Below are 72,089 nucleotides of genomic sequence, written 5' to 3'. Positions count from 1 at the left end.
TTATTTTTCGTGGAGTCGATGGTAAGGTGACGCACTCCAGGTTCAGCAGCGGTCTCCAACGCCTTCTAAGAGTGAGCAGCAATGACCAGGTAATTCACATACATAGCATGGTTAACCAATAGGCAGCCCACCGTTTGAACACAATCGGACATCGATTAACCTCCCATATTATCAGCACCAAATGGAAATTCCTCTGGTACAGAGTCATGTAAAGATTCTCGAACTGCGTGGTAAAAAAATATGTTAAATAGCTAGAAGCCGCAAATACACACACACACAGACACCACACACAAGCAAACCCACGAGACAAAGATCCCCTGTATAGCCTTGACATACTTTTTAGAGCAACGACTGTTGTTTGCTAGTACCTTTGCAGGCCGGTACGGCAGACGAGTTGGTGGTTTGGCCAAGAACAAGCCCACCCACCTCCCCAGTCCTGACGTTAACACCCTGGACCAAGTACAGTGTTCGTTTAAGGCTGAGTCGACCTAGGTGAGGCCCAGAGTCGGTTGAGATATCGCTCGCTACTGATGTTTGCCTTGTCTGGGGATTCGGACTCAGACCGACAGTGTTTGCAGTGCAGTGCGCTAACCGCTTGACCACCGCTCCCCCAACATGGACACACCCACACACATGCACACGCTTACACGGACAAAGTAACAGAGACGCACACACAACGTCGTGATGATGAATATCTCGAGATAAGGAGGCTCTTTGTGTAAATATAGCATTCGACGCAACGCATATAACATCACCTGGCTGCCACAAGTTTTAACAACGGCAATTTGTGTCAAGGCACGCGTGCCTGTAATTCGTTTAAACGAATGATATAATCGCACAACAACAACAATAACAACAACACAACCGCCATTCGCTGTTAAGTGGCGGTGACATCACCACGGCGCTTGTGCCAGGCTATGTGCACTTTAAGGCCACGTGAAGTGTCGAACGCCGGCCGGCAGGTTTACGGGACAGACCCAGGTGCCATGGATTGACTGAACGAGATGACTGGCAGATGTACGACCCGCGCCCTTCACAATGCCGAACTCGCGGTGTCCGCCCGGCGCGCCTCTGCTCGTTGTTGTGAGCTTCATTGCCAACAAGTTAAATGGCATCGCGATTACATTTTAGAATCTCGTGGTTTTATTTGACTCTCTGCGCCGTCTGATTCGCTCCCACCATGAACCTAAAGCGAACATCGATCTTTCGGGATAAATTCGATTAACGGGCACGTGAGCGTGAACAATCGGTTTTAATCGATTCATCGATATCCTGTGAAGGCGCATTGCCCGAAACTTCGCCCATTACATACAATTTCCCGTTGAAGCCACGCGGTGTCAATATATATTTTTGGTTAATTTTTGCTCACAACCGTATTGATCTCCCTTGCACATTGTAAGCTCATTTCTCAATGACGACTTTTTGTGCTTCGTTTGTTTCCTTCCTCCCCCCCACCCCTTACTCCGCGATCTCACTGATCACGGGGATGAATAATTACTAAACAACACTCCCAGGAATCTTGCGATTACCACCAACCCCCCCAAGCACCCTCCCTCCGCCTTATACGGCGTACAACTACACACATTGACATACGTGAAAACTCAACTTATTCGTCAATAACGTACACACCATATCTACGTTGGGAAGGTCATTAGAGCTACGCCCTTTTAAATATAGACTGAAAACTAATCGCTTTAGAACTGCTTTTTGTGCTCAGTTTGTTGTCCTTCCCCCGCACCTCCCATTAGCGCGGTTGACAACGTACGGTGCGAAAGAAGTTCAACAAACAACAACAAAGATCCCCCGTGTCGCCTGTAACAGACTGTAGGGGCAAGTGCTGTTAGCGAGCACCTATGAAGCCCAAAACAGCACACAAGGATGGTGGGTGGCCAACACCACGCCCGGCCGCCTTTCCCCAGTAACGATGTTTACTACACACCGCAACAGGTATTCACTTGAGGCTGAGTCGACCTAGGGGGGCCCAACACCGGTTCATATAATCGTCACTGGTGTTGGCCGTGAGCGGATATCGAACTCGGGTCGCCGGGTTCGTAGCGCAGCGCGCTAACCGCTGCACCACCGCTCCCCAAGAAGTTGGACAAAGAAAAAGATCCCCCGTATAGCCTGTGACAGACTCTTGGGGCAAGTGCTGTTAGCGAGCACCTATGAAGGCCAGAACGGCACACGAGGGGGTGGGTGGCCAGCACCAAGCCCAGCCGCCTTTGTCTCCCCAGTGGCGATGTTTACACATCACACCAGGTACTCATTTGAGGCTGAGTCAACCTAGGGGAAGCCCAATACCGGTTCAGATAATCGTCAATTGGTGTTGGCGGTGAGCGGGAATCGAACTTCGTTCGCCGGGTTCGTAGTGCATCGCGCTGACCGCTACACCACCGCTCCCCAACAACACACACGTGCTGACATGCACACGTTCGCCGCAACCCGTTCTCCAAAGGTGACCCGCCTCTCCCTTGGTCGAGAAGGTGGACAACAGTGCCCTCTTGTGCTCACGGAGAGGCGGGGCAATCACAGCTGTTCGCGAGCGGCTATCTGCTTCTTCGTCTTCTTCCGTAAGGCTGCTGATGTAGACGCAGAGCTACGACTACGATGTCACACTCGGGTGGTCAAGCCCAGTTACCGGCGTCAGGAGCAGCGGAGAGGTGCATCGCCGCGATGTCTCCTTCGTATTTGTCGATCGGGGGCATTGCGTTGTGCGGTCTTTGTTCTGGAGTGAGCGCCACAGTCCACACACTACTGGAGAGTTTATTTGAAAGAAAAACAAAATCGGCTATCCGCATCCGCCTATTGCAGGCACACTCGCACGTGGCGTGGCATTCGGAGGAAGGCAGCGCGTTCGAAACGTCACAATTGTGAAGGAGTGCGGGGCTCGGGCAGGACAGGCCGCTCGACAAGATGGAAGGCCCCCCCCCCCTTGGTCGAGAGCACGCCATGTGCTGTGGTGATGATGATGATGGCGATGGTGATGTGGTAGGCGAGGAATTATAACGACGGCGATGATGATAGTGTGGTAGGCGAGGAATTATAACGAGGGTGATAATGATAGTGTGGGAGGGGAGGAATTATAATGACGGCGATGATGATAGTGTGGTAGGCGAGGAATTATAACGAGGGTGATGATGATAGTGTGGGAGGGGAGGAATTATAACGAGAGTGATGATGATGATGATGATAAATTAGGAAAGTTATGATTATCGTTATGATGATGACGACGACGATGGTTGTGATGGTGATGATGTAGGTGAGGAATCACGATCATGCTGATAGGAAATTAGGCCAATGGAGATTGCAGTGATTGTGACGACGATAATGAAATGTTTTTTTAACGACAACAATGATGATGACGACGATGAGGATAATGATGACGACCATGCAGATTATACGAAATCTTGCTTGCATTGGTTCAGATGGTGATAACCGTGAAAATAATGCTGACGATGCTGTTTGCTGCTGCTGATGATGTTGGTGTTGATGATGATGAGGATGATGATGGACACTTGGTTGGCACGTGAACCACGTGGGCTCGCCCTCCTCCGCGTGTATGTGCTGCGCCCGCGTCTTCACCCGCGTGTAAGACGAGTGGCGCTTGAGAAATGAGCAGATCTATTCTTGCACATCTAAGACAGCGCGGAATGCTGAACCATCACTCTCGGTAACAACTTAGAGGCGCGCCAATGTCTGACGTTTTATGTGCATATATATTGTTATTGTTGTCGAGTTTTATAAGGGTGTTTCTATTTATTTAACGATCATTCCGACGTTACATTGCACCACAACTCACCGGGTTTAGAGATATCGTTCGCCACCCCCAATGTTCGTTAGCTTCGGTCGGGAATCGAACTCAGGTGAACATGGTTCGTAGCGAAAGTGAGCTAACTGAACCCCTGCATCGCCGCTCCACTCCGCAAAACGGACGAGAAATACGAAGGATAATTTAGTAATTGGACACGACCTCGCGACTTAATCCTAACAATGATTATACGGCCGTGTCCTTTGTATGCCCGGGGAAAGCCTTTGCTGAGTCTCGAGGCTACACTTAACGAGGGGTTCTGCTACATTTTTGGGGATGTTTGGCCAATTCAATTAAAGCCGGAGTCGAGACAACAAACTCAGCGAGCTTACGAGGAGGACGGACGAGGAGTGATACTCACGGTCGCACCTGGCTCGCCCATCCAGGTGACTCAATCCAACGGTATCTTACGGAAAAAAAATTATCGGGAGCATTCCGGGGGGGGGGGGGGTAATTTGGTGGACGTTTCGTGCAATGCCCCTTCTCCAGCGTACAATAGTCATAATGCAGTCCGAGTAACGGACGCGTCGGAGTTTGTTGTTTTACGCCGACACGATTCACACTTATTAAATGAAGCTCTCATTACACACGCATCAGAAACATGGACAATTGACGTATTATTAAGTGTAATAAAATCAGAAAAAGCGCAAGAGGCACGTCGAGGTGACTGTCATCACTGCTATTATGGGATTATACCGAGAGGCACGACGAGGAGTGTGTGGCTCGGAGAGCACGCTCACGTTTAGAGAGACACCCGGCACTTCCGAACGCAATCAGCCTTGGAGTATCACGAATCCCTATGACATCCACCTAACCCTATGCCTCGGATGCCGTGGGATAACAAGCCCGTGCGCGCCGCGAGCTAACGACAGCCGCCCGTCACTCCACCGCTGAACGAATTCCTGCCCACGTGCAGAATGTGTGTCACGGGCGGCTGCTTGACCATACTTCGCCACGCGATGATGACGATGATGACGCACGCTAGGAGCACGCATAATGCAACGTTTGGACCGGTAAGTAAAATAAACCGCAGACGCGTCTCGTGAAGCGATTCCTCTGGCGGTCAGGCGTGGAGGGGGACAGGGTTGGGGGGGGGTCGATGAATGGAGGTGATCACCCAACCCACCCACAACCCCGCCAAGCTGCGGTTAGGGGCAGGAAGGGAGGAGAGGCGAGAGGGATGAGCCTGGGTAATCACTTGCCAAGCATTCTGAGCGAGGATGGCGCACAGAGCGCCCAGTGTCTCCACCCCGGAGCAGCTGCATCGGGGGGCGCGTTCGTCACCGCACGGCGAATTCCATCGCCTCTGCATGAGCCGAGATATGTTGTCCGACTGCGTGTGTCCCTCTGTGCGTGTGTCCCTCTGTGCGTCCTTCTGTCGGTTGCTCTGTGCATGTGCTGCTCCGTTTGTAAGTCGGTCTGTCTGTTTAACTGAGCGTCTGACTGTTGGCCTGTTTTGTCTCTCTTTACCTTGACCTGTTCGTCTGGTGGCATTTCTGTCTGTCTGTCTGTCTATCGATCCGTGTGTCTGTGTGTGCGACTCTTGGTATGTCTGTGCTTCTGCGAGTGCAGTGGTTGGTCTGCCTGTCTCTGTACGTCGGTCTCTCCATGTGATGGTCTTTCCCATTGCTTTGTGTGTCTGTCTGCCTGTCCATGCGTGATGCCGAACCACCGACGGCACACACCGGCACACGCGTTCACACCGACACCACTCTATATATGGTGAACGTTTTTCGCACCGTACGTAGCCAACCGTGCTAATCGCAGCGTTGTTAGCGATGAGAGAGGCAAGCGTTGTTAGCGAGCACCTATAAGGCCGCCATGGTACATCGACGAAAGGGTGCCACTAAGCAGACAGACATCTGTCTGCGATTGCTGTGTATCATTCCAGACATCTATCTGCTTAGTGGCAACGTTTACACACCGCACCATGTACTCGTTTAATGCTGAGTATACCTAGCGGAGGCCCAAGACAATTTTTTTTAATCACACGTCACTGGTGTTATCCTAAGCACAATGTGCTCACAACTGGATCACCGCTCTCCAAAAATAAAATAAAGACCCCCCGTATAGCCTGTAACAGACTGTTGGGGCAAGTGCTGTTAGCGAGCACCTATGAAGGCCGGAACGGCACACGAGGGGGTGGGTGGCCAGCACCACGCTCGGCAGCCTTTCTCTCCCAAGTGGCGATGTTTTTACGCATCGAACCAGGTACTCGATTGAGGCTGAGCCGACCTAGGCGAGGAGGCCCAGAACAGGTTCAGATAATTGTCACTGGCTTTGGCCGTTAGCGGGAATTGAGCTCGGGTCTCCGGGTTCGTAGCACAGCGCGCTAAGCACTACAGCTCTCCACAAACACACGCACAGACCGGCAAACTTATGGTTGTATGCGAGCGCGCGCGTGTTGTTTGTCCGTTTTGCTGAGTGTGAGTCGGTGTGTGTGTGTCTGGACAGTGTACCCGACGGAGCCAGAGCAGCTGCATGAGCCACAGTACTGAACCTCACCCATTTCCCCTCGGCAACGGCTGGAGAGGAGACGAATGCCAATCCCAGCTGCAAGCGGCGTTCAAATTCTCGCTTGCAACTTCCAACCGCTAGCTGTTGTGACCAGACTATTGCGGGTTTGGATGAGGGTTCCGGGTCGATACACGCCCTCGCAGGGGAGGAATGGCAGGCCCTTCTTACAGATGACAAGCCGAAGTTCAGTGGTCAGATGAGCTCCACGGTAGGTCCTCGTGTCAAGGGCATGCGCCCGCATTCGCTGTCCTGCCTCTACAGAGTCCACCAAATGTGCAAACTTGGACCTGGCATGTGTTCAAGATGCTACGCGCACAGCCCAGACCTCCCCAGAAACCCAACATGATGGAGGAGGTGTTCCAGCTGGCCAAAAGAAAGCTACAGGCCCCCATTCTCGTCTTCGGCAACTTCTCTCGCCCGACAATGAGGGGAGGGAGGCGGGGGGGGGGATTACTGCAGCCACCCGCTTGGAGGTTCGGAGAGTGGTGCGGCGCTGGACGAGACGGAAATTGTCTCGACGGCCCACAATCATAAATCACTCTCAAATATTTGAAATATACAGACGCATATATAGCTGTCAGCGTCACCACCTCTATTTACCATCCTGCAGGCGAAGAACGGCGATCTCATCTCCAATCTTTCTTTTATGGAACGGGCCTGCAGATTCGCTGAGCGTTCCTGTGAGGTCTTGGGAGAGGGGATTATGGGGGCCTCCTCATCCCAAACACCTTCAAGGCGGGGGACGGGGGGGGTGCAAGGTGCGCTTGACCACGTGATAGCTGCGGAGCCTCAACGATGGGAGGACGATCGCCACCCCCGGCTGTGAGTGGCCGGCTCATGAGCCACCTTGCCGTGGGACGTGCAAAGAGCGATCCGGAGCCCGGGACCAGGTTAAAGCGACCGTTGCTGAGATGACCACTCAAGCGAATTGCGGCGGGAGGCTGGTGTGAGTGATTGCAGGCTGCCCTGCGTGATTGTAAGGAAGGATTCCTGGATTGTTCCCCTTTATAAGAATAGGTCAGAGGTTTGCAATTGTTGTAATAACGACCAAGACATCTCACTCGTCGTTGTACGGGGAGAGGGCGGGGGGTGGCAAGGAGGCGCAAGAGGGAAACACCGCTCATCAAATCATTCGCGGGACATGTGTAGCAATCATCGGGTGCGTGCAACGCGTAACAATCGCATTCATTTGAACAGGGGACACGTACACATGTGCGCTAGACAATGTAGACGAGTTTTCCATGAAAATAAAGTTGCTGCCCAAAAAAGACTCTCGCCCACGTGATGATTATAATCACCACTGAAATAGCCTCAATGAGTCTCAGGACGCCGTTTCAGTGGGGTCCGTGCTAGCCTTGCGCAGTACGTAGGGGGGGGGGGGGTCTACGATTGATGTGTATCATTCCATTGAGTAATTTGCCGGTAAATGTTTTGTTAAATTTGAACTGTGAATCTGGCACACAATGGCCTACTCTTGCGAATGGCGTCAGGGTGTCCTTTAAAGTCCACTGTGAATCAGACGGCGGAGCAGTAGTACTCTGATGAGTAATAACCAGGGCAGCCGTTAGATTCGATTCGTGAACAGACGGCCACGTCACCGCATAAGCATAACGCCGGCAGATTCCTTGCCTGATAGATGGAAACACATGCAACATCTGGCGAGCCAAACTATATTTTAAAATATATACTAAAAGAAATACCCATAAAAAATGAAACAATCCGCCGCTGAGACAAGATTAACCATTCATGATCCTAACCTTCTATTTGCCATATGATGCTTATTCGAGCAATATTTTTAGTGGGTGCCAAGCTATATATTTTTTTACGAGAGGCGATGCCATATTTCACGAGAGCAGCTGTTTCAAACTTTCCATGCCGTGAGATGTCGTCTCTGGTTCCAGCGCCTTTTGGCTGAGGCCAAGAGCAGACAAAGGCGCAGCGCTGCAATTCCTCGCTAATGCCACCGCTGGCGGGAAGGATTTCACTATCAAGGTGGGGGAAGTGGGGGGGGGGGGGGTGGCAGGATTTCACTACTGTTCCAATGCTGGTCAGAGTACCCACGCTTTACCCCGCCACTGTTGTATTTGTACTTCATTTTGTTTGTACTTGTCATTATGATGACCCATGCCACTCTTGCAACTGAGACTATATTCTTGTGTTTTGAGTTCTCATCACCTGGTTAAACAGACGCACTTCACACTTGGAACACGTGAACCTTATGGCGGTTCCCCGGGGAACCATAGTACCCCCGGCTCTCGCGTAATGTCCGTGATGCAGTCATTTTTAGTCTGTCGATGGTCGGCGACGCGGCAATCGACTCATCTCGACGAGCTGCACACGACGATGCACCACCACTACGGTGTGTACGAGCGTTCAGGGTTTCGGCGCGATCGTCCTCGCTGCGTTTCGACATCGCGGAGTGTGGCACTGATGTCGAATTGATTGGTAGCCCAGTCGCGGAGTTAAGTAACACGTCCTGGGAAAAATAGTGTCCCAGAAATAAAATATTTGTTATTTTGTATTATTTGGTACCCCGGGGTACCGCCATAAGGATCACGTGACTGTAGAGTGGACAGAGGCATGGGACTATAAGACACTTAAGACTCTGGAAAAAGTTTCAAAGGGCACCAGTGCAATGTACTGCACACATCTTCATCAATCCACTGCTTGGATGAGGAACTAAGCACGCGCAGTGAGGGTTGGGGAGCGGGGGGATGGAGGTGGTATTTGGCCATATTTCACCACACTGTGGGTTAAATTTTGATTTAAAGCTTTCGTGACTGCAGGGATTCATATTCTTGGTTCTTTCGGTAAAGTCACGTAGAAGGGAAACAATAAAATAATAAAAATATAAAACAATAAAATTATCACGACGTTTCGACTGCAGCACTGGCAATCATCATCATCAGGTGTGAAAACCACAGCAAGAAATTTTGAAAAAAGACGAAACGTCGTGAGAATTTTATTGTTTTATATTTTTATTATTTTATTGTTTCCCTTCTACGTGACCTTACCGAAAGAACCAAGAACACACTGTGGGTTGTTGGTAAAGGTGCGGAGCATAGATGTGCAGGGAAATAATGGACGCTTGTTGCTGTACTGCCCTCTGCTGCTCACCACGTAACCATGCATGAGCTCGATACTGTATAATCACTGGACGTGTTATTCTTTTTTTACCAGATAAGACCCACTGAGCTGTACAGCTCTTTTTCAGAAGCGACCTGGCCACAAATAATAGCTCAACTAAGTGGATTATAATCACGTGGAAATTTATAGCAGCCAAATACTCTAAACGCGTGATGTTTCTAAATGTGAAGGGGATAAAAAAAGAAAACCCCCAACCGGAGGACCCGGAGGAAAATCCATGCGATCAAAGGGGAAAACATACAAACTCCAAATATACAGCAGGCGTCAGGGTCGGGAACGAAGCCACGACCGCCTGTATACCAGGCGAGGTAGTCAACATTTTGCCACCGCGGCGACCACGCTTGGCTGTTGCCCCCACCCCGATCCGGGTTCAACCGCTGATCAGTTTCCGAGATGTGATGAGCGTCAGGCTCGGACTTTAGCTGAACTCTTTCAAGCGATGATTGTTGGTCCGTCTCCGGCTTTATAGCCCGGACATCAAACGGTGGCACAAGGTGGATAAAGTGAGCCACTGAACAGCGCCTGACGTCAACAAAACAACAACACTAATCCGCAAACAAACAACTCCGTCTCTCTTTGAGAGTGCGTGGCCTGACCCCTGGAAAGCGCGGATTTTTTTTTATTAATCTCGCGAAAGAGAATCTAGAAAGGGCAACGTGTGGTGATTTACCCTTTGTCGCCACTAGGGGTCACTAGGGGTCATTAAGGGCCACGGGGGGGGGGGTCTGGGGGATGAAGTGGGGGGCGAGGGGAGTGGTAAATGAGGCCGTGGGTTTCCAATGTCGGTGTTGAGGTGGCGCCGAAAGTGGTGGTGGTGATGGCGTTTGGTGGTCGTGATGGTGGTCGTGGTGGTGGTCGTGGTGGTGGTGCTGATGTCTCATCGCCAGTACGAAGAATCCGTTCGGAACTCTAGCGGACGATTGCAATTTACAACTGTGTTGTAGAATGTCGAGAACGGACCGCGGAAGGGGCCATAAACAGGACGACATCCGATATCTTTTCGAGTTGTATTTGCTCCGCACAGCCGGCGAACGGAAGGGCAATGAGCGAGGACATAATAAGGCGGGAGAGAGGCGGCACTTCGCCAGGCCGCCTTTGTCTCTCCAGTAACGATGTTTACACACCGCACCTCGTACTCAATTTAAGGCTGAGTCGACCTACGGGAAGCCCAGGACCGGTTCAGATATTCACCACCATGACTGGCCGTGGGTGGGATTTGAACTCGGGTGACCGGGTTCGTGGCTAAGAGCGCCAAGCGCTGCACTACCGCCCCCCACATGCACAGCGCGCTAACCACTACACTACCGCTCCCCAACACACACAGCGCACTAACCACTACACTACCGCTCCCCACACACACACGCACAACGCTAACCACTACACTACCGCCCCCCCACATGCACAGCGCACTAACCACTACACTACCGCTCCCAACACACACAGCGCGCTAACCACTACACTACCGCTCCCTACATGCACAGCGCGCTAACCACTACACTACCGCTCCCCACATGCACATACATAAACACATGCGGGTACAAACCCACACACACACGCGCGCGCACATGCACACACACACACACACAAACCATAACCCTGCCAAAATCACTTACTGTTTACAGAACAATGCGCGAATTATCTCAATTTGAAAAGCAGGAAACCACAATCACAAACAAATGACCGCTCACAGCAACAGCCCCCTCTATCCCCCTCCTCCTTCCCCCCACGCTCCCCAAGGCGTTTTAGGAATCTCACATTTGGAACTCGTAAACGTGCGGTTAGAGAGAGGTGGGGGAAGGGGGACGTGATGGGAACGGCAGAGGTGGGGGGGGGACTACAGGCGTGCCAGGCGCCCGGCCGGCACAGCTGCGCCCATTGATCAAGGGGCAATTCATCCGAAGGCTGTAATCATCATCATCATCAGCCATGGGTCAATCCGCTGCTGGATGAAGTTCTCCACAAGCCGCATTCGTCATCGTCTCACACGGTTCCTGCGATGTCCGTGATCCACCGAGCACTTGTTGATGTCATCGCTCCGTCTCCGTGGACGCGTTTCATTCATTGCCCGCCACCCCGTTCTTATTCCTGACGATACACGATATGACGACACTACGATATATCGTAGTACGTATCGTAGTATCGCCATATCGCGGCGACTCGACTGACCAGGGGCAACAACGATTTCCATGTGGCCCCACCCCCACTACCCTCCTCGTCGTGCAGGGGAACCCGACCCCACCACCCCCCCCCCCCCCCTTAATGCGAACCCCTAAGGGGGTCCCCGTAAAGGATGGGGGTCAGGTCGCTAAGGGACAGAGGTGACTGCACATTACGCAAAGTTGACATCTCCGGACACAGTCATTAATGTAACGAGACGCCTTCAACGAGTTACAGATACGAAGATCTCCCCGTGTTAGCCTACACGTGGCGGTGGTGGGGGGGGGGTCTTACACGTCCAGCGACCTCATCCCATGCGTACCCCCCCCACCCCCACGACGAGGCCTTACCCCACGCGAAATGTTGCGAGTGCATTAGCCGCACTGATCGAGTCCTCGAGGGTGAAGCCAGCGAAGGCTATGTACGGCGCTCTTGGGCGAGACATTGCTCCGCACGCGCAGCAGGTTAGACTTCAGACTTTAGTGGGCGACTATTAAAAAGTTTTGCTTTCGGCGCACGAGGTGGGAGGGTGAGTGTGTGTGTGTGTGGCCAGCCAGAACCACGTCCGGCCGCCTTTGTTTTCCGGTCGTGGGCGGGAATCGAAGGCGAAGTCGCCGGGTTCGTATCGCAGCGCGCTGTCCACTGCACTACTGCTCCCCATACACAATCACACGTACACTCAGCTACAAAGAGCACCCCCCCCCCCCCGTGTAGCCTTTAACAGACCGTAAGAGCAAGTGCTGTCAGCGAGGACCTATCAAGGCAGGCACGGCACACGAGGGGGGTGGGTGGCCAGCACCACGCCCGGCCGCCTTTGTCTCCCCAGTGACGATGTTAACACATCGCATAAGGTACAGTAATCGTTTGAGGCTGAGTGTACGTACACATACATACACTCTCACACACACGTACACAGAGAGACACACACGTACAGACAGAGAGACACACACGTACAGACAGAGAGACACACGTACAGAGAGACACACGTACAGAGAGACACGCACGTACAGAGAGACACACGTACAGAGAGACACACGTACAGACAAAGAGACACATACGTACAGAGAGACACACACGTACAGAGACACACACGTACAGAGAGACACACGCACAAACAGACACACACGTAGAGACAGAGACACACGTACAGACAGAGAGACACACACGTAGAGACACGTACAGACAGAGAGACACACGTACAGAGAGACACACACGTACAGAGAGACACACGTACAGACAGAGAGATACACACGTACAGAGACACACACGTACAGACAGACACACACGTACAGAGAGACACACACGTACAGAGACACACACGTACAGACAGAGAGACACACGTACAGACAGAGACACACACACGTACAGCCAGAGACACACGTACAGACAGAGACACACGTAGAGACAGAGAGACACACATGTACAGAGACACACGTACAGAGACACACACGCACAGACAGAGAGACACACACGTACAGACAGAGACACACACGTACAGAGAGACACACACGTACAGACAGAGACACACACGTACAGACAGAGAGACACAAACGTGTACGCACCCGTCAGCAACTCTTCCCTTAGGCTCTACGCAAGAAGCAAAATCGATTTCAGAATCGGAGCCCAAAGCTTTCTTTAATATTTAGACAAATTAACCGGTGATGCTAATGCTGCTACTGTATTGGAAGTGGTGCACAAATAACAACAGCAAAACTCAACACAATCTGCAATAACACTGTAGCCGTGAAGTGGAATAAAATATATACAAAAATATATAATAGGCGACGTTCCGGGCAATGATCCTTCTTGATAGCACACAGAGAGGCCGAGTTAATAACGATTGGACACAGTACTGCACTTTACATCACGGAGGCGTGATGAGAATTTAAAAAATATATATTTGATAAAAGTTTTTTTTTATAATTGGCGCATGAATAGTTACCTATGAGGCCCGGACCCCATGGTGTTATGCGCAGTCTCCAAACCTTACGAATGCTCTCTCTCTCTCTGGCGTCCTCCCGATGTGCGTGCTCTACTTTGAAGAAGAACCATTGCCCGAAACGCCACGGATTATTTTCTGTAAAGGCCACAGGTGCTGTTGACGAACGTGTCCAGTTCCTTTTGCGCTAACGCACGGGGCAACCCGACGGGGAAAATTCCTCCCCGCGGTGTGCGCGGGGAGAAATCTCGCCGGATCTCCCAAGCTCGGCAAGGTTTTTTTTAGTTGTTTCAGCCTGCCCAGCGCTTGGGACAGGAGACCGCCGCTCGACCGAACCGGGGTTGCCGTGTTCCGCCACGACCCAACCTCGTGGCTGGTGGCGACAAAACGGACCGTTGTACTATTCCGCTATGCTCCCCCCCGCGGCTGGGTCTACGCTGCCCGCGTCTTGAAACCAACCGACCGGCGTGAGGCGGTAAATCAACTGACGCCCCGTGGAGTGGCATGGGGAGGACTCTCATCATCCAGCAGTGGATCGACGCAAGAGGCTGTATGTGCGTGTCATCAACTGCGAGCGTAGCCCACGCAACCAGCCACTCGTCCATCGGTTTTTCGAGCACTGTTCGTTTCATCCACCTGTTCTCGACATGAGCGACACTCTCTTGCAAGGCGAGCTCTTGGGATGGAAATACGTACGTTTATTAAATATCGCCATCGTATACTCGTCTATGAACAACAAATGTCAACGCAGCGGGTGAGGAGTGAGACTCGTGTCGCACCCGTGTCACGAACACACCCCACCGGACCACCATGCTACCATTGCCTGCTTATCAAGTCAATCTTACCGTGAACAGTAATGTTGTCACTATGAACCACAAACAATACACCCGAGACTCAAAAGATGATTACATCATAGCCATTGTTTAAAAATTCAAATGCCCCCACCCCCTCTCCCCCAAGATGCACTGGGGCTCATGGCTCATTGGTGCTGTCCTAGTTACCCTGGGACTCCGTGTTGTTGTTGTTACGGCTGTTGTTGTTGTTGTGTCACGGTTACTTCATACCAGGTTGTGCCGCCAGTGTTGCTCCCTCCCTCTCTCTCTCTGCTCTCCCCGTGTTGCCTTCCCCTGACCTCGGTCCAGATAATTCGGGCTGCAGTAGACTCCACCCAGTATTGCGCTGACAAGGCTTTCCAGCATATTATAAAAATTTTAATAAAAAATAATCATGTTTAGTTACGTATCGTGCCATTGTTCATCTAAAATTGCATCTCAAAATCCCTGAGGAACAACAGGGAAGCGGGAAGGCAGCCGGCGAGCCAGTGCTATCAACAGTTGTCCAAGCTCTGCAGTCATCTATATATTAAGATGTTTTCAGCCAATTAATGAGCATTGATACATGTGGGGGGGGGAAAAAAAAACGGGAGCACATGGAGACAAATCACACGTGCTTGGGATGGGGGGGGAGCACAATGCTCTGTACCATACAGAAGGGACGGATGTTAGTCCGCACTTTGCTACACCGCCTTCTCCTGGCGAGCCGGGCTACGGCTCATCCTCAACACCCACGGGGAGTTTCGCAACACGTTGTGCGGTGATCCAGCCTCTACAGCGGCACTGAATTACAGGCGGCCACGTGCAGCAGCGGTGCCACCACCGCCGCCGCCGTCACTGCCGGCTGTATGCGGACGGGCTGTAACGTGACCAATCGCAGAGAATCGGTTTCACCGTTCCTAGGGTTTCATCGTCGACCCCCCCCCCCCACCCCCCCGTGAATCGACATTGAATTCCATAATCGATTATCGCAAAACACAACAACCGATCGGCACCCGCGTCGCGCAACGCCGGCCTCTACGGCGGCTACGCAATGGGAAACGCCGCCGCCGACGCCGCCGACGAAGAAAACAGGAAGACAAAAATTGAGAATTGCGCAGGGAAATCATGGCGAGGTTTATGCTCGAAAATTACACCGAGAGAGACGCAGAGAAACACTGAGGGCCACGTGCAAGTCGGAGACGTCGCGATGCCTTCAGGACAGGAAGTTGGCTCGGGCTGGACACGCCATCGCGGGGAAGGGACGACGGTCGATGGTGGGGATGGGACTGGCAGCCGGTGAAGGGAAAGTGCCCCCCAAGAGGACGCCCAGAGTGGAGATGGAGCGATGGCTTCGGTTCACGTGCAGCGGCGATATCGATCGTGGCACCCGCGGGACGACGGGAGGAGGGGGGGGGGTGGTGGCGACGGCCTGGGTAGCCTCCATCCAGCAGGGGAGAGATCACGGCTGATGACGACGGCCGCACGTTCCGAATGAAGCGTCTTCAAAAACGGAAGGAAATAGTCTCCGCAACCTGCCCCCGCCGCCACCGCCCCGTCACCGTCCCCGCATCTCCACGGCACGGCTGTCCGCGTTTCTGCGCCGGAGGCTCGGATGGACAGGAGCCACATCTCACGCTGGCCCCAGCGTTGGCCGCCCCTCACGTAGTGCCCTGCTGTGGACACGCGCGCAGCAGAGGCGAGTCGGGTGTCAGTCTGTGGTTGGGAGAACACGGGAGAGGCTGGGGAGGGGGAGGATGAAGGGAGGGAGGAAGGGAAGGAGGGGCACCGGAGGAAGGCGAGAGGAGAAACGAGAAGGGGAGAGAGATGAGTGGGGAGGGAGATGAGCGGGGAGTTGGATGAGTGGGCGTGGGTCGGGAGATGGTGTAGTATTGAATGGCGGGCAACACTGGACCTGCTGTCGACTCTGGACATCTGCGAAAACTACCGGACATCTGTGAAAAAAAAAGAGCTTCGTGGCTCATCGGATTGCTACGGTGTAAATACATATTCCGACTCGGCGAGTTACTTAAATCTCCCCTCCGCCTCGGCAAGCAAAGTCACGTGTGCGGTGGGGTGAAGCGTGGGTAACTCCCACCTGTTCCAAAATGTCTGGCCAGAGTGGAAGAGTAGGCCAAATACCCACTGGAGGCATTCCTCTGGCGGAGGGCCTCTTCCACTAGCAGTGGAGTGAGCAAGCAACTTGCAGGGCTGCGCCTTTTCCTGTCTTAACTTTTGATACATCGGCTGCGTTGGCACCACGTGCATCGGCTGACACACACGTGATGTCAACGTGGAATTGAACACTGGAAGCCAAATCCCCGCTTCGCCTGTTAATCAGAACGCGCTCAGAATCCGCTACAAAGCAGGAGGAGATAGAAGAGAGGCCAACGAAGATGGGGGGGGGGTGACCATTAAAAAAGGAGATGGAAAGTTGGAGATCAAGAGGGAGATGAGAGGATGATGACGATGATGGTCAGAGGAGGCAAATCAGGAGGGGAAGTGAAGAGATGAGACGAGGAGTGTAGTAGCGATGTTGCTGCGGCTGCGATATCTAGGGTAAGGGGGGCGCGGCGGGGGGGGTGTTATGGAGGGGGGGGGGGGTTCGAGGGGGAGGGGGGCAGCTGGAAGCCGCGTAGCCGCTTCACGCATCGCTGAGCAACAGCTGGGTTTAATCGCTCACAATCGCTGCATTCTAATTGTGTGCCCGGCGAGGGAGGGACAGGAGGGGGGTAGAGGGGGTTGTGAGGCAGCCGGAGTTGGAATTGAAGGGGGAGGGGGTAAAACCCTGTAACTTGAATACTTGAGCTGCCTGAAAGAATTCCAATGCAAGCTCTGAGAGGAGGAGGAGGGGGTGGTGGAGGGGGTGAGGAGGTTAAGGGGGAGGGTGGATTGGGGTAGGCCTCACCCCCCCCCGACCCCCACCCTCATGTCACGTGATCTGACCACATAAACTCGTGTACCACGTCCTCTGAAAAAGGGCAAGTGCCCGAAGCGTCGCTTATTACGACATATGTTGTTTCGTTTTAAGGCCACACAGTGTTGCTCACGAATGTGTTGACTATGAGTGTAAAGTGAGATCTGGTTCATAATAGCCGACTCTGGAATTTAAAATCACAAATAAGCCAAAAACAACTCAACATGCACATCAACAGCACTGCCATAAGCGACGTTTCAGGCAATGGCCCTGATTCATAAAACTTAGCATATCTGTCAACCCCTTATCGGTGCTTTACCTTATTACATACCAATTCAGACCTTATTGGTCACCCCGTGCCAAACAAATAGACACTTGTTTTTCCCGTATTAAAACAACTGTACGCCGTATGGACCTGAAAACTCCTGTACAAGAATACGGGTAGAACGTATGGGTTGCCAGGTATGTGGTCGGGGAATGTGTTGTGATGGTGGGGGCCCGATCTATCCCCATTCCACCTTCATCCCCAACCTCTTACGCTGCCGGCGACTCAATTGATTAGAGCGATGGACGGCCACGATTATCCGATTCCAAAATCGATCATGTTTATCTCGTCTTCTTCTTCTTCTTCCAATTCGTGAAGACTCCCAAACTCGGCCATGCAATCCACATCCAACCCTTCCAATGTGGCCACAAATAAGGTGAAGCCCTGCAAATTCCCCCGCTCGCGTCACTGCTGGCGAAGAAATGAGGTGGTCCCTTTTTCCCCGCTCGAGGGAACTCCAACGAGACACTTGGTCTTCCTCTTCCACGCTGGCAAGACGTGTCGAAAGAGGTGCGAGTTGCCCACACGTTACGCCAACACCGCAAACGCGAACCTGCCGCTCGACACGAGTGCTGTCCCCGTTCATGCCGCCGCCGCCGCAGCTTTTTGCTGCTGGCTGGGTGGGCAGGGGCGGCCGGGGAGGGGTAGGTGCATCTAAGAAACCTCCACAGATGTTTCAGCTGCCGCGCCGGGAGATTGAATCAAAACGGCGACCTCTGTGCTGCGAGCGGCGCTCGGCTCAATCGATGCGTATTTTTGGTGGAAAAATACTAAGCAAAGTCTCACGTTAAACTTCACAAATGCACTAATTATTAATTACTGTAATCTGTTTTTTTCCCCTTCTAAAACAAATCTCCTTAGGGGTTAAGGTTCAAGTGTAATGTGTAATCCAATTCGAAGAGTTTGGAAATGTGGAATTTGAAAACAGCTGTTTTTTTTTTACTTTGAAATACAAGAAATGAAATTAGGTTGCTTAATTATCTTGTTCATGAAAATGTTACCTGGATAATCCCCTGAGATGGAACATGTCGATCGCAACGTGTGCAGTGACACACACATACACACATGCAAAAGACAAAGATCCTCCGTATAGCCTAAACAAACGTTTGTGGCAAGTGCTGTTAGTGAGCACCTATGAAGGCCAGCACCATGCCCGGCCACCTGCACCTTCTTAGTTTTGATGTTTACACACTGTACCAGGTACTCGTTTGAGGTTGAATCGACCTAGGGGAGGCTCAAAACGGGTTCAGATAATCATCAATGGTTCGTAGAGCAACACGCTCAACACTGCCCCTCCCCACATATATACAGATCCATGACCCGCCATTCACCACTAAGTGAGGGTGATGTCACCATGGTGCCTGTGCCAGGCCAGGTGCACTTTGAGGCCACGTGAAGTGTCGAAGGCTCGCTGACAGGAGGTCTCTGGACAGACCCAGGTGCCATGAGTTGGCAGACTGAGATGACCGATAGATGCACCACCAGCTGTACCCCCTACTGTGCCAACTTGCTGTATTTTAGTCGCCCGGTGCTCCGCTCGTTGTTGTGAGCATCGCTCCTCTGTCCTCCGTTGTTGCTGGAGGGCGACTGCCTCCAACTGCCCAGTAGCATCCTTCATGATCTTGACACTGCTGGTACCAGTTGTCGGCAAGTCCACTCCACTCCACATCCTCCTGTACGGCATCAGTCTATCTCTTCTCCAGCCCATGTCGTGCCCGTTTAGCCCCATCTATGTGGCCAAACAGAAGATGCATGCGGTGGTAGGGCATGCGGGCTACATGACCCAGCCAACGCAGCCTTGCCTGCCGGAGCTCACTGATGGGAATGTTTCCAGATCTTTCCAGGATTTGTGAGCTCCTCACACAATCCAGCCTGGTTAAACACAGGATGGATCGTAGGCATGCCAGAATTAATGTTTCCAATCAGCGCAGATGTTCCATCACAGGGGTCCACATTTCACAAGCATAGAGAAGGGAGGGCATGAATGTGGCCGAGAAGACACGAAGCTTCGTGCGGAGCGACAGACCAGGTAGCTTCCATGCAGCGGAATTACACAGCCGACAATGTCGCCCGACTGATTCGGAGTGAGACCTCTGCTGTCAAACCGGAGCTGGTCATAAGCACACTGCACAGGTATGGGAAACTCTCCGCTTTATCAACAACTGCTCCATCACCAATGGGGAGCAGAGGGGTAGAGTGTTTGGTGGCACGAAAATACCCAGGCAGGTGCTTAGTTTTGGTGGGGCTGATGGTAAGACCCCACCTCTTAGTAAGCCTTGGCCAGGTTAATAAAGCAGAGGTGTAGGTCTTGTTGGAATTCCCTACACCTCTACTGTAACAGGCGGACAGAGAATATGTCATCTGTGAAGGACCACCCTGGTCTGAAACCACATTGGGGCTCCGCAAGCCTCTCCTCAGCGTGCCTGCCAAGGCGATGTTGAATAATCCTTGCCAGGACGTTTCCCGGCACAATGAGAGAGATGCCCCTATAGTTTTTACAATATGTGTGGTCCCCCCTCTTAAAGAGGGGGAACACCAGGGCATCCTTCCAATCCTGCAGAACCCATCCTGTGGTCCAGACAGTTGCGATGTCATGCAGGGTAATCTGCACACAGATGCCACTCTCCCTCAGCATTTCGCTTGGGAGATCGTCTCTGCCCGGCGCTTTTCCTGGTCTCAGACTTCGGATCGCCCCGTGCACTTCCTCTACAGATGGCACCTCAGCCAACCATTCAGAAGGGGTGGCTACTTCTTCAGCCAACCATTCAGAAGGGGTGGCTACTTCTGCCAATATTTGAGGCACCGCAGCCCTAGCAGGGTCGTCCCCACCTTGCCCCATGATCTTGTCTGGGCTGAGGGAATTCCCCTCTCCCAAGACCTCACGTAAAATTTGACTTAAAACTTTCGTGACTGCAGGAATTAATATTCTTTGGTTCTTTCTGTAAAGTCACGTAGATAGAAAATAATATAATAAAAATTAGAAATTTATTTTTTAAAAACTCCAGACGTTTCGATCGTCATCAGGCGGAGAAAAAAAATGATGACCACTTGTTTTATTTTATTATTTTCTATCTACGTGACTTTACCGAAAGAACCAAAGAATACCTCACAGAAATGCTCAGTAAATCTGCAGACCTGTTCCTGAGGGTTGGAGATCGGATTGCCATTATTTCCCTTAAGAATGGTGATAGGTAAGGCCCTGCAAGTAACGTTTTTGATTGAATTAAATAGTGGTTTGTAATTGCTGGCTACTGTGGCAGATTCCATCTCCTCAGCAACCCGCACCCACCACTCATCCTTGCTGCGGGTAAGCCTCCTCATTCTCCGATCTTGGATGTTGTAGGCGACGGGAGTGGGCCTGTCGTTTTCTTTTAACCAGCTGGAACACCTCCTCGTTCAGCCAGGGTCTCTGCGGAGGTCTGGATCAGAAACCCAATGCAGCCCTTGCAGCTGCATGAGCCACAGTCCTGAACCTCACCCATTTGCCCTCAGCATCAAATGGAGGTGGGCACGTTGATAACACCAGCTGCAAGCGATGTTGAAATTCCTGTTTGCAACTATCCTCAGCTAGCCGAGACCAGGCCACTGTGGGTTTGAATGAGGTCCTAGATGGACACGCACCACCGGAGTGGAAGAATGGCAGGCGCATCCTACAGAAGACAAGTCGATGGTCAGTGGGCAGATCAGCTCCATGGTAGGTCTTGGTGTAAAGGACATGGGTCCGCATCCGCTGGTTCATAATTATATAGTCCAGCAGATATTCATGCTTGGACCTGGCATGCATTCATGATGTTGTGTGGATGCGCCGATGCCCGAACAGCGTGTTCGTAATTACAAGCCCATAGGCTACACAGAAGTCTAGCAGGCTCCTTCCGTTATTATTGAGCTAAAATAAAACCACACAATGTAACTGATGTTGGCCAAAAGTTTGCGATGCTGAAAATGAACCTACAAATAACTCAACTGGGATTACACAGCAGCAGCAGCTGCAGCAGCATCGTCCCCCCTACTGTGAAAAAACTTGGCAGGACCCCACCTGAAAAGGCCCATGCCTTCCGATCACTCCAACCCAGGTGTCTGTGTCATCTGGGATGGAGTGATATACACATATACACACACTCACATACATCATATACACACCCATGCACATAAATTCACTCACTCACCTACCAAGACCTATGAAGGCCAACACGGGGTAATGTGGCCAGAACCACACACCCAATCAGGTACTCACTTAATGCCGAGTCCACCTAGGAAAAGACCAGGACTGGTTCATATATTTGCCAGTGGTGTTTTAGCCATAGTTGGGAATCGAACTCGGGCCGCCGGGTTCGTAGCACAGCAGGTCAACAGGCAGGAGGGTGGCGCAGTGGTAATGCTCGCCACTGGATTCGATTTCAGACTCAGCGAGGGTGCCTTTCTCCACAGAGTTTGCACGTTCTCCCCTTGGTCTTGCACGGTTTTCTCCAGAGGTTTCGCCCATGGCTAAAATAAAACCACGCAATGTAACCGATGTTGGCCAAAAGTTTGCGATGCTGAAAATGAACCTACAAATAACTCAACTGGGATTACACAGCAGCAGCAGCTGCAGCAGCATCGTCCCCCCTACTGTGAAAAACTTGGCAGGACCCCACCTGAAAAGGAATCTTGGGACTCAATGAGGATTTTCTGAGCAAACGAACGAAATAATAACACAAGGTCAATAGGTCATCACGTGCCAACGTGTTGACACAATACGGCAATACGACAACATAAGATCCACGATCATCGTATTATATTCTTGGTTCTTTCGGTAAAGTCACGTAGAACGGAAACAATAAAATAATAAAAATATAAACCAATAAAATCCTCACGACGTTTCGACTGCAACACAAGCAATCATCATCAGGTGTGAAAACTACAGCAAATTTTCTTGCTGTGGTTACTGTACATGTGTTACGCGATGCTCCTCCGCATCGTGAAACTCGAGAGCGTATCGTTGCATTTAAAAACGATATCGGCAATCCTATTTCGGGCAACGCGTTGTAGTGAGAAACTCTTAAAATGAACCTAACTATGTTGACGCCGTTGGCAAAATCTGCTTGGGGAATTGTACCCCCGGGTATAGCTGATGTCATCAATACCGTATTCACCGGACAATAAGACGCTTTCGCAAAGTGAGACGAACCCCTAACTCATGCTCTGTATAAATGAAGTTCTACCAACATGCTCCCTCTCTCTCTCTCTCACACACCTACCGAAAAATAAGACGCACCCCCTTAGCTTTTGCTTTAAAACACAAGAGGGGGGGGGGAGGGAAAGTGTGTCCTATTAATCCGCAGAAAATGTGATTAATATATATTAAGGAGAGCGTCACTGAGTCTCAAGGCTCATATTCATTGGGGTGTTGGCCAAGTATTTACGTTTAAATAATGAGTATGTATGTGGCAGTGAGCCCAAGAACACCAGAGAAACCCTGCCACGGATGCATACATATGAGCGGGCGAACACTGTCAAAGCACCATCCACATATAGGTCCACCAACCCACTTCCTGTATTGCCTCGCTGGTGTTGGGAAGTTTCAGTAATCTGTACGTGATCCACTAATCCTTGCCTCCAAAACACTGGGTTAAAGGCGTGAATCGGGTACACAAAGATGGAGATTGCTGCTGCTACTGCTGCTCACGTGAAACAACAGTGGGAATTTCGCATAACCATGGCCTAGATGCATGTTTAACCCTTAGGAGACAGATGTTGTACTCATCTGCAGTGCACGCAAACACACTGGCTGTGTGGTGGCTGCACTGTACTACTGCAGGTCAACACGTGTTGAACTGTACGTGCCGCCGGGGAGGTGAAGATGGATGGAGGGATGAAGCGATGGAGTGATGGCGTGGTGCATAGTGGAGGGAGTGCTGGACTGACGGAAGGCGTGATAGGAGGAGTGATTTATAGTTAACGATGGAGTGATGGATGGAGTTGATGGGAGGGAGTGGTGGAGTGATGGAAGAAGTGATGGAGTGGTTGAGGGAGTTATGAACGGAACGGATGTTGGTATTGAGTGATGCCGCAGTGGATGGAGTGAGTATTATTATTATTTTCAGTGATTGATTGGGCATGTGAATGAAGGGATGGAAGGATGGATTAATCTATTTAGTGATGGACGTGAGCTTTTCTGCAGGGGGGTGATTAATGGATGGGTGGACGGATTGTTATCTACAGGGAGAGACGGATGGATGGCTTCGGGGAGTGCTGGATGGATGAATGTACCAATGGATTGCTGGTAGCAATTGTAAGCAATAGGTTCAAATTCACGTTTTATTTTGCGGAGGAGTTATTTGCAAGAGCGACCTGGGGCATTAGTCTGTCAGTAGTGGTGGGGTGGGGATTATATTATTGCTGGTGTGTGCATAGTCCCAATTGATTAATTTGCGATGTTATTTAGAACATTTAGCAGATTTGGACCCTGACGCCTGCACACAATGGCATAGTCTTGTATATAGTATTTACTTTGGTTAATCCACACCGTAGTATTAATCAGGGCGGCCGCTGCAATCGAACCGTGAACCTCTGCTAGAATCGTAACCCGGTGCGCTGACCACGACAGCACCTATCCTTGTGCCAGGTTAGGTGCACCTTGAGGCCGTCACGTGGAGTGTGGAAGGCTCGCTGCCAGGAGGTCACGGGACAGACCCAGGTGCCCATGGGTGGCTGACTGAGACGACAAAGATCCCCCGTATAGCCCTGGACAGACTGTAGGGGCAAGTGCTGTTCGCGAGCACCTTTGAAGGCCGGCACGGCACACGAGGCGGAGGGCGGCCAACACCACGCCCGGCCGCCTTTGTCTCCCTAGTGGCGATGTTTACTACACACCGCACCGGGTAACTCATTTGAGGTTGAGTACGACCTAGGGGAGGCCCAGGACCGGTTCAGATAATCGTCACTCACTCACCACGCCCCCCCACTCACCACGCCCCCCCCCCACTCACCAGCCCCACCCACTCACCACGCTCCCCCCACTCACCACGCTCCCCCCACTCACCACACTCCCCCCCCACTCACCACGCTCCCCCCACTCACCACGCCCCCCACTCACCACATCCCCCCACTCACCAATACCCCCCCCCCACTCACCACACTCCCCCCCACTCACCACACCCCCCACCCCCCACTCACCACCACTCCCCCCACTCACCACACTCCCCCCACTCACCACACTCCCCCCCACTCACCACACTCCCCCCTCACCACCCCACCCACTCACCACCTCCCCCCCACTCACCACACTCCCCCCCCACTCACCACGCCCCCCCCCCACTCACTCACCACGCTCCCCCCCCTCACCACACTCCCCCCCACTCACCACACCCCCCCCACTCACCACGCTCCCCCCACTCACCACCTCCCCCCCCCACTCACCACGCTCCCCCCCCACTCACCACGCCCCCCCACTCACCACGCTCCCCCAACCCCCCACTCACCACGGCTCCCCCCACTCACCCACGCTCCCCCCACTCACCACGCTCCCCCCCCCACTCACCACGCTCCCCCCACTCACCACACTCCCCCCCACTCACCACACTCCCCCCACTCACCACGCCCCCCCCACTCACCACACTCCCCCCCCCACTCACCACACTCCCCCCCCCACTCACCACTCCCCCCCACTCACCACACTCCCCCCCCACTCACCACACTCCCCCCCCCACTCACCACACTCCCCCCCCACTCACCACACTCCCCCCCCACTCACCACCTCCCCCCCACTCACCACTCCCCCACTCACCACACTCCCCCCACTCACCACGCTCCCCCCACTCACCACGCTCACCCCCACTCACCACGCTCCCCCCCACTCACCACGCTCCCCCCCACTCACCACGCTCCCCCCACTCACACGCTCCCCACTCACACGTCCCCCCCACTCACCACACTCCCCCCCACTCACCACACTCCCCCCACTCACCACGCTCCCCCACTCACACGCTCCCCCCACTCACCACGCTCCCCCCACTCACCACACTCCCCCCACTCACCACGCTCCCCCCCCACTCACCACGCTCCCCCCCCACTCACCACACCCCCCCCCCACTCACCACACTCCCCCCACTCACCACACTCCCCCCACTCACACACTCCCCCCACTCACCACACTCCCCCCACTCACCACACTCCCCCCCACTCACCACACTCCCCCCCTCACCACACCCCCCCACTCACCACACTCCCCCACTCACCACACTCCCCCCCCACTCACCACGCCCCCCCCCCACTCACTCACCACGCTCCCCCCCCCTCACCACACTCCCCCCCACTCACCACACTCCCCCCCACTCACCACGCCCCCCCACTCACCACCGCTCCCCCCACTCACCACGCTCCCCCCCCCACTCACCACGCTCCCCCCCCACTCACCACGCTACCCCCCCCCCACTCACCACGCTACCCCCCACTCACCACGCTCCCCCCACTCACCACACTCCCCCCCACTCACCACACTCCCCCCCACTCACCACGCCCCCCCACTCACCACGCTCCCCCCCCACTCACCACGCTCCCCCCACTCACCACGCCCCCCCACTCACCACACTCCCCCCACTCACCACACTCCCCCACTCACCACACTCCCCCCCCCACTCACCACACTCCCCCCCCCACTCACCCCCGCCCCCCCACTCACCACACTCCCCCCCCACTCACCACACTCCCCCCCCCACTCACCACACTCCCCCCCCACTCACCACACTCCCCCCACTCACCACGCTCCCCCCACTCACCACGCTCCCCCCACTCACCACACTCCCCCCCCACTCACCACGCCCCCCCACTCACCACGCTCCCCCCACTCACCACGCTCCCCCCCCACTCACACGCTCCCCCCCACTCACCACGCTCCCCCCACTCACCACCTCCCCCCCACTCACCACACTCTCCCCCACTCACCACACTCCCCCCACTCACCACGCTCCCCCCACTCACCACGCTCCCCCCACTCACCACGCTCCCCCCACTCACCACACTCCCCCCACTCACCACGCTCCCCCCCCACTCACCACGCTCCCCCCCCACTCACCACACCCCCCCCCCCCCACTCACCACACTCCCCCCACTCACCACACTCCCCCCCCACTCACCACACTCCCCCCACTCACCACACTCCCCCACTCACCACACTCCCCCCACTCACCACGCTCCCCCCACTCACCACACTCCCCCACTCACTACACTCCCCCCCACTCACCACGCTCCCCCCACTCACCACGCTCCCCCCCACTCACCACACCCCCCCCCCACTCACCACGCTCCCCCCCACTCACTACACTCCCCCCACTCACTACGCTCCCCCCTCCCACTCACCACGCTCCCCCCCCCACTCACCACGCTCCCCCCCCACTCACCACGCTCCCCCCCCACTCACCACCGCCCCCCCCCCCCACTCACCACACTCCCCCCCACTCACCACGCTCCCCCCCACTCACCACGCTCCCCCCCACTCACCACACTCCCCCCTCCCACTCACCACGCCACCCCCCCCCCACTCACCCACGCTCCCCCCACTCACCACGCCCCCCCCCACTCACCACGCTCCCCCCCCACTCACCACACTCCCCCCCACTCACCACACCCCCCCACCACTCACCACACTCCCCCCTCACCACACCCCCCCACTCCCCACACTCCCCCCACTCACCACACTCCCCCCCACTCACCACACTCCCCCCCACTCACCACACTCCCCCCCCTCACAACACCCCCCACTCACCACACTCCCCCACTCACCACACTCCCCCCACTCACCACACTCCCCCCACTCACCACACTCCCCCCTCTCACCACACTCCCCCCACTCACCACACTCCCCCCCACTCACCACGCTCCCCCCACTCACCACACTCCCCCCACTCACTACACTCCCCCCACTCCCACACTCCCCCCACTCACCACACTCCCCCACTCACCACACTCCCCCCACTCACCACACTCCCCCCCCCACTCACCACACTCCCCCCCACTCACACACTCCCCCCCACTCACCACGCTCCCCCCACTCACCACGCTCCCCCCACTCACCACACTCCCCCCCACTCACCACACTCCCCCCCCACTCCCACGCTCCCCCCCACTCACCACGCTCCCCCCCCCCCCACTCACCACGCTCCCCCCCACTCACCACATGCCCCCCCACTCACCACGCCCCCCCCCCCACTCACCACGCTCCCCCCCACTCACCACACTCCCCCCCACTCACCACCTCCCCCCACTCACCACACCCCCCCCCCCCCCACTCACCACGCTCCCCCCCCCACTCACCACGCTCCCCCCCACTCACCACACTCCCCCCACTCCCCACACCCCCCCCCACTCACCACACTCCCCCCACTCACCACACTCCCCCCCACTCACCACACTCCCCCCACTCACCACACTCCCCCACTCCCCCACCACCACACCCCCCCAATCACCACGCTCCCCCCCCACTCACCACACTCCCCCACTCACCACACTCCCCCCAATCACCACACTCCCCCCCACTCACCACACTCCCCCCACTCACCACACCCCCCCCACTCACCACACTCCCCCCACTCACCACACCCCCCACTCACCACGCTCCCCCCCACTCACCACACTCCCCCCCACTCACCACACCCCCCCCCCCCCACTCACCACACTCCCCCCACTCACCACACTCCCCACTCACCACGCTCCCCCCACGCACCCCCCCCCCCCCACTCACCACACTCCCCCCACTCACCACACCCCCCCCCACCTCACCAACCCCCCCCACTCACCCACTCACCACACTCCCCCCACTCACCACGCTCCCCCACTCACCACGCTCCCCCACTCACCACACTCCCCCCCCCACTCACCACGCTCCCCCCACTCACCACCCCCCCCCCCACTCACCACACTCCCCCCACTCACCACACCCCCCCCCACTCACCACACCCCCCCCACTCACCACACCCCCCCCACTCACCACACTCCCCCCACTCACCACACTCCCCCACTCACCACGCTCCCCCCACTCACCACGCTCCCCCCACTCACCACACTCCCCCCCACTCACCACACTCCCCCCACTCACCACGCTCCCCCCACTCACCACACTCCCCCCACTCACCACACTCCCCCCCACTCACCACACCCCCCCACTCACCACACTCCCCCCACTCACCACACTCCCCCCACTCACCACGCTCCCCCCCAATCACCACACTCTCCCCCCCCCACTCACCTCGGCCCTCAATCCTCCTTCAGCCCGGCCGCTCGAACTCGCCCGCCCGCCCCGTCCGCCTTCTCCCACTCGGCCTCTCGGCGCGCCTGGGCCGCCTGGGCCGCCTGCACCGCCAGCCTCTCGAGGCGCCTCGCCTGGTAGCGCTTGGCCCACATGAATCCCAGGCACAGCAGGATACTCTTGGCCGCCAAGATGTAGATGATGAGCGGGAACGTGTCCATTGCCTTCGAAATCCTTCCTCGGCCTTGCCCTGCCCCCCGGGAGGTGACGACTCTTCGCGTTGAGGGCAGTTGTCGCTGCCCATCAATCACGAACCTCCCTCCACGACCCTCCCTCCCTCCTTCCCCTAAGCACAGCCCCCGGTGAGGTTGATGTTGTTGAAGTTGTTGTTGATGGTGGTGATGCCGAGTTGGGGAACTGTGAGCGGGTGGGCTTGACGAGGAGAATTCACGAATGGCCAATAGCGGTGATTGACGTTGCGTGTGGGCGAGTCCACCCTCCAAAGCAAAACGGCGGAGGGCGGAGAAAGCACGAACAAAATAAGCACTATATATTTTTTTACTTTTTTTAAAACACGCTTTAATGAAATGTACCGTACTAGTAATGGAAGAATTCCACGACTCCAGGAAGTGGCCCCGAAGCTTGCAACAACGTAAGGGGACCGTGGTGATTTACAGCCAACGTCAGTTGAGCGTGAACAATTAGAGCCAAGCCGAAACATAACATATACAAAATAATGTTTAAAAATATAATTTCGTATATTTAATGATAGAATATAGTATTGTCATTAGTATGACATAAGTTTACAAAGTTTGCAGTCGATACCACATTGAGAAGTGCGTCAAAAATGAGTTACAAGATTTGAGGATACAACAGACAGAGTGAATTAATAAAAAGCGTGTAATTATATTGCTGGTAGGAACCTCTGGTTACACCACCAGCCCACAGGGGATTATTGTGTCCGTCCGTCCGTCGTGCATCCAAAAATGGGAGGGGTGGGGCTGGGTGGAGAGGGGAGGGTGGGGAAGGGGTTGGGTGGGGAGGGTGGGGAGGGTGGGGAGGGTGGGGCTGGGTGGTGGGTGGGAGGGGTGTGGCTGGGTGGGGAGGGGCTGGTCACCCCGTGGTGCCTTATAAAACTCAACGTTTAACCTACTCACGCCGCTTGTGCCCGCCCTCACAGTCGGGCATATTTGCGGAATACACCACGTGGTGGTGCCGCCGTTGTTGACCCTGGCCATTGACCGAGCAACCCAACGTTCCTACCAGCTCCCACCGCAGGAATGTGTTAAAAAGCGTGTAATAATAATAATGAGCGACGCTCACAACAGCGAGCGGAGCGCCGGGCGGATAAAATCGACGCAGCGAGCTGGCGGCACAGGTGGGGGGGGGGGGCATCTGCCGGTCATCTGGTTCAGTCAAGCCACGTTGGCATGTCTCTGTCCCGTGATGCCCCTTGCCTCGCAGGCAGCCTCACACACTTCGCCCGAAAACTCAACAGGAACGGAGACTGCGCTTAACGTTTGTTGTCCTTCGAACCGCACCTCACATCGGCACGGTCGGCCACGTGCCGTTGCGAAAAAAGTTCAACGTTCAGTGACATACGTGACGGCCTCAAGGTGCACCTTGCCTGGCACAAGCGCTGTGGTGACGCCACCGCCACTGAGTTGGAAACGGCGGTCAAACTAAACGATGTTTATTTTTTTTATTTTTTTACCAGGTAAGGGATCACTGGAGCTCCTACAGATCGTTTTTTTCAGAAGCGACCTGGCCACACATGGCAACTCAACTTAGTGGCTTATCACGTGGATATTTATAGCGGCCAAAACACTCTAAACGCGTGGTGTTAATTCTCAATGTGGAGGGACACAACCGGAGGACCCGGAGACAAATCCACGCGACCACGGGAGACAGACACCACAAACTCCAAATATACAACAGGCGTCAGGGTCGTGATTGAACCCACGACACCTGTATATCAGGCGAGGCAGTTAACATCGCGATGACGTCATACCCATTTGTTACTCGAATCCCGATTGAGGAATCGATTTTGTTTTATTTGATGGTCGTGCGTGCATTGTCAAGATCCCGCAGAGCAAACTAGGATGGTAAACAGTTGACGAACTGACAAAATGAGTGACGTACATGTGCTATGGACAGGATTACACAACAACAACATTTATAATAATTCGCAAAAGGAAAGTTAGATTTATTGGACACGTATACCGAGAAGCAAGAGACTCAATATAAATGTGGCTTTGACTGGGGGCAATTATAGGTACAGTAAAAGAAGCCGGGGAAGACAGCGAATTAAGGACGTTATTAATTTGAACGATTGGATGCAACTGGCAGTATCTGATGCACAATTTCTTGAGTAAATATCATGGACATCTTTTGATTGAAAACTTTCGTGACTGCAGGGATTAATATTCTTGGTTCTTTCTGTAAAGTCACGTAGAAGGGAAACAATAAAATAATAAAAATATAAAACAATAAAATTCTCACGACGTTTCGACTGCAACACAAGCAATCATCATCAGGTGTGAAAACCACAGCAAGAAAATTTGAAAAAAGTAGCGTTATTTTCGTATCATAGACATCATGCACATAGCCAAATACAGAGCGTTGTAGCGCCCCTAGTGGCTGCAGGGGTTCACGTCATGTAAGCATGTTGTAGACAAGTTCTGTGAATAAGAGCAATTTCCCGAAACGTCGCCTATGATGTAACTTTCATTGAGGTCCACATTGCTGTTGACGAATGTGTCGAGTTTGTTATTGTGTTTGGACTGCGTGCAGCTGTGTGCAAAGAAGCGTGGAGCGCTGCTCACAAAGTGATTTCCTGCTCACAAAGTGATTTCCTGCTCACAAAGTGATTTCCTGCTCACAATGACCATCGAGCCTGCCGACAACCCCCGCAGATCCAGGCGTGGAAGTTCCACTCCCGAGGCGAGAAGGCTCACAAAGCTCCGTGCTGATGGGTTCACTGATCCACTTGCTGGACTGCATCTGCCTGGGCCACGTCGCAGCAACGCGGGTTTTGGAGCGTTTCGCGAATCTCGATCTGCGTGATCCACCAATCCTTGCCTGCAAGAGCGCTGGATCAAATGCATGCGTCACCACCACCAACATATAAAAAGACCCCCCCCACCCCCCGTATAGCCTTAGCAGACTTTTGAGGCAAGTGCTGTTAGCGAGCCCCAATGAAGGTCAGTACGGCACACTGGCTTATGGATGTAAATGAGATGGATGGGCGTAACCTCATCGCTGGTTTAATTCCAACACAGTGCAGCCTTTCAAACACAAGACTAGATCGACTCATTGAAGTCGTAAGACTGTGTTTAATATTGCCGATTCAATACAACAAACAAGAACACAGCCATTTAACAAACATAGTGCGCATAATACACCAGGGCTATGCAACTTGAGGCCCAGGTTAGTTTATTTCGATGACCCAACGAGCTATGGTCCAATGAGACGAAGAAACAAACTCTCAATTATCCGGAATTATCCGGGGTAATGGTGGGTGGAGGGGTGGCCCGGGCACAACAAAAACTCGGGAGAATGCAAAACATAAACAAAAAAGTACAGCCCTGCCATTGCTTGCTCACGCCACTGCTGGCAGGAGTTCTCTGCATTAAGAGTTTATTTTTAAACCTACATTGGCCAGACGTCTTGGAAGAGGTGGGCGTTACCCACACTTTAACCCACCATCACACCTACCGATGGACTGCAGTGCACCCATTTGCATTGCTGGATGCACAGAGGCAACGGGAGGGGATTAGAACTGCCGTGCCAGGAGAACTGAATTCCAGTGTGTTAAGCGTGACACCTAGGACCCAGTGCAAGTGTGTACAAATTCCCGAATGGGCGTGCAATTTCCTAGATATATTTTCGCAAAGAAGGTTTCATCAGCGGACCGGGTGAATCCACCCAATGATAATCTCGAGTTAGCTGTATACTCCGACCTCGCATATGCGGCCGCAACAGATGACATATCCGCCCTGACCGGTAAAGCGCCCACACCCAAGGGCAGTATTTACGACCGGGTGTAACCGTCTTGATCGATTCTATAGACGTACAGTAAATATCTGACCTTTTCACATGACCAACCCATACCCAAGTCTGTAGCCAGCCGGAGAGGCGACGTTCTACCCTCGACACCAACCAGTGATGTTACGACGTGACGTGACGTGGCCCGGTAAACATTCCCGGGCACTGGTGAACAATGGCAAGTCACTGTGCATGGGCTGTTCTGATCCCGACGAGTGGTTCATCATCACCAGTGAGCATCAGTTGAAGTTTGATGATTGAATAATAAAACTGGGATATTTGGACCGTGACACCGGCATGCGTGGGCAATCCCTTTTGAACGTCATAATTATGGCTGTAGCCTGATGAGGCTGGTTGCAATTACCGGCGAAACGTTGTACTCGATTTGTTACATGTTGTGGGTTTACTCTCCAACGCACCGGTGTGCTGAAGTAGTAACTAACTGGCGTGTTTTGTTTACATTACAAACCTTACTAATTGGCTGTGTCGAGGTGGTGGCAGGTTAAACGACACATTAACGCGATCTAACGCAAAACAAAAAAAACCCTCTTATGGATATTAGTCGCGAAAGCCTACATGTTAAACTGACGCCACATGGCCTTTCACGTCCACTGTGAAGCAAGACGGTGCGGTGGAATCTTACATTTGACACAAGCAGCAGTATTAACCAGGGCGGGTGTCCAGCTGGGCTCCAACCGCGAAGCTCTGCAACAAGCAGAAAATGCACTCCTGCTGGGCCATGCTCATTTAAAATGCGGGATGGTCCCAGAGAAGTGGGAACAAGCCTTGAACCAGCTGGGAGGAAAATAGCAACGAAGCCTCGTATTGAGTAGAACCGAGGGGAAGTTGATGTGGCCCAGTGTATGATGCTTGTTCATAATGTCCTTTATCTAACCAGAAAGGCCTCGCTGAGTCCCAAGACTGTCAGGTGAGACCTGACAAGGTTTCACAGTAGAGGGCCATGTTGCTGTGTGAGATCCCAATTGAATAATTTGCAGGTACAGGTATAACTGGGTTTATGAAAGGGATGCGTTCTTCAAAAAACACACACGTAAAACGAAATCTCGTGCATCGGAATGGCTTTTCCCATTCATTTAATACTATAAATTAGGGACGTGTTTCGGACACTTCATTCCAACTCTACTCCTGACCTAAAAATACACAAATAAATCACTTTTTACAAAAAAAATAACTATAATAATAAAGAACATAAATATGAAAACCATTAAATAATAATTAATGTAAACCAAAAACAAATTCACCTTATCGGGGGAACTCACCGAAAGAACTGCACGTTTCAGCGACTGGCAAGGCGATGTGGAGGCGTTGCTGCTGCCCTGTTGGGACACTGTGACTCTGTCGCGGATGGATGACGCGGCCCCCCGGGGTGCTTCTCGTTTGATCCCATGGCACGTGCCGTAGTGACATTTTGTAAACGCGGAAATTCGATTTTCGTTAGTCGAAAAGTGTCCACAATTGGTCAATTGTGTTCACGTGAATTTTCGTCAACCGAACGTTCAGTTTCGTTTAAGAGTTCGTAAATCGAGGTATACCTGTACTGTATTTGTTCAGCGTTGGGATGTCTGGCCGCCTTTGTCTCCCGAGTTGCGATGTTTACACCTCGCACCAGGTACTCAGGAGGGTCCTGCTACACATGGATGTTTGGCCAATTGCATAAATGAGAGTGTAGCTTCGTGTGGAGAGAGACTACTACCAGGATAACCCCCCGCCCCTCACTCCACACATACACACACCGACTCAAAGCTCTGCACAGATGAATTTAAGAATCCACTGCTGTACTGACATTTCCACGGTCACCTAGCAGCCCATTGCAACATCTGGTATTACCAAGGAGCCTCCCATTCAAGTACTGACCAGGCTAAAGCCTGCCTAGCTTCCGCGATCTTACAAGATCAGGTGCATGGCTTGGTCGCATTTCATAATCAGCCACGGTGAATCCATGGCTGTATGAGGGCCTCCCCAAGCCTAACCCCCTCCTCTCATGGTAATGCGATGTAACAACCCGCCCAGCACGTGAACTGATTTAATACCTCCGTCTCCGCCATGGACGTGCTCTCAGACGCATGCCATTCACCGGTTGCAACTCCGTTACTATTCTTGACCCTGGTTGTACTTGTCCAGGCCCGAAGCAGACCGAGTCAAACTGACCCAGACCAATTGACATCACCGTGAACAACGGCGCTCTCATCCAATTCCACTCTTCCCCTCCCCCCCCCCCCCCCCCCCCCGTACGTGGGAACCAATTCAACCAATTCACCCCAACCACCAGAGATCGAGGCGTCATTATGGCCAAAGCCAATTAAACAACACCATCACGCCTCGCTACCAAAGCTCTCTACCCTCTGCCAGATCCTGCAGTCGGACACGCAGCGGACCTCCAAGAACTGCCCTAACAGGCATCCCAGCGTCTGCTGTTGCGACTCAACACTGAGACTCGTAAACTCGCACAAACCCATGGGCCCACAGACTCACATAGTGACCCATTGACTCACAAGTGACTCGTAGCCTCACACAGAAACCATTAAGCCTCGCACAGAGACCCATAGCCTCGCATTGAGATTCAGAGGCTCGCACAGACACCCATAGATCTGCCCTCACAGTCTCCCACCCTCTCGGTCTTTGGTCTTCTCTTGCCCTTGGTTGCCGTGCTCATGGAGATAACTCCGTTGCCCGTGTCGTTACCCGGCACCGCTCCGATCCCTCGACACGCAGCTCCACCCTGGGCCGCCGGTTTTGGCCGAATCACATCTCGGCTCGGCAGTCACGTTCTCCTGAACCCACAACGATTCAATGAATTATCACGATTTATTAATGGTTTCTTTGTCTCGTGTTTAAAAGTCTCGCCCCGAATTGCTATTTCGAGTTTCGTGTTTTGTTCGTGTGCCAGTTGGTTGCTCCTTTATATTCTCGGGTCACCCGTGCAAACTACATGCAAATGACATGCAAATTTACATGAAAATTGCATGCAAAGCAATAATGCATACGCGAACGTCATATTTAGGCTAACGAAGGCAGCACACATGCTGCAGTCGCCAGGTGCTTTTTTTAAAATTAGATTCTTGAATCGAATAATAACCCTGGATCGTGACTCGTTATTAAATCGCAAATGGGGGAACGGGGTGGGGGGGGGGACCCTGAATCCTTCTTAATGAGGCACGTCACTCTCTCCGTTTCTCCCCCTCTGTAAACAAACGTCTCGTTCTACCCAGGAGCAACGATACACAACGAATAATATTAAACAATTAGAATATGACATGTAATCCTTACAAGGAAATTAATATTGCTTTCACCACTACTTATTTGTACCCCCCCTACCCGCCCCCCCCCCATGTTAAGTGAGGGTTAAGGTCTTGGGGTTATTATTAGGGGTAAGGTGGTTACAGATTTAGGGGAAAGTTCTACATTTGTTAGGACAAAGTTACGATCCGAGACATGTGAGCGCTATTTTGACAGTTATGTAGGACTTCTCGCTGGAGACTACACAACCAGCATCACCAGGTATTTCAGAAGAGCTCAGATCTCGCGAAAACAAAAACTATCAACCCCTGAGCTCTTGGTATCACCCAGTGATGCTGGTTGAAATCCCCTGCGAAACGTCCTACAAAACGTTCCAGATGTTTCCCGCTCGCTTTTCAATCCTCCGCCAGTTTTGCTGACGAACCGAACCACTGCGGCACCTTTTGTACGGATGTGTGTTAAACTCCTTTTGCACCGTACGTAGCCAACCCCGCTAATCGGAGGTGCGGGGGAAGGGCGATAAACTAAACGCGATAAGCAGTTTTAAAGAAATTAGTTTTCAATCCATTTGCCCACGACGTGACCACTCCATTTTAATGGCTCTCTCCTTGGGTGGTGAAGAGTATTAGTTAAGGAAAAAAACCTAAATTATACCTCCACGACAATCGAACTCAAACTCAACGAATTATGAATCATTAATGTCGGTGGTAAAAGCCGACGTATGAAATTGATATGAAGACGTTAAACCGTACAAACAAAAAGCAAGGTCAAGCAACGTCCCCTAAGTTGCGTAAGTTAGTCTTAAAACGTAGGGCGTTTCTGTAAAACACATGGATACAGACCTACTCACAAACACATTGTTGCAGACTACTTTGTGACAAGCAAAACGAATCAGGGTGTACAAATAATAAACAGGTGAAGCAATATTCCCGAACATTAGTTCCTCGGTCACACAGATAAATATAATCGGATGAAAGCGTTTCCTGTATTCTCCGGCATTGGCTCCTGAATCCGGCCGGGAGGCTCAGAGGCCGAGCGAGCGGCTCGCCATGGGAAGGCTGTGAGTTCACATCCTGCTTGTGGGCATTGACACAGCCCAGCATCCCTCCCTCCGGGGTCGATAAAATCAGTACCACTTTGTGGCGAAATCAACGGCGGTTGTCCAACTGACAGACTCGCCCCCGCCTTAGGATCGTGTGATGTCCACCACTGGCTCTGCAGGGCTGTACGACACGAGAGATGAGCACGATGCCGCAGTGCTGATGCGAGGAGAAAAATCACTCTTGGCAAGGCTCCTGAATAATCCCAAATATGTAGCTGCAACACCCATACAACCCACTGCCACCCATTGCCCCCCACCCCTCCGCCACCCACCCCTTCAGCTCTCGTCAGTGCCACAATCCGGGCGGCTCCTGAGCGACGTGCGAGCGGAAGAGGGTGAAGTCGTCGAGGTGCGAGAGCGGCAGCGAGCGGATCACCTCGCCCAGGAGGTCGTGCATGAGCGGGAAGACGGCGACGCTGAGAGCTGGACGCGACGAGCACACGCTGAAACAAAGACAAAGATCACCCGTATCGCCTTGACAGACTGTAGGAGCAAGCGCTGTTAAGCGAGTAGCGTTTATGAAGGCCGGCACGGCACACGAGAGAGTTGGGTGGCCAACACCACGCCCGGCCACCTTTGTCTCCTTCGTAGCGCAGTTTACACATTGCACCAGGTACTTATTTGAGGCTGAGTCGACTTAAGGGAGGCCCAGGACCGATTCAGATAATTGTCACTGGTGTTGGCTGTGAGGGGGAATCAAACTCAGGTCGGCGGGTTTGGAGTGCAGCGCGCTAAGCGCTACACTACCGCTTCCCACATACAAAGAACAAAGATCCCCCATATAGCCTTAACAGACTATAGGGGCAAGTGCTGTTAGCGAGCACCTATAAAGGCCGGAACGGTACACAAGGGGGTGGGTGGCCAGCACCACGCCCGACCGCCTTTGTCTTCCCAGTGGCAATGTTTACACACCGCACCAGGTACTCATTTGAGGCTGAGTCACGTTTACACACACCGAGCACCTAACCGGACCTAACCCAGCTGCAAAACACAACACACACGTTAACACATCACACACGGCCTGCCTTTGTTGAAACAACACCACAGGTGTCTCTCAAGTCCAGCGCAAAGCAGACGGCGCGTACGTTTCACGGTGGAGATGCACAGGCCGTATTAACCAGGGCGGCCGCTCGTTTCGAGCAGCGAACTTCACGCAATAAACGCCGAGCGCGCCACTACCAGAAGGACTGCCACGTGGCCCCGCCAGTCAAGGCTCTTCCACCGAGAGCATGGAACAGGGGGGGGGGGGGGGCGGGGCAGCCGGGGGGGGGGGGGGGCTTGCAGATGGAGGACAGAGGGAGCCTCGGGTGGGGGGGGGCCGCGAGGTTGAGCCAAGAACCGTCTGTCGTGACGTGCGTTTAATCAACATTTGATTGTTTAATCCCAGTCCCAGAGGCCCTCATCTTCCTTCCTAGACTCTACCAGCCCGCCCCCACCCCTCTCTTGCCAGCCGACATCAGAGAGCGATCCCCCGCATCCCCCCCCCCCACACACCCACCCCTTGCCGCCCCCACCACCACCGCTGCCTCTTCAGCTATCAGCAGGTCCAGCTGCTGCGACTGAAGAGGCGCAGGAATCGTCTCTTCTGCAGAGAAGTGTTTGTCATTCAAGGAAAGAGGGGAAACAGACGAACAAAATTGTGGCGGTGTGGGGCCATGGTGCAGTGGTTGCCACACTACGCCTTGAAGGTTGCTGTGGTGGTGGTGGTTGTTGTATGGGTGGTGGTGGAGGTTGCTGTAGGGGTGGAGGTTGTATGGGTGGTGGTGGAGGTTGCTGTAGGGGTGGAGGTTGCTGTGGTGGTGGTGGTTGTTGTATGGGTGGTGGTGGAGGTTGCTGTGGGGGTGGTTGTTGTATGGGTGGTGGTGGAGGTTGCTGTAGGAGTGGAGGTTGCTGTGGTGGTGGTTGTTGTATGGGTGGTGGTGGAGGTTGCTGTGGAGGTGGTTGTTGTATGGGTGGTGGTGGAGGTTGCTGTGGGGGTGGTTGTTGCTGTGGTGCTCGAGGTTGCCGTGGGGTTATTGCGGTGGTGGTGGTGCTGGAGGTTGCTGTGGGGGGGGGGGGGGGGGCGGTGATTGCTGTGCTGGAGGTTGTTAATGACAAGGTCATATTTTACTTTTCAGTGTTTCACCATGTGCGGTAAATCTATGGCACCGTCTATACAGCCTTGAGGCCAAGGTTAAGCACGGGATCTTGTTTTAAATAAAGTACTTTATTCTATTTGTGTAAAATAAAGGGGGAGGGGGAACGGTGGCGCAGTGGTTGGCGCATTGCACCAGCATGGTGAAGTATGGTCAGTTAACTCCCAGGACACAGAGGCCTTTCATCCAGCAGTGGATTGACAAAGGACTGTTTTAGCTGTGGGCTTGGATTTCCACAGCTTCGGAGGGCAAGGGCGGCTGGAAAACGCAGGGATTTGTGAAACTCCCAAACGAGGTTCATCTTCACAGTCAATACGACGCCTGTAACTTGTCCATGTTCCGTTCCGCGTGTTCTTCATTCTGTCTCTTGGTGTAATTGAAAGAAACCAAGGGGTGCAAACTAAATGCAGTCCGTGGGTTCACCGCGTTCTCCAGAGTACAGTATAAAGCGAGTATCATTATCATCTGCTACGAGTGTATTTGGGAGTTTGATTATCTGAACCCGGTCCCGGGGGCTCCCCTAGGTCGACTCAGCCTTAAAAATGAGCACCTAGTTTGGTTTGTAAACATTAGCTCTGGGGCGTGGTGCTGGCCTTCATAGGTGCTCGCTAAAAGAACTTGCCCCAAACAGTCTGTTGAAGACTATGGGGGGCATGGGGGGGGGGTGTAATCTTTGTCGTATAACTTTATAGACACCAGGCACAAGTTCGTGGCGCGTCTTATAATCCGGAGAATACGCCGCGGTCATTTGTGGGTCGCCGATCGAACCTGGAAAATTACCGACACACAGATGGCCTGCCTAACCTCCGGTCTCTCCGCTGGACAACCGCAGCGCGGTGTCTCACACACGCTCTGTAAGACAGATGGCGGTGTCGAGTTTACGGTTCACAACAACCCCGCAGTATTAACCGTATGTATATATCTATCTATCATCAACATCGATCTTAAAGCGACGTAAGGAATTAAACAAAAGCCCGACAAAGCGACGGCAAAAACGGGGACCGGCGATCGGTCATGACGCAGACATCTGTCCTCGTTGAAGAATAAAATCGCCAACGGAAAGACAATCCAGGAGCACAATAGCACGCAAGGAATCATGGGAAAGCGTGGGGCGGCGTGGGGGGGGCGGGGCATGGGGTGGGTGAGGGGTGGGTGCAGGGGTGGGAGGATGGGAGATGCAGGTGGTGAGGAGCAAGGGACGGTGGTAGCAGTTGGTGGGGGAGGATCGGAGTACGTGGCGGTATCAGGGGTCTTTGCAGGAAAAAGGGGGTACCGGGAGGGGGGGGGAAAGTGGGGGTAGAGAGCGGGGTGGGGGCTTGAGTGTAGGAGTCAGCGGGGGGGGGGGGGGAGGTTGCAGAGAATAAAGGGGGTACCGGGAGGGGGAGGGAGATGGGGGAAGGGAGTGCTGTAGGAGGGCGGGGGAGCGGAGGGGGTGCAGTATCTGCATCCTGTCCCAGACTGAGCTGGCTTATCTCTCGCCAGCCACATGACGCTGTTGTTGACACAGCATTGTGGTGGCGGTGGTGGATGGGAGAGTAATGGTGGTAGTGGAGACAGTGCTGGGCTGGTAGTGGTAAACAGGGTGGTGGTCGTCGTGGTGGCAGAGTTCGTGGGGGTGGTGGTGAAGATCGTGGTCGTGGTGGTAGCAAGTGTAATCTTGGTGGAGATGGGGGTGGTAGTAATGAAGATGGGGGTGGTTGATGGTGATGGGGGTCGTGGTGGTGCAGATTGTGGTGGTGGTGATGTTGGGGTGGGTGGTGATAGTAATGGCAGTTTTTCTATTGGAGGATGTTATGACCAAGGCCACGTTTCTTTTTACCGTTGTATTGTTAGTAAATCTACAGCAGTGTTTGTGTGGCCTTGAGAGAAACAATTACTTTAATTCGTGAATTCTCGGCTCACAAGATTCGTGCAGGCACGTGCAGAATTTACGGTTGTTGCGGCTTTTCCAAATTCTCATTCCCCAACTCCAAAGCATTCCCATCGTCCATTGGGATCACGCACACAGCAGCGACATCACCGCCCCCCCCCCTACCGGCAGACGAAGCCCGCTTGTCGGCCAGGTGCCGAATCACCTCATGCCACACAGGGACAGCTGCCACTGGGGGTGCGACCTATGAAATGTGTTGATATGTGAGATGTAATGCACTCCGAGATGATGCCCCCCGGCATATAGGAGAGCGGTACATCGAAAACTAAATCGTTATCATCTCTGCCATCGTTATTACGACAATCAACATTACCCTCATCATCATTATCTGTCGTCATCATCACTAACTCACCCACTTACCCACCCACTCAATCACTCACCGGCCCACTCAATCACCCTCCCACCCACTGAATGACTCACTCACAAACCCACCAACCCACTCACCAACCCAGCCACTCACCCACCCATTCATTAATTATTATTGCAGTCAATCATCGTCGCTATAGTTATCTTGTCATCATCACATTGTCGTCATCATCACATTATCGTCATCACATTATCGTCGTCACAGTCATCATCACCATCATCACCGCCACCACCACCACCGGCGGCCCCTGCCTCCTCCTCACTCCCACGCTCACCTCCTCATGATGGCCTTCTGCAGCTCCTTGCAGGTGACGCGCGTGTCGCCCGTGAAGAGGTGGCACACGACGAGGTGGGGCGAGGCGGCGACGAAGTGGAGGGCGACGTCGGGCTCGGGCAGTCCGCCCCCGCGCGACACCACGCACAGCCGCTGCAGCTCGGGGCAACGCAGGAGCGCCCGGAAAAACGTGGCGCCCGCACTCACGTACGGCTGCTCTAGCCTGCGCCAGAGACATGGGTGGGTGGGTGTGGGTGGGTGTGGGTGAGTAGTGGGGAGCGATAGTGTAGCGGTTAGCGCGCTGCGCTATGAACCTGGCGACCCGGGTTCGATTCCCGCTCACGGCCAACACCAGTGACGATTATCTGAACCGGTCCCGGGCCTCCCCTAGGTCGACTCAGCCTCAAATGAGTACCTGGTGCGGTGTGTAAACTTTGCCACTAGGGAGACAAAGGCGGTCGGGCGTGGTGCTGGCCACCCACCCCCTCGTGTACCGTTCCGGCCTTCATAGGTGCTCGCTAACAGCACTTGCCCCTACAGTCTGTTAAGGCTATATGGGGGATCTTTGTCTTTGTATGGGTGGGTGTGGGGCTGGGTGGGTGTGGGTTGGTGTGGGGTGGGGAGGGGTGGGTGCGCTACGAACCCAGCGATCCAGGTTCGATTTCTACTCGTGGCCACCACGAGTGACGATTATCTGAACCAGTCCTGGGCCTGCCCGAGGTCCACACGGCCTGAAATGAGTGCCTGGTGCAGTGTGTAAACATCGCCACTGGGGAGACAAATGCGGCCGGGCATGGTCCTTACCACCCATCCCCTCGTGCACTGTTCCGGCCTTCATGGGAGTTCTCGCGAACAGCACTTGCCCCAACAGTCTGTCAAGGCTGTACGAGGGATCTTTGTCTCTATTGGATGCGTCGGAAGGCGTACGGGTGGATGGCGGTCCTCGGCATCACCGTTTGCGTTGCAGTCGCACGATCGTCAAGGTATTTTGTTATAAACGGCCGTCTCCCGAGAGGCTCACGCCTGCAGACAGACGCCACAAGATGCCCCACCCGGTGGCCCATTGCCGCCCTACGGCCGTTTCGCCACCTTTTTCGCTCGGGCACCCGTGCTGAGCCGAGCCAGGGCCATTTTTTTCAGTGCCATGCCGATCCCCGGCGACAGAAACGTTCAGGTCGAGGGTTTGAATGGATCGCAGCGGCGGTGGCCTTTATCGCATCACTGGCCCGAAAAGACTCGCACTGACGCCAACAGGCTCGCACAAAGACCCACGTAGTCCAACAGACTCACACAGAGACCCACGTAGTCCAACAGACTCGCACAGAGACCCACGTAGTCCAACAGACTCGCACAGAGACCCACGTAGTCCAACAGACTCGCACAGAGACCCACGTAGTCCAACAGACTCGCACTGACGCCAACAGTCTCGCACAGAGACCCACGTAGTCCAACAGACTCGCACAGAGACCCACGTAGTCCAACAGACTCGCACAGAGACCAACGTAGTCCAACAGACTCGCACAGAGACCCACGGTCCCACGTAGTCCAACAGACTCGCACAGAGACCCACGTAGTCCAACAGACTCGCACTGACGCCAACAGTCTCGCACAGAGACCCACGTAGTCCAACAGACTCGCACAGAGACCCACGTAGTCCAACAGACTCGCACTGACGCCAACAGTCTCGCACAGAGACCCACGTAGTCCAACAGACTCGCACAGAGACCCACGTAGTCCAACAGACTCGCACAGAGACCCACGGTCCCACGTAGTCCAACAGACTCGCACAGAGACCCACGTAGTCGAACAGACTCGCAAAGGCCAACAGACTCGCACAGCAACCGCCATTCGCCACTAAGTGGCGATGACGTCACCACGATGCTTGTGCCCAGACTATGTGCACCTTGAGGCCACGGGCCCACGTAGTCGAACAGACTCGCAAAGGCCAACAGGCTCACATATAGGCCTATAGACTCACTTATAGGCCAACAGACTCAGAGGTGCATATACCCACAGAGGCCTATAGACTCGTACAAAGGCCTATAGACCCGTACAGAGTCCCACAGACTCGCACAGAGGTCCACAGAGTCTCGCAGAGGCCCTGCGATAAAGATTTAAGACTGTGCATGTGTGGGGGTTTAAGTTGCAGGCAGAGCTGCCCAGAGGTTTATTGCGGCCTGGGAGAGGATGGCGCGCGGGCTCGCTCATCCCCTCATCCCCCAGGTAGCATTGTGGGGTCCTCTTTTGTGAGTGGTCCGGAGCAAATATCCCCTGTTGTGCACCCTGGCGGCCCTGTTTGCAGGGGCAATATCATCGTGATCGTCGTCGGCGTGATCGTCGTGATCGTCATCGTAGCCGATCGTACGCTTGTGGGGGGGGAACTCACCGGAAGCTGTGCAGCTTCTGGCACAGCGCCAGCGCCTGGCACAGCGCTGGCAGGTACGTGGCGTGCGCAGGTTTGCCGATGTTCGCCAGGGACAGCTCCTGCAGGTGCCGGCAGCCCCGAGCGAGTGCCACCAGCCCGGTGCCCGTCACCACCTCGGGTGCCTGCCGGGGCAAGGTCGGTGGGAGCACAGGCAAGCCGAAAGTGGTTGGAAGCTGGGTGAGAAAACCCAATTGGCACTCGCTTGCTTGCTCCCCCATTTACTCATTTGCTTCTTCACTCACTCACTCACTCAACTGATGACTGACCTACTCGCCCACCCACCCATTCATTCGCGCACCCACCGACCAACGCCATCATTTGCTCACTCGCTCACACGTCAGCCAGAAACCGGCTGCCCCGCCAGCCGGGCGCCACCCCTCGCCCCCCCCCCCCCCCCCCCCGGGTACCTGCGCCACCGTGAGCCGGCGGAGGTTCGGTAGCTGCCCGATGAGCGCCAGCTCTGCGTCCCCGAACGCCGTGCTGTGCCCGCAGTGCCGCACTTGCTGGTTGGCCATCTCGAACCGCGGCAGCGCCGACACGAAGTTCGACGACACCAGCTCCAACTCGCGCAGCTGCGGCAGCCGCGACACCAATCCAGCAAACGGGCCGGCGTCGGCGGGGGCGCCCCCGCCGACGCCGAGCAACACAACCGCCGGTGCCTCCGCCGCCGTCAGCGGCGCAGTCCTCATTACCCGCATCTTCTTGTCAAATCCGCGCGCCGGCATCTCCGGCGCCGCCCTCACCGGTTCCGCCCGTTGTTCCGCCGATCCGGCGACGTCCCCGCCGGGTCGCGAACTGGGGCCGCGCCGGCGCACGTACACAGCCGGCGCCCGCCCACCGCCGGGCGCGTGCCCCGCCGGGGAGCTCGACGACACGGCGCACAGCGGCAACGCGAGCGAGCGCAGGCGGCGCAGGCGGGACAGCGCCCGGCACAGCTGCCCGGGCGCCGGCGGCGACAGCGGCAGGTGGACGTGGGCGCCGGCCAGGTTGAGGCTGCGCAGGCCGCGGCGGCACACGCGCACCAGCGCGTCCAGGAAGGCCGCGGAGGCCTGCTCCGGGCGCTGGACCCCGAAACGGCCGAACGCGAAACCGCTCAGGTTGAGCGTCGCCAGCGAGCGGGCCGGGCTGGCGGCGGCGTCGCCGTCGCCGTCGCCGTCGCCGTCGTCCTCGTCGTCGTCGTCGCCGTGGCCCTCGTCGTTACGGTCGGCGGCGCGAGCTCCCTCGTCGCCGTCGCCGCGGGCGGGGCCTGGCGCCGGCAGGGCGAGCATGTGCGCCAGGTCGAGGCTGCGCAGCGAGCAGCGCGGGAGGATGAGGTGGCGGGGCCGGCGCAGGCGGACGGAGCGCAGCGCCGAGCCCTCGGCGAGCCAGGAGCGCGGCAGCTGCAACGACGCGAGGTCGTCGCTCTCGGCCACCGCCGCCAGGAAGCCCGACATCCACGGCGTGAGCTCCGGGAAGCCGCAGGGCACCGACAGCACAAACGTCTGTCCAGAGAGAGAGAGAGAGAGGTTACACATCGTCACCATCGTCACCATCGTCATCATCGTCATTAGCCAAGATCCATCTATTTCTGAATTCCACCTCCGAGAATTAACGTATAGGTCATGTGACGAACGAAATTGCTGCCCCGTACTGTGTCAATTGGAATAGATCTCAGACGTAGATCTGCGATATCTTCTTCCAGCGGGTCATTCTATAACAATGAGGAGGGTCGTGGCCGGGGGATCCGATCTCGCGAAGACGTGTGGGCGATACGGCACTCCGCTCTGCCTGTAATTTATAACCCACCGAGAGAGAGGACGAACGGAGCAGTGAAGGAGTCACCTCCCAATGACAGATGACGTGGTGGAGGGGGGAAGAAGGGGGCGGAAGGGGGTAGCAGTGCAAGAGTGACCGAGTGAACAACGGCTGGCTACGGAGGGAGGGCAGCTGCAGAACAGGGGCTGCCACCTCCCAATTTACTGGCGGGGGACGGGAATGGGGCCAGAGGGCTGAGAGGCGGTGGGGTGTGGTGGGGGGTGGGGGGATGGTGGTAGTGGGGGGCTGCGTGGGTTTGCTCGCCGTGCCGCCACCTCGATGCCGCTGGGCGGGCGTGCCGGCAGCGACGAGAGGTAGATGCGCGCCACATCCTGGTTGCTGAAGCCGGGCGCCAGCCGTACGGCGAACACGCGCAGGTGCCGGTAGCACGGCACGTTGCTCTGGCCCACCATGAGCTGCGCGGGGGGCAGCGCCCCCCCGACCTCGTCGCAGTCGGGGATCTCGAGGCGCAGCAGCAGTCTGCGCACGGCGACGCAGCACGGCACCACGCCGTACGACGGCGTCAGCAGGGTCTGGCGCAGCTCGGTGATGCGCGCCAACGCCTGCCGGCGGCGGCGGTGGTGAGATAGCGAGGGGGAAGATTTGCGAGAGAGGGTGCGAGAGCGTGCGTGAGGTTAGGTGACGTGCTGATCTAACAGTAAAGCGCAAAGCTCAAAAGTGATTTCCTGCTGGAATCGGCGGCAAAGAGGTGTTAGCTTCCCGTTCACAGGCCTCAGCCGCTGGTGGAATTTCCACTTGACTATGACGGGGGTGAGTCTATCCCCCCCGACAAAGTAGTACTTATTTTATCGACCATGGAGGAAGGGACACTGGGCTCCGTCGACTCCCCCCAAAGGAAGGATTTGAACTCGCGACCTTTCCGATGGTGAGCCACTCGCTCTACCGCCGGAAGCACCTGGCCGGTTCTGGGCCAGCCGATTATTCAGAACGACGACAAAAACAACGATGGAAAATAAAACCGGAATTTGCGCAGCGCTAACGACTATAAAAACTATGAACATTTTTTTATTTTACCAGGTAAGGCCTACTGAGATATATAGCTCTTTTTCAGAAGCGAACCTGGCCATCACAAATAACGAAGTGACTTATCCACGTGACCTTGGAGAGAGAAAGAGACATGCAAACTCCAAATATACAGCCGGCGTCAGGGTCGGGTTCGAACCCACGACCTCCTGTATATCAAGCGAGGCAGATAACATCTCGCCACAGTGGCGCCCCAAACAAACCTAAACGCTAAACAACACAACGGCGAATCGGCGCAACATTGGCACCGCACCGGTACGGAAAAAAACGTGCCGGTGCCGGACGGGGCCCGTCCACCTATGGCCACCAGGGTGGGGGGGGGGGGGGTGCGTGGGGGGGGTGGGGGTGGTGGGGGTCAGCGGGGGCAACCACGACAACAACGGCAACGACCGCTACCCACCGCGCGGGCCTCCGCTCCGAGCCGCGTGGCGTCGAAGCCCGGGCGCACGTCGATGGCGAGCGAGGCGAGCGCCGGGGCGCCGCCGAGGATGCGGTCCAGGCGCGTCGCGGTGAGGGCGCAGCCCGTCACGTCCAGCCGCACCAGTGAGCGGCAGCGGCACACCGCGTCCAGCACATTCGCCGACAGCCAGTAGCAGCCGCCCAGGTCGAGGCTCTGCACGTCCGGGCGCGCGCACGCCAAGATCTCGCGGACGTCTTGATCGGTCACCTGGTCCCGCGTGGGTGGGAGGGGGTCGACGGGAGGAGCAGAGAGAAGGGACGTGGTGGTGGTTTGTTTCTTATACTCAGAGCACTATCAATGTTTTGTTTTATATATACGTAGGCTTACCCGTCCAAAATCGTCATTCGGAATTGGTTTCTTTTGGGTTATACATTTTCAAGCCGAACGCTCCACCATCCAGCGACAGATCCAATCAAATCACGTTGTTATGTCATGGGCAAATGTCACATTGGTTTGGTTTATAAACAAAACCGGAGGAATGTTGGAAAAGCAAGGAAATATGTTGACAATATTTGATACGATGCTTTGCTGGAGATTACAACCAGCATGATCAGTGGAGCTTTGTTAACACTCGATGTATAAATAGGGGACAGCAGAGCTTGGCAATTATTGGCACCGGCTCGCCGCCTGGCTGGATGGCAGCAACAGTGGCAAATCGTTACTTACTTTGTGTGGTATACATTAGTTTCGTGGGTTCCATCCCGACCCATATGCTTGTATATTTAGAGTTTGCATCTTCTCCCCCCCTTGGCTGCGTGGATTTTTCTCCGGGTCCTCTGGTTTTTTTTTCCCGCAACACTTAGAATCAACGTGCGTTCAGAGTGTTTGACTGCTATACATTTCCACGTGATAAGCCACTTTGTTGAGCGATCATTTGTTGCAAGGCCGCTTCTGAAAAAAAGCTAAATAGCTCGTAAGCAATTGCGAGAAGCCATTTGCATGAACGACAACACAATATATCTGTGGTAAAAGAAAAAAACACGTTATATAATTTTTTTTATATATTGTCGATGCTGGTTCGTTCTCCTGGCGTGGCAGTCGAGACAAACAAAATGTGCACGCTTCCCAAATCCACCACGCGCCTCCGTCTCCCGCCTCTCTCAAGATGCACGGCCAACGAGGGCAGCAGAGCCGGCGACGACGCCTCCAGACGGGGGCTCTCTGGAGCCGGCAAGGAATTGCAGGGCTGCGCCTTTGGCTTACCCGAGGACACGCCGGTAACATTTCACGAAGCGATGGACGCAACCGGGGAAGGTGGGCCAGGGCTTGGTTTCTCGATATTCTCCGGGAACGCTGCTCCTCGGCTGGCTTGGGAGTCGGGACTTATCGGCGTGTGGCACTGCCACCAGAGTACACGCTACCTAACAATAGTCCTACATTATTGCACTCTACATTCATCGAATTCCAAAAAGATTTTTTTATATATATACGGTATATATAGGTAATAAAAACGTTTTCATGGACATGGAAAATGAATACGCGGTACAACTGTTCCGTATTGAAATTAATCACTGAAGTGGGCCACAACAAGTCAAGACCAGTGCGACACGACCGTGAAATGTCACCAGGCGGTGATGGTGGTGGCGGTGATGGTAGCGGCGGTGGTGGTGGTGGCAGTGGCGGTGATGGTGGTGGCAGTGGTGGTGTTGGCGGTGGTGGTGGTGGCGATGGTGGTGATGTTGGTGGTAGCGGTGGTGGTGATGGCGGCGATGATGGTGGTGGTTGTGCACAGCGGCCCCCGCGATCAGCCTGCACGCCCAGACCTGGTAGGCCCCGCTCAGCTTGATGTCGGCGAGGAGGCTGCGGTCCACGCTGAGAGCCCGGAGCTTCTGGTTGACCCTCCTCACGCTGCCCAGGAGGTCGGGGCAGGGCACGAAGCTGAGCACGTGCAGCAGCAGCTCGTCGCAGAGCCCCATGAGCGAGGGGCCCTCGCTGCTGCTGCTGCTGCAGCTGCGGCCTGGGATGTCCACTTCCATGGCAACCCACAACCGTGACCACCACGGGGGGGTGGAGGTGGATCGCTCGATCGCTCTATCGACGTCGAGTTTGGGGTGACCTCCCGCTGGGGACGCCAATCACCGATTTCGCACCTCCGATCGGCACGGTTGCCTACGTACGGCGCCAAAGAAGTTCAACGTACGCGCTGGGGTCCCTGGTGTCAAACCTCTGCTGGGCGAGGGAGTCACGCGCCTCGCCGTCTCTTCCAGGGCTTCTCCTCTCTCCACGTCTCTGCCAAGATCCCCCGCGTCTATCACACCTCTTCTCTCCCCGTGTCTCCCTACATCCCTGTCTCTCTCCCCTATCGACCGTCTCTCCACATGTCTCGCCTCCCGGCGTCTCTGCACGTCGCTCACCTCTCCCCGTCTCTCTCTCTGTCTCCCCGTCTCTCTCTCTCTGTCTCCCCGTCTCTCTCTGGCTCCCTGTCTCTCTCTGTCTCCCCGTCTCTCTCTCTCTGTCTCCCCGTCTCTCTCTCTGTCTCCCCGTCTCTCTCTGTCTCCCCGTCTCTCTCTCTCTGTCTCCCCGTCTCTCTCTCTCTCTCTGTCTCCCCGTCTCTCCCTCCTCTCTCCCCGTCTCTCTGTCTCCCCGTCTCTCTCTCTCTGTCTCCCCGTCTCTCTCTCTGTCTCCCCGTCTCTCTCTCTCTCTCTGTCTCCCCGTCTTTCTCTCTCTCTGTCTCCCCGTCTCTTTCTCTCTCTGTCTCCCCGTCTCTCTCTCTCTGTCTCCCCGTCTCTCTCTCTCTGTGTCTCCCCGTCTCTCCCTCCTCTCTCTCCGTCTCTCCACTCTCGGATCAGCTGTTTCAGCCACGCGGGGTTTTTTGTCAACTACTTCCGAGATGCAGGTGACGTCACGACCCGCGAGGGGTCGTCATCGCGAGCGAAGCAATCGCGAGCGCTTCGGCCCCCACCACCACCAAAGGGTGTAAAAAACCCCGATTTATTTTTTTGGGTTATTGGTTTCATTTTTAAAAAAAAACGATTTTGTCGAAAAAAAACCCCACGGTTTTAATCCGGCAAGTCAAGTTGTCAATCGGCGGCAGAGTCATCGGATTCGCTGTCCTCTTCGATCATCTCAACCGCTCCGTCGAATTAAGGCGTGTGAATGTTGCTCTCGATGAAGACGACGACCTTCTCCACCGACTTCACGTTCGGGCTGCTCCTCCTCAGCTCGGAGTGAACGAAGGCCGTGGTAGTGGAGAAGAAGTTTCTCTCGCATGCGGCGCTGGACGTGGCGATGCTGGACAGCTCGACGGCGAATTTGGGCCACTCACGGCCATCGGACAGCCAAGACTCAATCGGCGTCTTGCGACCTTTGACCATCATCTTGTCGCGAAACGTGTTGTCTTGCCTTCTCTTTGGTGGGCGGAGATAATTATAGGGATTAACAGGCAATAAAACTGGATTTTTGGCCATCTGGGATGATCGTTTTTTTTATTAACACCGTGAAAAACCCGATGGGAAAAAACCCGGTGCTGCCAGTCTTGGCCACCACCAACAGCAATCAGCAGCAGCCGCCAATCGCCGCTAATTGGCGGTGACGTCACCGCCAATCGCCGCTAATTGGCGGTGACGTCACCGCGGCGCTTGTGCCAGGCCAGGTGCACTGCGAGGCCACGTGAAGTGTCGAATGCTCGCTGCTGACAGGAGGTCACTTGGACAGACCCAGGTGCCACGGGTTGACTGACAGACGACTGGCAGATGCACACCAGCTGTGCCCCCTATTTGTACCAACTTGCTGCATTTTATCCACCCGGCGCTTGGCTCGTTGTTGTGAGCGCGCTCCTCTGCCCTCCGCTGTTGTTGGAGGGTGATTGCCTACAACTGGCCAGTAGCAGCGTCCTTCACGAGCCTCCTCCATAGAGGCCGATCTTGACAGCGCTGGTACCAGTCATCGGCATGTCCACTCAACTCCACATCCTCCTGTGCCGTAGCAGTCCATCTCTTTTCCAACCCGTGTCGCGCCCGTTTAGCCCCCTCTATCCGGTCAAACAAAAGCAGCTTGGGCATGCGGTGGCTGGGAATGCGGGCTACATGACCCAGACAACGCAGCCTTGCCCGCCGGAGGAGCTCACTGGTGGGAATGTGTCCAGATCTTTCAAGGATTTGTGAGCTCCTCACACAATCCAGCCTGGTTACACTCAGGATGGATCGTAGGCAGGCCGGCCTCAATGTTTCTAATTGGCGCGGATGTTCCATTAGAGGGGTCCATGTTTCGCAAACATAGAGAAGGGAGGGCATGACTGTGGCCGAGATGACTCGAAGTTTCGTGTAGAACGACAGACCAGGTTGCTTCCACACAGCGTTACGTAGTCAATAGAAAGATAATGTCGCCAGAATGATTCGGAGTGAAACCGCTGTTGTCAAACCGCAGTTGGTCATAAGCACACTACCCAGGTATGGAAAGTTATCCACTGTCTCCACAACTGCTTCATCACCAATGAGGGGTTGAGGGTGTAGGGTGTCTGATGGCACGCAATACCCAGGGGGGCGCTTAGTTTTTGGTGGGGCTTATGGTAAGACCCCACCTCTGAGTGGCATGCTCCAGATTCAGCAGCAGCGCATCAGACTCCTGCTCCGAGTGAACAGCGATCACCAGCCCATCAGCATACACCACGTGGTTGACCATTCGTGAGCCATTCCTCGGCACCAGCCGGGCATCACCTGCCACCACCACCACCAACACCACAATCAGCAGCAGTCATTATCAATCTACTGCTGAATTATTTTTATTTTCAACACAGTTTCTGAGCACAGGCACGAAGCCCAAATACGCCAAGTGGCCAGCAACAAAGAGCACAATCAAAGTGGTAAGAGATGATAGTTAAGACGTACGTGTCTCGAATTGAGCGATGCTATAAGGGCTTGGGGGAAGAAGCAGACAGAGAAGTGTAGTGCCCTGCAGTATGGTGAGTGAGTGGGTGAGTTGTAGTGACCTGCAGTGTGGTGAGCAGGTGAGTGAGTTATTGTGATCTGCAGTGTGGTGAGTGAGTTGGTGTGAACTGCAGTGTGGCGAGTCATTGAGTGAATTGTTGTGATCTGCAGTGTGGTGGGTGGGTGAGTTAGTGTGACCTGCAGTGTGGTGAGTGGGTGAGTTGGTGTGACCCATAGTGTGGTGAGTCAGTGAGTGAATTGTTGTGATTTGCAGTGTGGTGAGTGGGTGAGTTGTTGTGATCTGCAGTGTGATGAGTGGGTGAGTTGTTACCTGCAGTGTGGTGAGTGGGTGGTTTAGTTGTTGTGACCTGCAATGTGGTGAGTGAGTGGGTGATTGAGTGAGTGAATTGTTGTGACTTGCAGTGTGGTGTTGGGTGAGTGTGTTTGTGACCTGCATTTTGGTGGTTGAACTCAGTGTGGATTAAGACGAAACAGTCAGTGTCTGGTCGATTGAGCCTTCAAAATGGGAATCAATGAGTTAAGTTCACTGGACAAGTAACCATGGTTGTAGCCAAAAAATTTGGAGTTGTATCTTTTAACCGGGTTTGTGTAATGTGTCTGTGCGTGTATGCCAGATCCCTGTAACTTTACTGACACCGGGCACAAGTTTGGAGCGCGTTTTACTTTCGGGAACTTTTTTTTATAATCCGGAGAATCCCGTATTTGAGAATGATTCCCTTCGTGTTGCTCCGAGGCTCATGGAGAAAACACGACTGTGCGTGCTGGACACTGTATCGGACAAGTGAGTACAGGCAAGATCGACCTAACGAGAATTACTCGCAAAGTCAAATGTTACATTTTATTTTGGTGACAGAGTTGCACGTCAAACGTGAAATCAAATGTCCCACGACAACATATTGGCGACTCGCGCGTTTGTAAAAATCTGGTGATGTGTTCGGAATTTCCGCTGCGTGGTCTGAAGTTTGACGTGTTACATATGATTATTACTATGTATTAGTCATCATATACTTCTGGTTTTAATCCAAATAATCTATGCCTCGAGTTTCATGGCTGGCTGCTGGCTGGGCTCTTCTCCACTCCAACAATAACTCTGTTGTCAGTGTCTGCCGGCCGTTGCCACCGGAACTAGCTTGGTAACTGGCTGCAGGGGATTATCCGTGTAAGAACTAAACATTGTGTAGGGGTGTTGCGGGAAGGTAACACACAGTCACACCATGGTGGCTACAACCACGTCCGCTATAGCCCCGCCCTCAGTGGTGTATAAGTATAAAGGGTGGGGAGCCAGAGAGCTCGGGGCAGTGTGTTGGGGCCAAGAATGAAGAACCAGTGAAGAAGGAAGGCCGGCTAGATAGACCCTGGGACTTCCCTGACCGCTGTCCTTTTGAGGGTCGGCAGGGTAAGCCGGTGGTGCGGCCCCAGTGCCTCAGAGCCGGAGCCCTTTTAAGGGCCGGTCTGGTTGGTGGAGTGCCGTGATCTGTGCTTAACCAGGGCCAGATCAGATAGCCTCCTCTAGCGCCTGTAGCGGAGGAACTGGGAGCACAGGAATTAGGCTAGATAGCCTAGGGGGTGTCCCAGCGTGTATACGGGTGAAGGGGCCGTTACCCCTTCCAGTGTAACCCTTGTTAAGCTTGAATAAACAGTGCTGCCTCTACTCCACCGTCTCCGTGTCCCGTGAACCCACTACAATTGCATTGAATTGAATTGGCGGAGGAACAAGTTCGGACGACATGTACGGGATAGGAACACGGAAGAAAAGGGAGTAACGAACACAGACGACTTGCCACGGTTCATTTACAATTGTCCGAACTTTTAAATTTGTGGTCCTATTAATGTAATTCTTTCCTCATTATTTTATTCCTAGATTATGGAAACACAAACCTCACAATACGTATTTACATAAAATAACAGATTACCCTTTGTGCTCCGAGTACAGGAGGATTGTAAGAGCGTGGCAATGACAGCTGTCTCTCACTTTCCATTGCATTGCCACAACGGGTTCTCTACTCGTAGTGACACAATGTCCCTTTTTGTTCTATGCAGCCCCAGTAAACCCTCCCTGCCCATGTAGCGTGCTGGCTCCCATCGCACCATCCGTGCCATGCAGGCCCTGTAAACCCTCCCTGCCCATGTAGCGTGCTGGCTCCCGTCACACCAGCCGTGCCATGCAGGCCCTGTAAACCCTTCCCATTGAACGCGCCTCGCCTCTTTGGCAGGGTCGCCGTTGTAAATTGAATCCTTGGCTCAATGGACCTAACCCGAACTAAACTAACTCATACTGAAGCATTATATAACGTATATAAGCAGGACAACACTGACCCCGTTCTGAGTGACGGCAATCAACCTCCAAGCGCCGTAATATTAAGCGGAACCCACAGAGCAGTGGTTCTTAACCTGGGGGTGCACGCACTCCCTTGGGAGTGCGAGATGCCCTTCCTTGGGATGCGAGACGTGGGCAGATTTTTTTCGAAGGTAAATCATCCAAACACAAATTAAGCACGAACAAGTACAACTACTTTGTTTCATGAAACTTATGTTTTTATTACCATAACATTTTATACGATTGAGAACCAAAGGGGTGCAAGGCACCAGTAAAGGCAAAGAACCAGTGCCATAGAGCATAGGCGCACAGTACAGTACAACATTCAGATATTTTGTTGTTGAAACTGTACCTGTGCTGGCCAGCACGTGGCTCGGATAGAAGCCTCTACCACCTGTGTAGGCGTGGCCGTCACTCAGCCACAGACTATCCAGGCTCCATCCTGCTGAGATTGGTGGTGGTGATGCTGTATTGTCAATGTTTTCAATGATGGCTCGTATCACAACTGCAGCCACGCAGTGGTTGCCCTTCCATTCATTTGATGCAATGAATGCACCGAATCAATTAAACCATCGTTGAGCAGGATAAAAGTGGTGGTTAGGGGGGGCTTTCCTTACCGTTCATTGCTCTGCGTCTTACTTTCCACACATGTATGTTGAACTTCTTTCGCACCGTACGTAGCTAACCGTGCAAATCGGAAGTGCAACCAACACACGGGCCCCTTGTGAAAGGAATGAAATGTGCCCCCTTGCCCCCCCCCCCTATCTCTGTAGTGTGGGACCTGCCCCCCAACCCACCCCCATTAGCCCCGGATCAGTTGCACCACCCGTCCCAATCGATAGCCTTGCGACCGTCTAAACATACGCGTCACCATAAAAGTCTATGGGTCTAAGAAAGTCGATGGGTGTTCGTGGATATACACACACACGTTAGTATCGGCGCAAGTCTATGGGCATCTATAAGCATGTGTAAAAGTCCAAATTTACTCTTGTCGATTACAAAACACGTTGTACGGCATGCACACGAAACACAAGGAATGGATTTAAACGTATAATTAATCTCATGTAGATGCCACTGGTTCTTCACGTTCTGCAGATGTAGATGCCACCACCACCATCGATTGTGCGGCGGTTTAAACTTGCGACTCCATCCGAACAGGCAGCTGGACATTGACAGGTTTTTTTCTCTCGTATCTCCGAAAGTTAGGAAGTCTAGTATCTGTACAAGTTTCTGGATCCCCATACAAGCCGTTGGCAATGTGCACAAGTATTTTGTGCTCTATGCACGCCTATGGGTCTCAATGCACGCCCGCGGGTGCCCAATTATATCTATGGGTGTATGGCAGTGGGCCTCAAATGGGCCACGGTGCAAGGGATGAAATGGTTCCTACCTTCCCCAATTCCCTTGCTCTTCATAACCCAGCAGTGGGCACCTCTGCTGCAGTTTAGTGCCTGTACACTTCAATATTTACACCACCGACCCACTATGGCTGTTATGAATTTCCACATGACAAGCTCGCCTCAGAGCTATCATTCGTGGCCTGGTCACTTGTGAAAAAGCCAATAGATGTGGGCGTTGCCCGAGAATATATTTTTTTAGCGACGTGCTTACCCTTTCCATAATTTGCACTCCTTTCGTGTTTTTGTATTGTAACTTTCCAATCCGCCCCCAACTGGACATCTGAAAAAAGCTTTACTAGCTTAGATTCCACAAATATAAAGATCGATTCCCCATATAGTATTAGGGCAAGTGCTTGTTAACGGGCATGTATGAAGGCTGGCACTACACCTAGCCACTTATGCATTTCAATTTCGGATGTTTTGACACACCAGGTACTCGTGAAGGTAGTCGACCACGAAGAGGCTCAAGACCAGTTCAGATAAGGCACCACTTCGTTGGTGGCCACGAGTGGAAATTGAACTTGGGACGCCGGTTGTGTAGTGCAGTGTGCCAACCACAAGACTTATCCACTCCCCGCACCATTTCACAACACGCAACGTAAATCTTTGCAAACGTTTATTATTTCCAACTTACAATTTGCATAGTCTCATGCACTGGAGCATTGGTCAGACAAAGAATCTCATGGTTTCCGCAGTCAAATTTTACAATACACGTTTAAAGGCGAGTAACAAAAAATAACTTTCGGCTACAAAAATGTACATCAGGTTTTTTTAAGATTCAAAACAAAAACCAAGAAAAAAACGAAACAAATTTGGAGCTGCTCACATTGACAGTCGGGCGGGGGGCAACTACAGAGGGCTGCTCAGTGGATGGGGGGCAATTTGCCCCCCCTGGTTCTTGCAAGAGGCCTCCCCCTTAAAGTGGCACTGCCACCTCCAAACCTCCCCCCCACCCCTATGAACCTCTGGGCAGCCCTGGCTATGCGTGACGTTGCCCAAACAGCAGGTTCATAAACATTCAACAGGGAGATGAATTTGCATTTACTACAACTTAAATACTAATTCAAATAATAACAAATAAGAATAAGACAATAAAACAAAAGACAGCTTTACAAAAATCGTATTGATGATCGGTCATCGTTAGCTGGCATCGCCATTCCTCTCACGCTCGCTTGGGGTTGCCACCTCCCGGGTTCCAACCAGGATGGGTACACCACGGGAGGAAGAATAATAAGCGCATCAACGCTGCACGTGGATGTGTCGTCACAGAGTGCTGCGTTGTTGGTTGCAATGCAACCAACAACGCAATGCAACCAACAAACCTGGACGTTTAATGTTCCGGGGACTGCTACCAACCCCACTTCACCCCCAACCCATAAAATGGATCAATGGTCCTGGTAAAGATTTGTTTTTAAACCAGAATAGGTGGCAACCCTACCTACAACAGGCCTCCCTAACACGCACACACCCCCCCGCCCACATTTAAAAAAAAGTAGCGAGTTGATTTGGACTACCACGATCTGCTGACATTGTCAGGAGTGGGTAGAGGGGATACGGTGGGGTGGGGGCAGTGGAATGAGCAGTTTCCAGTAACATTTTTTGGCAGAGACGAAAACCCCCAAAACGGCAGCCAAACCGCCAGCCACCAACTCTGCGGTTGTCACTTTCCCCCCCCCCCCCCCCACTTTAAAAAGCAAAAACAACATTTCGGCAGAAAGTTTTTTTCCGTCACAATGTCAAATTGGGTGCCGGGGGCCAAAGGGGGAGGGGGGGGGTTGGAGCAGGTGAGGGGGGGGTGTTGCGTTTGGAGAGATGGGGGGGGGGCGGCGGGGGATAACAGGATGGGTGGCTCTTTGGTCCGCTGTGGCGGTGCCTGTCTAGAAGCACTTGCGGTGGACGATGGAGGGCCCGGACTCGTCATACTCCTGCTTGCTGATCCACATCTGCTGGAAGGTGGACAGCGACGCCAGGATCGAGCCTCCGATCCACACAGAGTACTTGCGCTCGGGGGGAGCGATGATCTGCGAGAGAAAAAAAAAAGAGACAGCGGCAAGGCCGCGGACAGCAGCGGTTAGTGATTGGTCCAATCGGCACATTTGGCATCCTCGCCACCGCTGAAAATGAGATGGCAACGGGGGAGGGTTGCAGTATTACACATCGCAAGGGTGGTACGGCAACAACGTCACTTATGGGACCAGCTGGGCACGGAGGTGCAGGCGAGTACATGGAGTGATACTGCAGCAGAGCCATGCGATCGATCGGCATTGGGCCCCCCCGGTGCACAGAATGGAATCGGTAGTACCTTGATCTTCATCGTCGGGGGCGCCAGGGCGGTCACCTCCTTCTGCATGCGGTCGGCGATGCCAGGGTACATGGTGGAGCCTCCGGACAGCACGGTGTTGGCGTACAGGTCCTTGCGGATGTCCACGTCGCACTTCATGATCGAGTTGTACGTCGTCTCGTGGATGCCGGCCGACTCCATGCCTGTGTGGCGAGAGACAGGGGGACACACGCAAGCAGGGTTGAGTCGAGAGCGCAGCGCAAAAAAAGGCAAAGCCTCATGTGGTCCATACCGAGTCACGTTGGAACTGCTCTAGGGTCTGAGATCGGTTTCCTTGCCTGGAGGCATCAAAATCTACAGCTCTGATGAGACCAACAATAGGAAGGGAGGTGGGCAGGGTTAGTGGGCAGACACAAACTCCATCCATTGCCGGCCAAAGGCCCAGCTCACCGAGGAAGGATGGCTGGAAGAGAGCCTCGGGGCAGCGGAAGCGCTCGTTGCCGATGGTGATGACCTGCCCGTCGGGCAGCTCGTAGCTCTTCTCAAGCGACGAGGACGACGCGGCGGTGGCCATCTCCTGCTCGAAGTCGAGCGCCACGTAGCAGAGCTTCTCCTTGATGTCGCGCACGATCTCACGCTCGGCCGTCGTGGTGAACGAGTAGCCACGCTCCGTCAGGATCTTCATCAGGTAGTCGGTGAGGTCACGGCCAGCCAGGTCGAGGCGCATGATAGCGTGGGGCAGCGCGTAGCCCTCGTAGATGGGCACCGTGTGCGAAACACCATCGCCCGAGTCCATCACGATGCCGGTGGTGCGGCCGGACGCGTACAGAGACAGCACGGCCTGGATGGCCACGTACATGGCCGGGGTGTTGAAGGTCTCGAACATGATCTGTGGGGGAGGGAGAGGAGACCCATTTGTTAGAATGCGCAAAAAAACTTGACCACTAGGATCAACGTACGAGTTTTTGGTCGCAAATCTACTACGACGGTCAATTAAACTGAACGGCGTCAGCGAATCCCCCAAGGTCCTGTTCGGCTTGGTCCTCCGCTAGGCAGGTTGATTGCCCGAGGTTTCCCTCCCACGTTGTACGAACTCACGGATTGGCCGAAAAACACCTTCAAATTAAAAAAAACCCAAACGCAGTAGGACTCGTCTGATAAAGTCACATGACTCCATGGCTTTCCTGGATAAATATCGTACAAGTAAATTCCTGACTATGCTGTTGATTTTTTTAGTGCAATGCCTAGCCATGTCCACCAGGTGGCGAGACAACTCCTGTTAGCGTGGTTGTGAACAAAATCAAGCGCCATTTGTGGAGAACAAGATGGAAAAAGCAGAAAATACGTCTCCCCTCACATATCCATCTCGTCACAAAAATCTAAAAAGTATTTTCTTATACCGCTTCATGGGTGTGCATTCAGGAGCAAGCAAAACTCTGGACCGGTTTCGACATGCATCTCATCAGCAGAGCCTCGGGTCGTAAATAAATTATGATCAATACTAATAGGCTGCTGGTTCCTTGTGCTAAAAAAGGACTTAAGACTGCGATTAAAGTTTTTGCGAGTGCCAACAGCCGGCCAAAGCCGAAAACACGTGACAAAGTAAAAAAATGACATCAGATTACTGAGCAATTTACAAAACCCATGCATAACGTTTTTTTACCCCCCTCAAGATCGGAGGCACAAACGTTGCAATTGTTCACAGCAAGGTCCCGTCCACGCGAGGTTAGTCAAGAGAATGACAAAACGCACACGAGAAGGGCGTGAGTAAAGTTAAAAGGAGATGGATGCACACGGCAAACAAAGGAGGCAAACAACATTGAACAATCAACAGCAGGCAAATCAAAGTGGGGAAAATGAAACCTTAATGTAGAAAGGTAGGCCACAGTCAGCCTGGAATCTGCAGAGACCCAAGGAGGTAATAATGAGAAGGAACAAAGACAACAATGATCAGTCGGATGGGTCTGCGCACAGCCCCCTGCTCAATCTGCTGGATGAGGGCCTCCTCATAACCATGTTTGGGTTCATCTCTTCCATCACGCTGCTCAGTGCGAGTTGGTGACGGCAGGGCGACGCAGGAGCATGGAAGCACAGTGCAACAATGCATTGTTGCTCTACACAGGACTGCCCACAAAGCCTGCATCCACCTAGAGGCCACAAAGAACAGCAGCAGGGAACACCCGGAGCTTCCAAGTGGAGCGCATAGGCCAGGGTAGTTCCTACACAGCATTCTTTTCGTGGCAGACAAAAATAATAATTGCCGCTCGGCCAATTCTAAGGGAGACCCGGGTTCTGCCAAAAGTAGGCGTATGAAAAAAAATTGGCCATTTGCCACGTTGCATTCTTCATCTGGGCCTACCAGGAAGAACCTCAGGGCAGACCTGGTACCACTGTCAATCCAGTCAAAAATTCCCCTGGGCTCACCTGGGTCATCTTTTCACGGTTGGCCTTGGGGTTGAGGGGGGCCTCAGTGAGCAGGACCGGGTGCTCCTCGGGTGCAACGCGCAGCTCGTTGTAGAAGGTGTGGTGCCAGATCTTCTCCATGTCGTCCCAGTTGGTGACGATGCCATGCTCGATGGGGTACTTGAGGGTAAGGATGCCACGCTTGCTCTGCGCCTCGTCACCCACGTACGAGTCCTTCTGGCCCATGCCGACCATCACGCCCTGTAGGGAGAACGCGGCAGGCACACGGTGAGGATTTGGTAAGCGTTTGAGGGTATCTGGGGAATTGGAATTGATGCATGGTGATGCCGGGACGTTCTGCAGAGGGTGGAGCATTGAGCGATAATAATTTATTATAGCTATTGTACTGCCGCTCTAACGTGGAGGTTGGTGGTCTTTGAAGACATCCTACCCTCTAGCCCTATGTGCTCTGCTCACCGCTACCACTGCTGTAGACCCACAACCCAAACCCTGTCCAGGGAGAGGTCTAAAGGGCATGGGGAGGGACATGAGGAAGGGGCGGGTCTACAAAAGTTGAACTTCCTTGTTGATTTAAGATAAAGTAGAATCAAATACGTGCAGCAGGAAGCTGCTTAACCTGAGTGATGCAGATGTTGCAGGCCAACCGGCATCCTTCAAAATTGCAGAGGAAAGTCCTCGGGGGCTGAGTGGGCGCATCGCATGGGCGTGGGGGGTGGTGCGTGGGCCAAGCGGGTGGACAAATTCACGCGTGTGGATGGGCCAGGGAGCAAGTGTGGGCGACTGCACGAGCGGCTTGAAAGTGCCTGTGCGTGCGTGCGCATGCCCGAGAGTGCCGGCTGGCGGGGGTGGTTCAGCGTTAAGATCGTGCGAGTTTGACAGTGTGGGCGGATGGTTGAATGGGCGAGAGAAACGCGTGTGGCTGGGCGCGCGAGGGCACTTAGTGGGTGGACTGGTTGGGCGAGGGAGCAGCAGTCCAGCAGGCCAGATTTGTGGTGGGTGGGTGGGGGGGGAAAGGAGTCCCTCACCTGGTGGCGGGGTCGGCCCACGATGGACGGGAAGACCGCACGGGGCGCGTCGTCCCCGGCAAAGCCGGCCTTGCACATGCCGGAGCCGTTGTCCACCACGAGCGCTGCGATCTCATCGTCCATCATAGTGCCGGCTGATCGGTGCTAACCACAAAGATCTGTGTGGACACAAACACAATTGGACAAACGGGATAAGCATTCGTTAGGAAATGTATGGATAACAAACACAAACCCCACCCCCCCCACCCACAAAGGATCCCCTGTATAGACTTAAGACTTGTTTGGTGCAAGTTCCTGTTTGGGAGCAGCTATGAATGCCGGCACACGAGGGCGAAGTTGGCCAGCATCACTTCCCGTCCGCCTACTGGCGATGTTGGCACATTGCTCGAGTTAATGACGTACAGTACACCTCATTTTAGGCCGAGTCAACCCAGTGGGAGGCCCAGGATCTGCTGAGATAGTCGGTCACCGATGCTGGCCGCGAGTGAGATTCGAACTCGGGTCGCCAGATTCGGATTAATCCGACGGAGGTAAAGGATGTTGTTTTTTATTATGCAGTTTTCGTCCCTGTGGATAAACTAAATGTTGCCGATGTAGTTTGTAACCACATGGGAAAAGCCGCTGACGGTATTTGTACAAGCGGCCACACGATGCCGATTAAACTAAACGTTTAAAAAAAATAAAAATTACATGCCAAAATTTGCATACTAAAAGACGGCACCGTTTAAATCACCGTACACCGAAGCAATTAAGGTCTTAACGAATGATACCCGGGAATTAGACGACCTAACCATTAAGTTGCAATCACTACTTTAAATGTATTTTAACCACACATTGCTGCTATGAGCAAAAGGGGTTTAGTGGCAGTCATTTTATAATTTACTTTTTTATGAAGGTAACATCACCGATTAATGTGTAAAGGTTGTTGATCACATGCCGTATTTGGTGCATACACCGGGGAGCAAGAATAAAATAAAAATTTACAGCTGGAATTATTTCGGAAAAATAATAAAAGTCGACCAAATTCGTAGTCGATTGCCCGCGGCGCCTTGTCAAAAGGGCGGGAAACCGCCTACAGGTGACGCCCAGTGGTGCTACGTCACCAAGCCCCGCCCACCACCCTCACGTGTTGTCCAAACGAGTCGAATAATCGAACCCGTGGCGCCTTGACAAGGGCGGGAAACCGCCTACAGGTGACGCCCAGTGGTGCGACGTCACCAAGCCCCGCCCACCACCCTCACGTGTTCTCCAAACGAGTCGAATAATCGAACCCGTGGCGCCTTGACAAGGGCGGGAAACCGCCTACAGGTGACGACGCCCAGTGGTGCGACGTCACCAAGCCCCGCCCACCACCCTCACGTGTTGTCCAAACGAGTGGAATAATCGAACCCGATAATCGGCGGAACGCCATTGCTTGAATTATCATCAGCCCCCTCGTATATAATTATACGACACGATAAACGTCCACGGCCCGTGGTGAAAAGAGCATTTACTAATATCACAAATTCACCCAACTATTTAAAATAACTCTCGTTCAGTAAAAATGGGATTGTTACATATATAATTAGGCTTCTCGACGTATCAAGGGCCACCGTTCAAAACGTCACCCATTTATCTAATTCCGAAGTCTACACGGCATAGATCATTTTTAGTATTTATGAAACACTAACATCGCCACAACATCGCCATCCCCCAAATACTTTTAAATTAAAACATCGATTAATAATGTTTCACCCCGGCACTAATGAACAGGCAAACGCACAAAATGGAGAAACCCTCCCACGTGGTCACGCGGTTCAATTTTTGTATCGAGCAGCTTGGGGCGCGGTCACCGAGCCGCGAGCCAATGGGAGCGCAGCGCCTCTCGATGTGCCCTTGTATGGGCACAATGAGTCAGCAGCCACGCCCGAAACGTCGGAGAGGAACACCCCCACCCACCCACCCCGCAACCTCACCACGACTAGAGAGGGCTAAAAAAAAAAAGCTTATGCAACTCATTAGTGGAACTAAACCCAAAACCCATTCCAAACATTTTATATTTATTATTGCACAACCACGAACAACGCCCTGAAACTGGGGCGTCGGGTTGGATCGAGGTTCGTACAATTGTTGGTTCCATTAACAGCCGAATTTGGTAGCGGATATCATTACCACCACATCCCGACATTGCCAAACCCCCCGCTTTTACACTTCCTTCTGCCAGATTCGTATTGCAAGTCGCAATGTCTGCTCCTTCGTCTCAAACAACCGCCGCAAATCTGCGTTCCAAGCCTCATCTTCGTGGCCACTAGTCGACACGTCCTTTTTTAAATAAAGAAATGTTCCGCCATCACGGTCTCACCACAAGCACCATCATAATCCGTCTCGCTTTCGGGGCTTACGAATTCACCGTTACTGGGAGAGGGCGAGGGAGGGTGGCGTACAGCAAAATCAATATTTGCCAAGGGGGGAAAAAAAACCGGTTGGAGCCAAAGTCCCGGCTATTGGTTACCGGAATAAAGATGTGGGGGGGGGGGGTTGGTGGGGGGCATGTCTGTTTAGGGATGGGCAGGGAGAGTAGGGCGAGGCTGGCTGGGGGCGTGTGGTGGTGGTGGTGGGGGGGGACAGCGCCCCCCACCCCGCCCCACATCTGCAAGGAGCGACCGAGCGAGGCTCCTGCACCCGGCACGAGACGTGACTCGCATTGTAAATCGCCGCTCGGCAGCGCCATCTGCACTGCGCACAGAATCCGTCCAATCGGGACGCGCCCGCCCGGGACTTGTGCGCGCGCGCGTGTATGTGCGCGCGCGCCCTTCACGGGACACCGATCGTGGCAACACAATTTTTTTTGTCAATTTCACAATCATCGCCATCAGCAGCAACTGCATCGGCAGTTGCGCAAACGGCATCGAAAGATTTAGCGGTTACATCTCGGCAGATTTACGAGTTCGCATCATTGTGGGCTGCCATTATCACTCGTCGTTGGATAAGCAACAGCAGCATACAGCATACATTTGCGACGCGTTCTCGAACGCACTCGGCTCGATTAGAACACCCGATAATTTATAGAATGCAGGAAGCCAGACGAAAGGTTTCGTCGATTAAATCGAGCGAGTTTAAGAACGTTCATCTTAACAAACATCGTCAATTGCATGCGTACGGCGTTTTAGACGGAAATATAACATTACACCAGACGCAATTCAATCTCGGGGGAGAAAAAAAAGATTGAAAAAAAATCATTTCAGGACAGGCGAGCAGGCAGGCAAGACAATCGGACCGAGAAAAGCCAGCCGGGGAGAAAGGTTTGCGACCCGACAAACAGAGAGAAAGACACGCAGATAATTCGGGACGGATAATCCGAGACGGGCCAGATAATCCGACACATAGCAGCAAGCGGACTTGGAATGATTAAAAAAAAAAGAAAACACGCAATACGATAGTCGCAAGGCAGTTCGACATTCGAGAGAAGGGAGCGGCTCAAATCTCACGTCTCACCGGGATGAGGATGCGTAGCGTTCCGTGTAAGCGGATCGAGTTGGGAGAGCGCTGGGTGATGCGGCTTTGTGTCGCACGCGCTTTTAAAGAGGCGACCGGGCTTAGGAGGCTGCATAAATACCTCCTTATACGGGCATGCATAGCCAGCAGCTCTCCCCATTGGATATTCGACTCTCCACATTGCTAAACTAACCCCCACAGTCACCCTCCCTTCTACCTTCCCCCCCCAAACCGCCTTTACCACCGCACACACACACACGCACACGTATCCCTCCCCCCCACCCCACTTCTTCCTCTTCCTCCTCCTCCCCCTCCCCCATCACACACTCACGCAAAGACAAAGATCCCCCGTAAAGCCTGCCACAGACTGTTGGGGCAAGTGCTGTCAGCGAGCACTTACGAAGGCCGGAACGGCACGCGAGGTTGGGTGGGTGGCCAGCAACCACGCCCGGCCGCCTTTGTGTCTCCACAGTGGCGATGTTTTTACGCACCGCACCAGGTAGCTCATTTGAGGCTGAGTCGACCTAGGGGAGGCCTATAACCGGTTCAGATAATTGTCACTGGGTGTTGGCCGTTAGCGGGAATGGAGTTCGGGTCACCGGGTTTGTAGCGCAGCGCGCTAACCGCTACACTACCGCTCCCCACACACACACAAGCAAGCGCACACACACACAAGCACGCACACACACACATAAACACGCACACACACTCACAACTGTCACCCTTCTCCCTCCCCACATCAACAGCACTGCCACGCCTGACACCCCACGAGACTCGAAACACCCCCCCCCCCAAAACAAAGACAAAGGCCCCCTGTATTGCCTGCGATTGTTATTGGGGACAAGTGCAGTTAGCGAGCACATTCGAAAGCCATAACGACACGCGCACTCGAGGGGATGTTGATTCGTCTTGCTTTCTATCACTGCTCCTGAGCACAGACCCAGAGGCCCAAATGCGCCAAGCAGCCAGCAACACGCAGCACTTTTCAACTTGCGATAGATGAGAATTAAACGCGTTCCTTGAATTGTTTTTGCTAATGCCATGCACTGGCCTGCCTTTTGTCTCCCCGGTGCTGATGTGCTTGACACATTGCAATTGGGATGGCACGTATCGGAAGTGCATTGAGAGACAGAAAGAGGAACACGTGCATTTCAGAGAACACAGGGCAATTTACAGACATGATCCAAACTACAGTGTTATGAGAAGTGGGTTTGGGCGTCACGGCTATGGAATGGATGGGAGTCGGCGGTCTAGAATAATAACGGAATGGCAGCTAAGGGACAGGATGGGACTTCCACCCAAAGGAGACGGAGCGATGAAATCAGTTCGTGTACAGGCGAGAGCTGGGTGAATAGTAGCATCGCAGAATCGTGAGAGGGCATCTGGGAACCGGTCCTAGGGAATTCTACGCCGCCGCCGCCCCTACCTTCTCTCCCCTTTCACCAATCCGCACTGACCGGCGTGGTGAAGTATGGTCAAAGAACCCGAATGACCGACGTGGCACGGAAGAGGCCTTCATCCAGCAGTGGCGTGATCATGACTGACGATGACTACGACGACGACGCTGATGATGCGAATGAACGACGTAGAAATAGTATCGTGAATCCAAATGATTCACAACCGCATCACCCCATAAACCACCCATCACCACCCTACATCAACAGCACGCGTTTGCCCCCCCCCCAACTCCCTAACATTGCTCAATCATTACCATCGCTCAACCGCCCCCCCCATTTATCCACCCACCCATCCACCCCTAGCATTAAGCGTGCACAGGAAGAACCAGTTTCGTTAAACCTGCCCAGACCCAGCCGCCCTGATTAATGGGAGTTCATATTCCGTACTGTACCGCATATCCCGACGAAACCGCTGAGCGTTAGGGGGAGCGCCTCCCGTTCAGAAGGTTGACAGCCTCGCTCAAGGGTGGCGGAGGGGAAGTTGACTTCAGTGCGTTGATTATTAATTTACATTTAGCGACTGAATTACCGTTTTCTGGGGGGGGGTTTTGTACTCGTATCGTGTTCTTTTTTTTTGTTCGCTGTTGTAACTTGCTGACCCGCTCGGACTGGACATCTGTGGAAAAAAAGGTTTCATAGATTCATCGGATTCCTCCAGTCTACATACAGATTCTGATTGTGATTCATTCATCAGCCCACGTTGGTGGGGGGGGGGTCGATACAATTTGGGACCACGTTGCAGCGAAGTCTGCACACTGTGGTTGTCCTATGGATAGACTCGCTCCCGCCATGGGAATGTGGGATGTCCACCAATGGCTCAGGGCTGTAATCTGGACAAGAGAGCCAATGCCTCAATGCTCACTTGCGCGGCAGAAAATCACTTCGATTTTTGTTTGTCTTATCTGAGCAATTCGAATCACGGATTCGTTCCGTGTCTTCCCCATCGCGGTTAAGGATACCGCCTCTAGTGGTTGCAGGGGTGACATGAACCCTGTACTAGCTAACATCATTATCATGGACAGCCATGATCGATCCATTGCTAGATGAAGGCTTCCTCACCCTGTTAGTCATGGGGGTTACTTAACCATACTTCACCACGCTAGTCTCAGTGCAGATTGGTGAAGTTAGTGGGGGGGGGGGGAGGGGGGGGGCAGGCCCATTAAAAAAATCACTCGCCACTGATATTCGCCGTAGCCAGGTATCGAGCTCAGGTCGCAGATGTTCAAAGTGCAGTTGCGCTAACCACTGTGCCACAATTCCACCATAGGAACGCTTCACTGAGCATCCTCGAGCGTCTCTGTTCAGGAGGGTCCTGCCGCATTGAGATGTTTGGCCAATTCCGTTCCTGCAATCGGGAGTTTGGCTTCGCGTGCGAGGAATCCGTAGCAACCGGGACTAGAACCCACTCCGCACGGACTGATTCACGAACCCGCTTACCCCCCACACCTTCATCCACTGGCCAGTTACCAGCTCGGGGGAGCTGAGCACTTTCGGAAATCTCTCCGTGATCCACCAACCCTTGCCTCCAAAACGATCATCGGTTACCGGTGTGCGTCACCGCTCAGAGCACGTCATTATCATCATCATCATCAGCCATCATCTATCCACTGCTGAATGAAGGACTCGAGAAATCACCGCCATATCTCGCGATCTTGGGAGTTACCTGTTCTTCCGGTTATAAGAGGCCCTGGAAAGTAAGGCGCACCCCATCACGTTTGCCCAGTGTAAGTACAGGTCTTCAAATTTATCCACAAAGACAACAAAAAAGATCCCCCGTTTAGGCTTAACAGACTGTTGGAAACCGGTCCAGAGTTGTTTGTTTGGACTGACTGAACTATGCTGTTGAGACACTGGATGTGAAAACCGGTCCAGAATTGTTTTCTTGGACTGACTGAACTGTGCTGATGAGACACTGGATGTTGAAACCGGTGCAGAGATTGTCTCGTCCTGACTCAACTCTGCTGATAAGTTACGGATACCCAGAAGGCCATGCGGCTGATGGGATGTGTGGAGAGACTGGCGTGTCGACTGTTCTGTTGAGCAAACACGTGCGGACTTGTGAACATGAGAGTCGATTTATAATCGATATTATCAATAGACTCATCGTGTTCGCGGGGATAACACCAACCCCGTCCGTGTGCAATTGTATAGCCACGTTCACCAATACCCCGGGGCGATGAACGTGAGCAAATGCGACTCGTAAGCCCATACTTGGTCAATTCTGTGTTGGATTTATCGCGTGACGCCGTGTCTTATGTAGTCTCAGGCGTGTGTAGAGACGGTAATAGGGTCACTATGCCGCGGGCTCCATCTAGGGTCACAGGCCCGGATTTGGGTGTCTCGGTCTCTCCCTGACACCGGCGTAGGTAGGGCAGGGAAGCGGACTCTCGAGGACATGGTCCCGTTGACGGTTAGAGAGAGGACACATGCGGACGTGACCTTTGGGTGAACCTGAGAGGGCACGTGACTGGCACAGGGTAGCAAGGGGGCCCAAAAAGGGGGCTTGAGGGACACGTGACACTGACCCCAGATCCTTCAGGAAAGATCCAGAGGGGGGGCGTGGCTGGAGGCGGAGCGAGGCCACGCTCGGGAGGATAAGAAGGATGGTCGGAGAGTAATCGCGGTTGCATTGTGGAATCAGCTCGCTCGGCTACGTCTCGTCAATCTTCGGTCGTCGTTTCGGTCTTGAGCTCGGTATCGTGGGTCAGGCAGGGTCACTGACTGACCCGGTTATGTAGTTAACCTGTGGTGGTGGTTCAGTATAGTTAACCTGTGGTGGTTCAGTATAGTTAACCCGTTGTGGTTCAGTTAACCAGTGATAGTTATGCAGTGACCCTGTTGGGGTTATGGAATAAAAGTGTTGCCTCCCAGTACAGTGTGTGCCTCCATAGATCACACGCCACGTGTGTTATTATTGTTAAGTGGAGGGGTGAGCGCAGTGGTTAGCACACCACGCTACTATGCACCCGACATGAGTTCGATTCTGACTAACATAAGTGGCGCGTGATATCTGAGAACCAATCCTAGAGAACTCCACCCAGCCGCTCCCAACCCCCACTACCCTTTCACCGAACCGAAGTGACCAGCGTGGTGAAGTATGGTCACACAATCCCCGTGGAAGAGGCCTTCATCCAGCAGTGGATTGACAAACGGCTGTGCGGGTTAATGATGTAGGCGGGGGGTCAGTAATATTGAAGCAAAGTACAGCACAACAATTGATTTGTCTCCACTGCGTTCTGCTGGCAACGTCGTTCCACAGCAGCCTATAGCAAACCTGTTGATAACCGCCCGTTCAATCACTATCCAGGCTCAATCCTGCTTTGCCAGATCTGGCGCCTTCTTGCCGATTCGATTTCCTTCTGTGTCATTATATATAATATAAAAGAGACACTGCAGAAGGCCGGATGGCCGAAACGTACATTTAATTTGGCACACCAGCAACAATAACAACGGGCTATCCATGTATGTATGTTAAAGTTATTTCGCACCATACGTGCTAATCGGAAGGACGGGGGGAACGACAACAAACTGAACACAAAAAAGCAGTTCTAAAGACACGGGCTTTCAATCTGGATGATTTAAAAGTGCATAGCTCCAGTTGCTTCCTAATATCGGAAGGAAGAACGTTCCAGACGGCCGCGGAAGTGCATCTAAAAGCGCGCCATGCAGTTGACCGTCTTTGTTCGATGGCCGGTCAAAAGATGTTCTAATAAAAACGTGGGTTAATTATATAATTGATAGATAGGTCTCCGTGGATGAACTATACTGACGCGCGCATACATTGCTTTGCAACGCTAAATTAACTCCTTAATTTGACGTGCACAAATCTGCAGGCATCATCAGCTGTAATTGATGTTTTTTTCTCCCCTTAAATCTAAGACGTGGCCACGTGTTTGTCGTGAAAGCGAGTGACCATTGCCACTTTAGCAAGGATGCGCTGTATGAACCGGATCATAAGACGCACCCCCAACTCGTGCCCGGTGTCAATATAGCAGAGCTGACACACCCACACACCTACCGGATGATAAGATGCACTCCAAACTTAATAACACTGGCCTTAAGATAATACAAATACATAATATTCCACGACTTGGGAAATGTCAATTCTTCAAAGTACATCATTTGTGCTGTGACAAAGTTTTTTTGTAATATATATGTTATGCAGGCTTTATGTGCTGTCTAGAAGGGCTATTGCTCGAAACGCCGCCTATTTTTTTTTATCTTACGACCACAGTGTTGTATTCATAAATGTGTTGAGATTTTAATATATATAATATTCACAACATGCATCCTGTTCGTCACAGCCTTAGATGAATCGATTCACCGACTACAGTGCCCATCAGCACTAAGACACGAAGGCTAAACGCCGTGGACCAGTAATAAATAAATATGTATTTCAACCATCATTGCCCCACAGCCCACACACGTTTTCCTGTTACTACCTCTTAAGACCCGAAGCGAGCATCGCGACCACTTGTGCCCGGAAATGTTCTTAATTTACCCTACATTTCGTCCGGGGCTGTAACAAAATCAGCCGGAATGCAGCCGAACCCGCCACAGTTGAGAAGCTGAGCGGGAGTTTGAGCCTTGGTACCTTGCTTGAATGGTGGCGACCGCCGTGCGTGAAACAACAACGACACACACTCACACAGAGATGTGATAAGCGACTACAACTAAAGCTACTGCGGAGGGTACATTGTCAGGGGGCGGCCCTGCATCACAGTGAGCTGTTGGACTGTATCATGCTCCCACGTCTATGTTCTTCACCAACCCTCGTTGACCAGCGTGCCCAGTAATGGTCAAATAACCCCGGGTGACCCCTCCCAACCCCTCCATCCACACAGCGTCGGCATGCTCTCATCCAGCAGTGGATTGACAAAATGCTGCACGTTGTTATTATTATAATAACAATTCACCACCTCCACCGCCACAAATGAATGAGATGCCACGATGTGTTGTAAATTCATTCACAAGTCGATTCGTCTTCTCTCTCTCTCTCTCTGTCCCCTCGTTACGAGCACGTTATTTCTTTCTAGAGGGCCCGCACACCGGGCAACCATGAGCCACCCCACGACATGATATAAATAAACGATGAAGTCATCTTGAGAAGAATAATCATAGATTTAAAAAAATAATCGTCACACCCC

General features: G+C 53.6%; 2 protein-coding genes across 4 annotated transcripts; both read right to left on the bottom strand.

The window, feature by feature from the left end:
* Window positions 1-30,854: 30,854 nt before the first annotated feature.
* Window positions 30,855-49,736, bottom strand: FBXL18 (F-box and leucine rich repeat protein 18). 3 transcript variants are annotated; one of them, XR_012945400.1, is made up of 10 exons: window positions 49,442-49,736; window positions 47,619-47,885; window positions 46,450-46,737; window positions 44,788-45,861; window positions 44,342-44,502; window positions 41,957-42,178; window positions 37,523-37,693; window positions 34,171-35,682; window positions 33,534-33,595; window positions 30,855-31,935 (listed from the first exon to the last, which is right to left on the bottom strand). XR_012945400.1 is itself a non-coding variant. In XM_032961215.2 (8 exons), exons 1-7 carry the CDS (start codon window positions 49,652-49,654, stop codon window positions 37,537-37,539), a joined length of 2,382 nt encoding a protein of 793 aa, XP_032817106.2. In that variant the 5' UTR covers window positions 49,655-49,736; the 3' UTR covers window positions 32,159-35,682; window positions 37,523-37,536. The 3 variants fall into 3 exon arrangements, 1 of the variants encoding a protein (XP_032817106.2); XR_012945399.1 differs by lacking the exon at window positions 30,855-31,935 and having other exon boundaries at window positions 32,159-33,595; XM_032961215.2 differs by lacking the exon at window positions 30,855-31,935 and having other exon boundaries at window positions 32,159-35,682.
* An 8,214-nt stretch (window positions 49,737-57,950) lies between these two features.
* Window positions 57,951-65,588, bottom strand: LOC116946217 (actin, cytoplasmic 2-like). The gene is made up of 6 exons (XM_032961214.2): window positions 65,486-65,588; window positions 62,012-62,169; window positions 60,987-61,226; window positions 59,013-59,451; window positions 58,584-58,765; window positions 57,951-58,302 (listed from the first exon to the last, which is right to left on the bottom strand). Exons 2-6 carry the CDS (start codon window positions 62,135-62,137, stop codon window positions 58,159-58,161), a joined length of 1,131 nt encoding a protein of 376 aa, XP_032817105.1. The 5' UTR covers window positions 62,138-62,169; window positions 65,486-65,588; the 3' UTR covers window positions 57,951-58,158.
* Between the last annotated feature and the right edge of the window lie 6,501 nt (window positions 65,589-72,089).

The sequence above is a fragment of the Petromyzon marinus genome, chromosome 26, assembly GCF_048934315.1.
Source record: "Petromyzon marinus isolate PM22_M1 ecotype Great Lakes invasive population chromosome 26, UKy_Petmar_22M1.pri1.0, whole genome shotgun sequence".
In the NCBI taxonomy this organism is placed as follows: Eukaryota; Metazoa; Chordata; class Hyperoartia; order Petromyzontiformes; family Petromyzontidae; genus Petromyzon; species Petromyzon marinus.
Note: the sequence above shows the minus strand (reverse complement) of the source record. Positions and strands in the feature narration are given on the sequence as shown.

Excerpts from the sequence above, each read along its gene's own strand:
- LOC116946217 (XM_032961214.2), bottom strand. The coding sequence starts at position 62,137 with ATGATGGACGATGAGATCGCAGCGCTCGTGGTGGACAACGGCTCCGGC. Across the intron at positions 59,452-60,986 it reads ACCGTGAAAAGATGACCCAG|ATCATGTTCGAGACCTTCAA; the intron begins GTGAGCCCAGGG and ends CCTCCCCCACAG. Across the intron at positions 58,303-58,583 it reads CCCCGACGATGAAGATCAAG|ATCATCGCTCCCCCCGAGCG; the intron begins GTACTACCGATT and ends TTTCTCTCGCAG.
- FBXL18 (XM_032961215.2), bottom strand. The coding sequence starts at position 49,654 with ATGGAAGTGGACATCCCAGGCCGCAGCTGCAGCAGCAGCAGCAGCGAG. Across the intron at positions 44,503-44,787 it reads GCCGGCTCACGGTGGCGCAG|GCACCCGAGGTGGTGACGGG; the intron begins GTACCCGGGGGG and ends TTGCCCCGGCAG. Across the intron at positions 42,179-44,341 it reads CAGAAGCTGCACAGCTTCCG|GCTAGAGCAGCCGTACGTGA; the intron begins GTGAGTTCCCCC and ends TCTCTGGCGCAG.